The 72089-nt window shown below is 38.2% G+C and overlaps 2 protein-coding genes across 2 annotated transcripts; both read right to left on the reverse strand.

The window, feature by feature from the left end:
* Window positions 1-16476: 16476 nt before the first annotated feature.
* LOC148509336 (olfactory receptor 1G1-like) lies at window positions 16477-36721 on the reverse strand. Its single transcript, XM_088443460.1, has 5 exons — window positions 35821-36721; window positions 30808-30862; window positions 27167-27335; window positions 18294-18473; window positions 16477-16854 (listed from the first exon to the last, which is right to left on the reverse strand). The coding sequence occupies exons 1-5, from the start codon at window positions 36719-36721 to the stop codon at window positions 16477-16479; spliced, it is 1683 nt and encodes a 560-aa protein (XP_088299586.1).
* Window positions 36722-70692: 33971 nt separating this feature from the next.
* On the reverse strand, window positions 70693-71622 carry LOC148509337 (olfactory receptor 2K2-like). Its single transcript, XM_088443461.1, has one exon. It carries the CDS (start codon window positions 71620-71622, stop codon window positions 70693-70695), a length of 930 nt encoding a protein of 309 aa, XP_088299587.1.
* Between the last annotated feature and the right edge of the window lie 467 nt (window positions 71623-72089).

Raw genomic sequence — 72089 nt, forward strand, 5'->3', positions numbered from 1 at the left:
GGCACTTATATCCTACGGATAGCCTGTGTACTCCAGTCAATTTATGAGGAGTTCCAAATTATATTTTATATGTATTGTAAATAAGTCCAGAAATGTTATATAATTATATTGTGATGCAACTGCTTCCCCTGGCCCTTTGTTTTCACTTTCTTTTTTTTGTACCCACTTTACTTTTGCTTTCATTTGGAAAAAGTCTAATAAAAATGATTGAATAAAAAAAAAAAATAAAGATAAAGGTTTTAATAGATATTTTTTATGTGTAGTATGTTTTCTACATTTGTGTTCATATCTCTTTTGACAATATTATGATAAAAAACATTTTTGGTTACTATTATGTAATTTGTATAAACTAATAGGCTGGAGACTAACCCAAAATGGCGATTAATATAATGATGTCTAATAGCAGATACAATGAGACATATCATTCTAGTTTTATATTTAGTCTCTACTGAATGTTAAGTCACCATCTTATATATAAAATTCATTGGTCTGTTTGTTTGATTTTTATTTGTTTGTTTGTCTGTCTGGATACCCCTGCACCCATTGGGATGAAATCAATGTGAGGTGGTCCAGTTGGATCCTAGCCAGGTTTTAGGGAGATTAGAGTCCAGGTCAGACCTCCTGTTGGATTACGCTGGGCATACCTTTGACCTGGGGAGCCTGTTCTCAGCCTTCCGCTTGATGGATTTGGATGAAAACTTCACAGAGTGGTAACATTGTATCTCAGAAGACATACTAGCAGGTTGAAGCCCTGGTTGGACTTCCCGTTGGTATATGCCTGGCAGAACTTTGACCCGGGAGCTTGTTCTGGGCCTTCCACTAGATGGATTTGGATTAAACTTCACAGAGGGGTGGCAATTAGTCTGGTATGTCTAATGAAATTGTTGGGATCCTGGCCCAACCTCAAAGCAGAGTGCACCAGGGAGACCTTTGTACCAGGGAGCCTGTTCTGGGCCTTCCACAGGATGGATTTGGATGACATCACATAAATTTGACAAAAACTTCACAGAGTGATAACATTGGATCCCAGAAGACATATTAATTCAGTTGAGGTCCTGGTCAGACCTCCCGTTGGTGTACACTGGACAGATCTTTGACCCAGGGAGCCTGTTCTGAGCCATCCAATGGATGGATTTCAACGAAAACTTCACAGAGTGGTAAAATAAAATCCCAGAAGACAAACTAGGGGGTTGAAGTCCTGGTTGGTGTATGCTGGACAGAACTTTGATAATATGGATGACATCACATAATTTGGACAAAAACTTTACAGAGTTTGAATCCTAGAAAACATAGTAGTGGGTTGAGGTCCCAGTCAGACCTCCCATTGGTGTACACTGGGCAGAACTGTGACCCGGGGACACGGGGCAGAACTTTAAAAACATCACAAAATTTGGATTAAAACTTCACAGAGTGCTAACTTTGAATCCTAGAAGACATACTAGGGGGTTGATGTCCCGGTTGAACCTCTCATTGGTGTATGCTGGGCAGAACTTTGACCCTATTCTGGGCTTTCCACTTGATGGATTTGGATGAAAACTTCACAAAGGGGTGGCAATTGATCTGGGATGCCTACTAGAGTGGTTGGGTTTATGGTCGGACCTCACGGCAGAGTGCGCTGGGCAGAACTTTGACCGAGGGAGTCTGTTCTGGGTCTTCCACTGGATTTGGATGACATCACATAATAAAACTTAATAACTAGAAGATTTAAACCTGGGCAACACCAGGTACTTCAGCTAGTTAGCTCTAAAAGGGTGACCATCCTTTAGATCTGGGGTCTAATATTATTGAATAAGATATGAGTTTTTGGGGTAGTAATGAACTTCACAAAAATGGTCATGATATTATGCTCGAACCTATTCTTTTTTTAATTAAATATTTGGGTAAGTGAATGAAGATTAAATGTTTTCATGATGTTTTATGTAGCAAATATGATGTATTAAATGTAAGTAGTGGATATGTACTTGCAAGCTATGATTATAAGAATTACATAAAAAGACTGCTAGTAGATAAAGGAGTCAGTGATGAGGTTGTGCCACACCCCTTGATGAAGTCCTCTCTCTCTCTCTCTCTCTCTCTCTCTCTCTCTATATATATATATATATATATATATATATTTATACATAGTGTATATATATATATATATATATATATATATATATATATTGTTCATGAAGTAAGGCAGAAATTAAAAAGATTTAGGGAAAAAGACAAACTTATTATGCAGTGACCAATCAATTGTTTCTGTCTGAATAGACTTTTCTCAGGGGCCACAATTCACCAGAGAGCAACAGTTTACATAGATAAATCAGTACCAACTGACATTAATAATTGCAAATGATAATTGATTAGCACACCCCATTGTGATTCTGGTCACTTCTTACAGGAGCAGAAATGGAAATGTCATCATCCACCATACTGTATAAGGAAGCTCATGAAACCCTCTGCACCCTCTATACAATAAACACAAATATTTTTCCCCACATATGAGTGATATGAGAATAAAAATGGATACATCAAAATGCTATACTGTACTGTGCATCCATAACATAAAAATATAATGAAATATCAATAAATGAACAGGGGTTATGAACATGAACATGCAAATGGACCATTATAAAACCTGACACTTCTGCATAAACATGAGGAATCTCTGATCCATAACAATATACACTTCCATGTCTATCATTCCAGTAATGACTGCTGCCACTATAAAGTGAGCAGAATATCCCACACACCATTACAACTAATGGATCATGAGTGAATGATGGGACAGAAATAAACATTTAGCTAAAATACAGAAGGAGATAATAGCATGTGCATATTAATATGATTGTGTTTTAGTATGGCAGCCACTAGCACTATCACCTCATTCCCATAATAAGCACAGGCATAGTCATGCCCAGGAAAATGACAAAAACCTACCATCTAGTGTATGGAAATATTTTAACTGCAAATACTTTTACCCAGAGAACATTTGTCAAGTCAGCTGTAGTCTTTGTCACTTCCTATTATTAAGTTGCTAAAGAATAAAAAGAAGTAATTTGTCTTAATATATGACGCACATGAAATTGTTACATAAATATTAAAAGATAGATCTTTATTGGATCCAATAAAGATCACTCTTTTAATATTTATGTAACAATTTCATGTGCACCATATATTAAGACAAATTACTTATTTTTCTTCTTTAGCAATTTAGTAATTATCAATATTTGTCAAAATGGCAGCACCCCCACTTTAAATACCAATTAGAACATACAAAATATGGGGTACCTCTACAATTATATATGATGTGTGCAGATGTATTTCTCCTTTTGTTTTTCTCTCACTTCCTATTATACCATGTGAAATGAGTCCATTCAAGTGGTTCATAAAAAATCATTTATAGCAATAATCAGTCCAGCATCAGCTACTGGCTGGACTGGTAAAGATACCTTATGCAATCTTCCTCACCAACACCGTCATTATTCCTCCTCATAAGTATGTAGAACTGCTGCATCTGATTTGCAATTACAAACTGAACTTCTCTAATGCAATCCATTATGTCTAAGAAGGTGACCACGTAGAAATATTATAGTTTTTTAAATAACAATTGTCTGTGAAATCATTATTTGCAAGAGGAACCAAGTTTCCTGTTGCACTGCAGATTACTATACCTACAACAAGTGCAATTTTTCAGCAGGAACATGTAGGAACTCAAGGCCTGATTCAGAGCCGGACGCTCTTTGAGAGCATTCGCTCTGAATCAGGGCGTCCCTTTTTTTTTTTAAAGATGGCCTCCTGGCCGCTCGCATAGCTGTGGGTGACCACCCACAGCTTATGCGAATGGCCAGGTGATGGTCACGATGATCAATACCATCATGACCATTGGGCTTGCGACGAGACCCTTGTGGTTGGGTCTCGTGGCCGCAAGCCCCAGTGAGCATCTGGCTCTAATAGAGCTGGAAGCTCACCACTGACATCACTCGTGATGTCAGTGGGGCCACCCCCAAACGGCAGGCGTTCTTTCGGGAACACCTCCTTTTGGCAAGTCACCCCCCCGACCCACCTACCAAATGGGGCGAGCTGTTTATCAACATCGATAGCCACCCCTTTAGGATGCGAGCGCCGGAGCTAGTGATTTCTCGCTCGCTCCAGGGCTCGCGCATGTGCACTGCTTAACAATCGATCCACTTGTGAGTGCATAGCGCTAGCGAGCGGGTCTTAATCAGGCCCTCAGTTCCTGATCCTGAATCTCTCATAAACTATGATGTAATGTCCTGGGCCAAAATTTATTTTCCATAAGATACATTTTATCTCAAAAGCCATTTTGATTCACTACTTCCTAAATACTATATAAATTTGTATAATAATATGTAAGTATATAATATATATATATATATATATATATATAATAGTTCAACGCCCAGTAGCTCCACCAACAGTTCCTGAACCTATTTTTTCCAGAAAAATAGCCCTGCCTACAACAGTTATGTTAGCAATTTCCATTATCAATAAATCAGGTTTTCAAAGACTATTTCAGGTCACATGTCCAAGCTATCAGATTCTATCTCAATTTCATTCTCTACCAAACAGCTGTTCCATAGTTATAGTGGGAGGTTATGGACAATGTCATTCATTCCCTATAAAATGCCAATGTACTCTTTATTAACTACAGTACAGTACATATATGTGGACAAGTGGTGATAGTCAAACAAAAAACTATATAACCATGACAGCCCACTGGGTTGGTTTATTCCAATTGACAGCAATTCTTGTAGTACCATCATTGTCTATTTTTTCCTGTGGGCATAGTAGTGCTAACATACTTCCGGTTATTCAGAGGCAAACTACTATGTGTATCACTGGCTTCATTAACAAACATACAAGTGTCAATCTGTTAGATAAACTTAGCATTGACACAGCACAATGTCTCACACTGTTAGGGCTCCATATTAATCTAGTGGAAGGCCCGGAACAGGCTCCCTAGATCAAAGTTCTGCTTGGTGCAATCCACCGTGAGGTCCTGCCAGGACCCCAACCACTCCATTAAGCATCTGAGACCAGTTCCTACCCCTCTGTGAAGTTGTTATCCAAATCCATACAGTGGAAGGCCGAGAACAGGCTCCCTAGGTCACAGTTCTGCCCAGCAACTCCGGGTCAAAGTTCTGCCCAGCATACAGCAATGGGAGGTTCAAATGAGATCTCAACCCCCTAGTATGTCTTCTGGGATCCAATTTTACCACTCTGTGAAGTTTTTGTCCAAATTATGTGATGTCCTCCAAATCCATCCAGTGGAAGGCCCAAAACAAGCTCCCCGGATCAAAGTTCAGCCCAGCATACACCACCATGAGGACCAACTAGGATCTCAACCCCCTAATATGTCTTCTGTGATACAATGTTACCATACTGTGTCATTTTTGTCCAAATTATGTGATGTAGTCCAAATACATCCAGTGGAGGGCCCGGAACAGGCTCTCTGGGTCAAAATTCTGCTCGATGCACTCTGCCATGAAGTTTAACTGGGGCCCCAACCACTCCCTAAGGCATCCCAGACATATTTTCACCCCTCTGCAAAGTTTTCAACCAAATCCATCCTGTGGAAGGCCAAGAACAGGATCCTGGGTCAAAGTTCTTCCCAGGCTCTCCGGGTTAAAGGTCTGCCCAGCATACACCAACGGAAGGTCAGACCAGGACCCAAACCCCTCTAAAACCTGGCCATGATTCAACTGGGTCACCTCGCATTTGTTTCATCCTAATCAGTGCAGGGGGTCCGAATACATAACTGGACAATCAAGCAAACATTTGAACTTTTCTAACATGTAATTTAGGGCCTCATTCACTACAGATCGCAACTGTGATTGCAATAGCAATACGCACACAGTCTCACTGTAATCATAGGGCCTGATTCATTACTGAATGAAACTGCGATTATGCACGCAATCGGACGATTGTTGAGTTCTGTGCATGCATATACAGTGCGCATGCGCGAACCGCCAACTGCAATTGGTACAGTAACTGTGCAAACCCATTACAGGTGTGCCAGTGCTTTTGAATGCTTTTGCATGGGCGTGCATAAATTATCCACTGCAATGCCTTACGTAGCTTGAGTACTCATAGTTTGCAATGAAGTTAGCAATTCCTGAGTAAAGTCAGGGCTTGTGCAAGTGTGCGTGAGGCTGCGATGGTACATTTAATAGTGTAAAAATTCTGGCCACTTGTGATCGGAAGTCCCATGCGAACCTACACCATTATGGAATGCATCTATGTGACCGCACTGCTCCCAGCCCTCCACTTGCAATAGCAGCCAGCATTACTATTATCAGCAATGGTGCTAGTTCCATGCTTGGTGCAGAAGATTGGACTGAAGTGAGATGGATCTATGTGTATGCTCTGTTGAGCATACACAAAGATCCTGTGGCCTTATTCAGAGATATACTGTACGCTAACTCAATAGCTAACGCACATCTCCAATTGTTGGAGGACTGCACATTTGCAGGATATGTACTGTACATGTGCAATGCTCCATATGCGAGTCAACTTGCATTATCAACAAGCCACAGCCTGTTTGACAGGTTGCAGGATTTGGGGATGGAGCAGTGACATTCCTCACCACTGTTTCCTGAAATGGTGGGGTTTCGTCCACATTTTCTGGGAGGACAGAGTCTGCATGTCAGGGCCCAGCCGGGGATCGGCACTACCTTACTGTCCCGCCAGCTTCCTCTGACTTCCCAGGCAGTTGGGCGGCTGGCGTGGCGGTGGAGGAGGGGCTGAATATTCTCCCCGAGTGCAGGAGACTGCAGGTGGTCCGGTGCAGGGGATCAGAGTTCCTGTCATGGTGTGCCACTATGATAGTCTGCCCATGTGACAGTACTTCCATCCCAGGCTAGGTGAGTAGTCAGCTGATGCTGTGCACCTATCAAAGAGTCCCCTAGGGTATATATTCGGCTCTCATTCTTCAGGGCACTGCCTGAACAACGGTTGTCTCCTAGTGCATATTAGTTGAATTCCCAGTCCAGGTTCTTTTGCTCCTTGTGGTTGCTACAGTGTGTTTCCATCTCCACCTGTGTGCTTATGTTTCAAGTGATCTCCCGTGCTACAGTGTGTTATCATCTCCACCTGTGTGCTTACATTTCAAGTGATCTCCCGTGCTACAGTGTGTTTCCATCTCCACCTGTGTGCTTATGTGTCAAGTGATCTCCCGTGCTACAGTGTGTTATCATCTCCACTTGTGTGCTTATGTTTCAAGTGATCTCCCATGCTACAGTGTGTTACCATCTCCACCTGTGTGCTAATGTCTCCAGTGATCTCCTGTGCTACAGTGTGTTTAACATCTCTGACTGTGGGCAAAACTACCAGCATGCTTCCTGTGTGACAGAGTGTCCTCTCGCTACTGTTGGAAAAGTACTCAAGTACCAGTCCTCAGTGCAAGGGTGAACCTGAATACCTCCCAGGGATTCTAGTATCCATTCTCCATTCCCACAAGGCTTGGGTACCTGGTCAAAGGTCTGCGACCTGTTTGCAGGGTGCAGCTAAGCCCATATCCCCCTTGGAGGGGTTACTGGTGAACACCACCCTGTAAGTTAGACTCTGCACCATTGCCCAGGTCTCGTCAACACCCAAGATCTCTGGATGAGGAGAACATATATCCAGTCTTCTTGTCTCTGTTTCCTCTCACAACCTAGGTCCACAGCTTCCAATACATCAGCCCCAGTCATGACAGTTTGTTCAGGCCCTATGGAGGCTGCAGGATCACAGGGTATTGGGTCCATTCAAGACCTAACCTCTCATATGGACAACCAAGAGGTGGCTCAACAGCAAGTGGCTCAGTATTTGCAGTAGCTCTCAGGACAGATGGTGTCTATTCAAACCACGTTGGCTTCTATCCAATCGGCCCCACCAGCTGCAGTTCCGTTAGCCCCCCGGTCCAGCCCCAGGGTGTTTCATTACAGAAACCTCACCTCCAGCTAGCTTCTCCAGAAAGGTTTGATGGTAATCCTCGATGGTGTCATGGGTTCATAAATCAATGCGAGATACAATTTGAATGCCTCCCTCAGAATTTCCCCACCTCTAGGGCTAAGGTGGCGTATGTGATTTCTCTGTTAACTGGAGCTGCACTGGATTGGGTCTCCCCTTTGTGGGAATGGGCTGACCCCATCATGTCTACCTACGAAGAATTTATTTTGGCATTTAGCATTTAAAAGGATTTTTGACGAACCCGGTTGTTCTGCTTCGGCCTCGTCAGATTTGCTTCGGGTACATCAGGGGACTCGATCCATAGGACAGTATGTAGTCCAGTTCCAGACCCTGGCATCAGAATTAAAATGGAATGAGGAGGCCCTTCCTTCACAGACTCTCAGAAAGGATAAAGGATGATCTGGCTTCCAGAGACTTACCAGAATCCTTTGCTGATATCATTTCTCTCTGCATCAAGATTGACCTTCGCCACAGGGAGCATTGGGCTAGTAGAGGAAGAGGGGAATGCTTTCAAGTCCGGCCACCCTCAGTAAGCCAACCTATGCCCTCATCCGTTGGTGAAGAAGAACCTATGCAGGCCAATAGATCCAAGCTCACTTCCATGGAACGAAATCGACGTTTTCAAAATAAGCTGTGTATTTATTGCGCTACTTCTGACCATATACTTAAGAATTGTTCTCTGCTTGCGGGAAATGCAAGACTCTAACTGAAGTAGGGAGTATTCAGTTGGGGGTAATTCTCAAGTCATCCCAAATAAACAGATAGTCTCTTACAAGTATAGCTTTCCCATAAGTCCAGGACAAGAAGGATTAAGGCCTTAGTAGATTCCGGAGCCGCAGGAAAATTTCATTTCAGAAACCCTAGTCCAAACTTTGGATATTCCAGTCGTCTCACTTCCTAACAAATTATTGCTCTCCGGATTAGATGGCAAATCCATTTTGGGGGAATCTATTTATTTTCTCTCCCATCCTGTATCGATTAAGATAGGGTGCCTACACCAAGAAATGTTGGAGTTTTTTGTGCTGCCCAAATCCTCCTATGCATTAGTTTTAGGATTGCCCTGGTTAAAGAAACACAATCCCATATTCGATTGGGATAAAATGCAAATCCTGTCTTTGGGGCCAAATTGTTTTCAGGGATGTTTGACCAAAGTGGGCATAACTACCAGCATGCTTCCTGTGCGACAGAGCGTACTCTCGCTACTGTTGGAAAAGTACTGAAGTACCAGTCCTCAGTGCAAGGGTGCACCTGAATACCCTCCCAGGGGTACTATCCCTCAGTGAAACCTCCAGTACTCTAGTGCCTAGTAATAGGCATTTCTTCTCAGGGCCACCGATAATTTGTGTCTCCATTCCCGTGGGGCTTGGGTACCTGGTCAAAGGACTGCATCCTGCTTGCAGGGTGCAGCTAAGCCCATATCCCACTTGGAGGGGTCACTGGAGAACACCACCCTGTAGGTTAGACTCCACACTATTGCCCAGGTCTCGTCAACACCCAAGATCTGTGAATGAGGAGAACATATATCCAGGCCCCTCGTCTCCATTTCCTCCCGCAACCCAGTTACAAAGCTTCCAGTCGTGACACTGCGTCAGTTAATGCAGATTTCCTGGCCTTGAAATATGGTTTTCCAGGAAAGCTCACTACAGTAGCTGTTCCCCTACTTTGACTTCTTTCTAAACATATAACTTTACTGTACATTACTGTACTGTACAACTTTACTGTACATTTACTGTACATTATGGCAATTGATATTTTTACTATAGTTTGTATCACAATATAGATTTTACATTCAACATCTAACCTTTATATGACAAAGAGTCAACAGGTTCTAAGACATATATTAATACAACAACAATGGTAAATTAAGCAACGAAGATATGATTACTTCCCGTAATGGCATGTTATATACTTTGTTTTCATCTAATTAGATATTTTATTAAAATACAAACTTTCTATCTCTTGATACAAATACTGAATATGCTACTGTATATTGGGCGCTGAATGTTTTTTAGCAGCATGCTTTAACAGCATGCTTACAGTTATACTGCCAATGGCATTAAAATGCTTTTATTAGTATTTTAACTGGGTCAACATTGTGTTATTGGGATTATGCTGCAAATAAGAACATTGTCTGCAATGTTCTTATCAATAATGTATTGATTCCTAGGAGAAATTTCTTCTAGTTCACTAAAATTCATAATTGACTAGCACAAAGGACCTTATACAGTACAGTGCATGCAAGGGAATCTGTGGCCCAGTGACAAATAAGACTTTTGCAATTTTTATCATTAATCTACTGTATATATCACTATCTTTTCAATGATCTAAAGGGTTCTAATTATGGAAATTGTTGTTCCTTTCCTCTGTCTATTAAACATTTCAACTCTAAATTAGTGTATTAATATTATCTTTCACTTTACATTTATTTTTTAAAAATGTATACTCTTTAGGTAACCTTCTAATCCAAATACCCTCTAATTGGAATGTATGTTCCCATTATAGTTCTTTGCTAAGTGATTGAATGACTAATATTAAATCTCAAAACCTTTGTTACATATTGTTTCAAAAATGTGGTTGAAACTTAAAAAATATAATTTGTATAGCTGTATTTATCTCCTTATTCCGTAAACTGTAAATCAATGGATTCAAGGTAGGTGTTACTGCTAGGTAAAGCACTGAGAAGATTTGGTCAAGCTCCTCTGAGTTTTCTGATGGTGGTCTCATATACATGCAGAGTAAAGTCCCATAAAACAACAATAGAACAGTTAGATGAGAGGTACAGGTAGAGAAAGCTTTTCTCCTTTGCCCTGTGGTATACATTTGTAGAATATTTGATATTATCTTAGTGTAGGACATTAGAATGAGCAAAAAAGGACATAGGCCCATGAGTATGGCCTCCACAAGTATCATAGATTGAAACCCATGAATATCACCACAAGAAATCTTTGTGAGGGTTTTAATGTCACAGAAAATTTGATTGATTTGTGTAGATTTGCAGAAGGACAAATATGATGAAAATATTGTAATAAAAAGAGAATTAGAAAATCCAGAAATCCAGCAACCTGCCACAAGCAGAACACACTTCCTTGTCTCCATGAGGAGAGTATAATGTAATGGGAAGCAGATCGCAACATATCGATCATATGACATTGTAGTTAGTAAACAAATTTCTGTACAAGCCAGGGATGAAAAAAAGTACATCTGAGAAAAGCAATCAGTAAATGAAAGTCTATTATTTCCTGTAATAATTATGTCCAAAAGTTTAGGAAGTGCAACTGAGATGTATAACACATCTACAAGGGATAGGTTCCGTAGGAAAAAATACATTGGTTTTTGTAAGTGAATGTCTAAAAAAATTACCATAATTATTATCATGTTCCACACTATACATATGAGATAGAGAAAAAGAAATGTAGAAAATAAAAGAAACTGTTGTCTTTCAGCTTTGGAAAAAGCCATAATGTAGAAGTAAGTCTGTAATGTATTATTCTCCATCCTTTTCTGGGAGGCTGACATAATTATCTACATGATAAAGAAATAACTATTTATGACTTGCAATCTTCACATTTGTTTATATTTATTGTGATGTGACTGAATTGGTTAGGATGCCTTCTTCATGCATTAAATAGAGTAACTTTCCTGCTTCTATCTGTACCCATTTAAAGTATCATTTTGCAAATTTGGCTAACTTGTCCTGTTTTTCTTCTTTTTTTTTTTTTGCTTAACTGTTCTCATTTGTTTAACTTTTAAAACTGACATTCTGGTCTGAATGTAAACATTTTACATATTCCATGTTTTGGGTCAGGTGCATGACTCTGTGTACTTTATGCACCTTCTTCCCATGTTTAACAAAAACAGAACTGTAGAAAATCAATGATCAGGTTTATACACTGTTAAAAACAATAATTCCAGTAACTTTTTCTTTTGATAATCTCCAATTTTGAAGTTTCTTAGTTTAATTTAAGTCAATTTGAGTACCCAGAATGGGTCCAAATGAAACTCATGAATTTTACTAACTTATGTGATTTTCTATAGTCCTCATTAACAGTATACTGTAAATATATGGTCTGTCACAGAAAAATATTAAATACATACAGTATAAAGTAGTTAAAAATTTGACACCCCAATCAATAAACAATTATGGTTAAAATAATTAGAATAGTTAAAAAAAATTTTACTTAAAGAGAAAAACTTAGACTATCAGTGTTTCTCAAAAATCATTCTCTTGGAACTCTAACCACAGATTAAGAAGCTAAATATTACCACTTTCCTACCAAAGTCCCAGGTCTTCCCATGTAAAACCCTGATAGTGTATGTACCCGGTTTCCCATGTGACTGTACCCGGGTGAAGCCATTTCCACTTATGTAAATACTGGGTTGTTGAGTGTTTATATGCAATAACCTGGGATTTTCAAGTCAGTGGAAAAGGGTATTAATTGTCCTAGTCAGTAAGTAATAAACACACCTGTGTTCCAGTAAAGATATGTGGAAAACATGCACTTTTAGGGTTTTATTATGACAGCATTTGAAAAACACTGAATTACACTTATTAAGCCATGTAAGTTAAATTTTAAACAAATCTTTGCTTTTCTTTTATTTAAGAGCAGCAGAGCTACATTTGCTGTACTTAACTGGAACCACCTCTGGGTGAACAATATTTGTATAGTTTGTGTGTGTAACGAAATTAGATCCTCTTCAGATGAAACCTTGAGGGATTGCCTGTGTTCTTCAAAAGACAAAATTCAAAAATCTGATAGGAAGGAACACTATAATTATATAGCTTTTAAATTAAGAAATAGAGGAAATAAAATACACAATAAGTATACAGTGATAATACTTTATTTGTGTATTTTAAAAAACATTACATCTCAAATGTATTAAACAATGTCATACTTTTTACATCAATACTGTAAATACCTCTAATAGTGCAAACTATAATGTTTTCTATATTAAAGTATATCTGTCATGTTCTGTTCAGAACTTCAGCATTTTAATAAAGAAATAAAGGTTTTGTTGCAGTGTAAAATAGTGACCCTACTCTTTTTTTAGTATACCTGATAAAAATGTCTTAGACATTATTTAAATTAGCTGCTATTGTGGAGGGTCCCATGGTCCAATTTAAATAATTAATCTGAGCTGCAAGTACTGCCTTCTTTTTCCCATATATTTTTCCCATTCGAGCACAAAAGCCGCCTGCACCGGAACTTATTCTCATCTCAAATAAATAATACATATAATATGACAACAGAGAGGGCGGCACTCCTTTTTCAAAGGATCACCAAAACAAGTGGCATAATGATTCCAACGTCTCAAATGTTTTAATTACATTGTTCATCAGGGATATATATATCCAATAGCATCAAGTCCGGCTCTCCCTGTGAATACTGTAATCAATGCTGGGTGCCCGCATGGCAAGTAATACAAACTTTTCCCAAAGTTTATATATACTGTATATATATATATATATATATATATATATAGAGTCAGGTGCATAAATATTGGGACATTGACAGAATTTTAATATTTTGGCATCTATTCACCACCACAATGGCTTTGAAATAAAACAAACAAGATGTGCTTTAACTTCAGACTTTCAGATTTAATTTGAGGGTAATTACATCCAAATTAGGTGAATGGTGTAGGAATTACAACGGTTTCTATATGTGCCTCACACTTTTTAAGGGGCCAAAAGTAATGGGACTATCAACTCAAAAGCTATTTCATGGACAGGTGTGGGCTATTCCCTCGTTATTTCATTATCAATTAAGCAGGTAATAGGTCTGGAGTTGATTCTAGGTGTGACATTTGCATTTGGAATCAGTTGCTGTCAACTCTCAATATGAGATCCAAAGAGCTGTCACTATCAGTGATGCAAGCCATCATTAGGCTGAAAAATCAAAACAAACCCATCAGAGAGATAGCAAAAACATTAGGTGTGGCCAAATCAACTGTTTGGAACATTCTTAAAAAGAAAGAACACACCGGAGAGCTCAGCATCACCAAAAGACCCGGAAGACCACGGAAAACAACTGTGGCGGATGACAGAAGAATTATTTCCCTGGTGAAGAAAAACCTCTTCACAACAGTTGGCCAAATCAAGAACACTCTCCAGGAGGTAGGTGTATATGTGTCAAAGTCAACAATCAAGAGAAGACTTCACAAGAGTGAATATAGAGGGTTCACCACAAGATGTAAACCATTGGTGAGCCTCAAAAACAGGGAGACCAGATTAGAGTTTGCCAAACAACATCTAAAAAAGCCATTACAGTTCTGGAACAACATCCTATGGACAGATGAGACAAAGATCAACTTGTACCAGAGTGATGGGAAGAGAAGAGTATGGAGAAGGAAATGAACTGCTCATGATCCAAAACATACTACCTCATCAGTGAAGCATGGTGGTGGTAGTGTCATGGCGTGGGCATCTATGGCTGCCAATGGAACTGGTTCCCTTGTATTTATTGATGATGTGACTGCAGACAAAAGCAGCAGAATGAATTCTGAAGTGGTTCGGGCAATATTATATGCTCATATTCAGTCAAATGCTTCAGAACTCATTGGATGGTGCTTCACAGTGCAGATGTGACCCAAAGCATACTGCAAAAGCAACCAAAGAGTTTTTTAAGGCTAAAAAGTGGAATGTTATGCAATGGTCAAGTCAATCCCCTGACCTGAATCCGATTGAGCATGCATTTCACTTGATGAAGACAAAACTGAAGGGAAAATTCCCCAAGAACAAGCAGGAACTGAAGACATTTGCAGTAGATGCCTGGCAGAGCATCACCAGGGATGAAACCCAGCACCGTGTGATGTCTATGCATTCCAGACTTCAGGCTGTAATTGCCTGCAAAGGATTTGCAACAAGGTATTAAAAAGTGAAAGTTTGATTTAGGATTGTTTAGTTTGTCCCATTACTTTTGGCCCCTTAAAAAGTGGGAGGCACATATAGAAACTGTTGTAATTCCTACACCGTTCACCTGATTTAGATGTAATTACCCTCAAATTAAATCTGAAATTCTGCAGTTAAAGCACATCTTGTTTGTTTCATTTCAAAGCAATTGTGGTGGTGAATAGAGACCATAATATGAAAATTCTGTCAATGTCCCAATATTTATGCACCTGACTGTGTATATATATATATATAATATATCCAAGAAAGTGTCTGCACTCACATCTCCATCATAGATGACATTTGGGGTTCTCCCCCTGGAGCAAAAGGCTGATCCAGAATAATATAGTCAATATGTAGATAAAGGGGCACTCCCCAGAGTATTCAGCAGGCAAGGTTTATTGCTTACATATGTCAACGTTTCGGTCAAACATGACCTTTTTCAAGACCACCAACAGAGCAACAAATCTGGCAAGGCAGCATATATCCAAAGAAAAGCATCACAAACCTCCTTACCTGAGTCCCCTTAAATAGCCAGCATGACCATGTGTCACATACCTGCATACTGCCGGACTGGAAATGGAGTGCATTCCACCATTTGGAACGCATCAGCTCAAAAACAGGAAGTGCACATGTGCCCGGTCACATGTATCTCATAAGGCGAGTGAAATCGTCATGGCAACCACCAGCACAATACAACACATGCGGCTCCAGGAGACGCTCCCTGGCATCACGAAGGCAACCAATCGCAGAGTGTGCAGCGCAAACCCACTCCAAACAGTGGGAAGCATCGCACTGGAGCCAGGGGTGCAGCAAACTGTAAACCTGGAACACAACTGTAATAGACCAATATTGGCCATCATGTCACCAACGCATATAGAGCAGATGTATGAATAGAACATCACCATCCAATTTGGGCTATCATCTAAAGAAACTTTGGAAACATATATATGTCAACCAAAAGAAAAAAAAAATAGATGTTGATGTGACATTGGGGAATGTAGGCTATTAAGAGGGACACAGGGACCCAAAGTATTTGAATTAAGAACAATATTTTCATAGCTCATACAATTTATATGGACATTACATAAATTTTAGATTTATACTTAAAAGAGGATAGTCACAAAAAATATTATTGACACCCTAGACATCTATACCCTAAAACACCTTATACGTATAAAAAATACCAAAATCATATGTAACGAAAAAATAGTACACAACAAGAATACACAAAAAAATTAAATAGATTGCCAAGGCAGGTAACTCATTTCAGAAAAACATTAAGAGGATTAAACTCATTTAGGCCCCTAGGGGCTACAGTGTCCAAAAAGAATATCCATTTGACTTCTAGCTTGCGGAGGCTCAATTGTACAAAATGTGTTGCCACCAGTTTGTCAGAGCAGCCAATGCTGATGGCCTTTCTGATGGAACAAAAGTGATTAGCCATTCTTTCGTGGAAGACCCGGGTTGTTAGGCCCATGTATGCCAAACTGGCAGATGAGTAGATAAATCACGTAATCAAGTAAACAATGAAGTTTATATTTCAATTTAATTGGCCTTAAACTGTGAGGGTGCAGAAATGTAGGACCCATAAGTAATGACCTATAGGTCATACAATTTGTGCACTTAAATCACCCAGGTTTCACAGTCTGGAGCCAAGTCTTGACTGATCTTGTAGGGCGACCTGTCGGATGCATCAGTATTTCCTTCGGGTTGCGCCCTCGATGAAAGGCCATTAATGGTGGTTCATTCATCTTTCCTTTAAATACCGGGTCAGAGGCCACAACTTGCCAGTTTTTCTTTACTGATCTCCGTACTTCCTTAGACATATAGTCAAATTGGCTAACAAAGGTCATCCTAGTGTTGCCTGTGACCTCTTTCTTGTTGGTCAGTTTCATACATGCTCTGTTTAGACAACTCTCAATCACACTATTGGAGTAGCTCCTTTGTTTAAATCGCAACTTCATCTCTGTTATCTGTATCTCTGCCACATCTTCTTCAGTATTAGTCTGTAGGACATGGAGGAATTTTGAACTTGGTAGACTGTTTTTTAACTCAGACGGATGATAAATTGTTGCAAACAATAAGGAATTATGCTCCGTATTTTTATGATGTCCAACACGTTTAGGTGCTGAACCATAAGTTCCAGACCCTCAATAGGGCCAGTCCAAATCAGAAATATGTCATCTATATATCTCTTATAGTGATGAATATTTCCTCCAAATACAGGCAAGATATTACTCTCTTCGTAGTAATGCATATGTATGTTAGCATATGTTGGTGTGAGGTTGGAACCCATCGCAGTTCCACAGGTTTGGAGGAAATATTTGTCACCGTACATAAAATGATTATGCCTAAGGACCAGATTCAACAGATCCAAAATAAACTCAGTCGGCGGACCCTGCACAGGGTTGGCCTGTAATCATTTTCTAACAGCCATTACTCCCTGATCATGCGAGATGATAATATAAAGTGATGATATGTCTAAGGACACAAGTAAGGTATTGTCAGATAAGTCTGATATATCTTTGAACTTATCCATAAAGTCCCCCGTGTCTTTCACATAACTCGGGATAGACACTACAATTCCCTGTAGATAACTATCAATAAGTTGGGCAAATGGCTGGAGGAGCGATCCACGAGCTTAAATAATCAGGCAACCCGGAGGGTCTACAAGTGTTTTGTGTACTTTTGGCAGGGTATAAAAGATAGGACATATTGGTGAATCGACCAGTAGAAAATCAGAGATCCTCTCATCCAGCCACGCATACTATACAGCATTCATAACCACAGACCCAAAGATTTCTTGTATTGCAGGTATAGGGTTTTCAGATAATTTTAAGTATGTCTTAGTATCAGACAATTGGCGCACAATCTCACTTTCATAAGCCACCCAATCCTGAACTCAGGTGAGGCCTACATCTGGAGCTGCTAATTCTCCAGGGGGTCTCTGGGTTGGTCCTAAAAAAAACCTTGGCAGTAAGGAGGCAGAAGGTTCACTGTCAGAAGTGGATTGCTGCCCTGCATCTATACATTTTCTGCTGTCTAAAGGGACCAGTAGTTCCACCAGATAACCACCTGTACACCTGGTGATTAGAATAATCACTATTGACCGTGTTGAATATTTTCTTTTGAAATGCTACCAGGTCTCTTTTATATAGTTTGATCTGGCCTATTAGCTTTTCACACCAGTTTGTAGTTTTGTCTGATGTCAAAATCTGGAGGCTAGATGCAACTTTTTAATGTCCTCGTGGGTTTTAAGTAGCTCCAATCCAACCTCCTCCAACACCAGCAGGATTAAATCCAGTGAGCATTTATTTAAGACTCTGCACCACTTATTGCAAAAGGTAGCGCTGGTCCTGCCGATGGTGGGGACATTGGTAACCCTGAAGCCATGGAGAATTTTAGACCTTTGATATTCGGAGAGAAATTGACCATGCAAGGTCACGTCAGTTTCTCTCCGTCTCAGTCTCAGTAATTTGTGATAGATGTCTGTCAAAGTCTCTGCTGACAGACTATTAAATTCTATTTGATCAAAGTATATTTTCTCAGCTTCATCATCTGTCAGGGATATCAAAAGATTCTCAGCCTCATGCAAGAGTACCTCCTCAGCTATAAAAGCTTTACCCTGTGACATATTACAAACAACAAATAGAAATATCTAGGATCGTATCAAAGAACTATATATCCCCAATGTCTTCAATGTAATCTATTATATACATCACAGATAAATAAAAAATGTCAAAGAGAACCTGCCCTTGGCCCAGAAAAATATTATGCTTTGAAAAGCAAAAAATATACCTTAAAAGAACAAAACATAAGAGTTGATTTTCAAAAAATGAAGAAAACTTTGGGACAAACAGAAAATCCAGAACTGTCCTTCCATATGGTAATATGCTTCACAAATCAATGAAGATAGATCAGAGAAGTAACGATGGGTTAGGATAACAGGGAAATCAGGGAAAAGCTGGGAGACCTGAGCACAGGTCGGTTGGAACTGATCTGAAATGTATATCGATTTATATGTAATAATGCTATAGTTATCCACAATTGCAGAGGAAATTACTATTATGAATAAACAATAGTCACTCATGTGGAGGTGCTTCCCTGAGAGTACATGTGTTAATGTTAAGAAGACAAAAGAAGAAAAGGAACTGTCATCTTTGCTGGGGGCACTCTTAAACAAAATATTAAAATATAACTTTTATTATGTATGTTAAAATTATCTTAACAACAAACAACATACAACACATAAAGTATCAATAATACAGCAAAAATATGAATAATATATAGTATGATATTACTGAGTGTTAATTCTCAGTAGTATAGGCAGCAGTCATAAATAGGCAACTCTCTGTATATAATCCATAGTAAGAAAATATATAATACCTGGTAATAGCTTAAATAGAGTTTCCTAGTATAATCTTCTAATAGACCAATATGTAGTCTCTTTAGCACTCACTACTTCTTATCTCCAACATATAACTACATATACATTTATATACAGTTTTTCAAAATATAGTGATAGCATCCACCAATGGTACAATATGTATTGCCGTCCATCAATACTAGCAATAAGTCAATACAAATAAATTGTTCCACTGAACATACTGTGGTATATGTTAGTAGTACAGGTAATTGGTATGTCTGCTAAACAATATCAGCCTATAACCACAACAACAATTATTATACTAATTAGAGCGAATCAGTAGATGGTATTGGAGAAGATGCAGAAAGATTGGTCTAATGTATCAAAGTATCATGTAATAGTTATGTTGGTTGCTATGCAAAAATAATTATTGGCTATATATAGAGCAAAATAGCTTTTGCCAGAAATATGGTAGTGTGTAAGGGTATCACCAAAAAAAATTAAAATTAACATAAGTAACGATGAGTGTCAGACAAAGGGTACATATCCGTAGTATTAACCCTTAATTGTATATATATATATATATATATATATATACATATAAAGATAATTCTTTACTATTACAGTAAATGTGTGGCATTCCTGATATATGTATATATCTATCTATCTATATATATATATATATATGTATATATATATATATGGTATTGCTGGACTGGCACTTTCCATATGATAACAACTACCTGAGTTCGGCACTTTAGGACTTGGAAAAAGTAATATGCTTTCTTCCCACAACGTTTCAAGGTGCATAAACTCATCCTCAAGTGACAAATACAAACAGGAAAAACACAATATCCTACCTTATATCCCTCACCACTGCTAAGTCCAATCAGCTCTCCCGGGAACTGGACTGCAACGTGCAAGCTTAAAATACTAAAATTTTAATTAATTAATTTTAGTTTTTTTGCTTCTCCATTACAGCCGCCGGATGCTGGAACTCCAAGTCCAGGTTGCTATGCAACAACAGTACAAGTGTGACGTTGTATGGGGGAGCCAACGCCGATAGCTTGGACGCTGCAGTCCGGTTCCCAGGAGAGCTGATTGGACTTGGCAGACACCGTGGTATATAAAAATTAGGTATAAAGAAATGTTATTAGCATTTAAAAATGTCACTTCTGTGAATGATAGTTCCTTTGACTGGCCAGATTTTACACTCTACAACAGCACCTTAACAAGTTTTAAATTAGAAAAGTACATGCTGCTAAAAAATATACACTTAGTCATGTCACTTCAGACAGTATGCACCTTTTGGCCCTGTGGATATAGTAGTGCTACATAGGCATGGGCAGGGCAGCCATCAGAAACTGTGGGGCCCGGGACAGGCAAAATATGCAGAGGCCTCCCCCATGTTTCTGCAACTCCTGCCATACAGTGTCTCTCCAGTTCCAGTGAGCCACTCTTCTGTCTCCCCAGTCAACCCCCCCTTCTATGTCTCTCCAGCCAGCCCCCCTTCTCTGTCTCCATCCTGGCCCCCTTTTGCTGTGTCTCCAGCCAGCCCACCTTCTGTCTTTCCAGCCCCAGGCAGCCCAAACACTTACCTTGGTCTTGTTGCTCTAAGACCTACTCCTCATGTGATGTGCTCCTTCCTTTCAGAGGCATGGTGTGACGGACGGGATGTGGGCAGGTGGCAAAGTGGGCGGGCATTGGGATTGCAGGGGCAAATGCAGGATTTGCAAGAGGGGGTTTCCTATTATATATATATATATATATATATATATATTTTATTTATATATTCGTATATATAAGCTATAACTTGGCAGTAAGTATGTATATACATATATATATATATATATATATATATATGTGTGTGGGTGTGTATATATATGTACACAGTATTGGACAAATGGCATCACTCATTGGTACTTTCATGCAAGACTTCAAACGACAAACAGCGGCTTTGTCCAAAGTTTAAGTCCATCTGGACTTTTAGCAAGAAAGTTCTTAATAAAAATCTGGATGGACTGAATTGGTGGACACAGACACTGTTTTACGTTAGAAGTCTTACATGATAGTACCTGTGAATGACACCGTAGAGATATACTGTATGTATATATATATATTGTGCATCTATATGGAGTTATATATATATTTATACATACTGCCCAGATATCTTCAGATATATAATATATATATTTATAGATATACACTGTATATATATATAAATATAAATTTATATATGCTTATAGATATACACTGTGTATATATATACCTACCCTCCAGCATGACCCGTTCCATTAGGTACAGAATGCTATGCTCCCTGACCTCCCACCTAATTATTGATTGCAGCCACCTGTTTTGAGCTAGGTAATAGATGACACAGGTGTTTCACCACAGGTGGCTGCAATCATCTAATGGAAAGGGTCATGTTGGAGAGTCTGATATATATATACTGTGTGTATGTATATATATATATATATATATATATATATATAAATTATATATATACTAAAGTGTGTGTCACATACATACACTATAGTATATATATATATATATATATATATATATATATGTGCACTGTATATATATATATATATATTTATATATGGTAACTTTATATATATATATATATACAGTCAGGTGCATAAATATTGGGACATTGACAGAATTTTCATATTTTGGTCTCTATTCACCACCACAATTGCTTTGAAATGAGACAAACAAGATGTACTTTAACTGCAGACTTTCAGATTTAATTTGAGGATAATTACATCCAAATCAGGTGAACGGTGTAGGAATTACAACAGTTTCTATATGTGCCTCCCACTTTTTAAGGGGCCAAAAGTTTGGGACAAACTAAACAATCCTAAATCAAACTTTCACTTTTTAATACCTTCTTGCAAATCCTTTGCAGGCAATTACAGCCTGAAGTCTGGAACGCATAGACATCACCAGGCGCTGGGTTTCATCCCTGGTGATGCTCTGCCAGGCATCTACTGCAAATGTCTTCAGTTCCTGCTTGTTCTTGGGGCATTTTCCCTTCAGTTTTGTCTTCATCAAGTGAAATGCATGCTCAATCGGATTCAGGTCAGGGGATTGACTTGACCATTGCATAACATTCCACTTTTTAGCCTTAAAAAACTCTTTGGTTGCTTTTGCAGTATGCTTTGGGTCATTGTCCATCTGCACTGTGAAGCACCATCCAGTGAGTTCAGAAGCATTTGACTGAATATGAGCATATAATATTGCCCGAACCACTTCAGAATTCATTCTGCTGCTTTTGTCAGCAGTCACATCAACAATAAATACAAGGGAACCAGTTCCATTGGCAGCCATACATGCCCACGCCATGACACTACCACCACCATGCTTCACTGATGAGGTAGTATGTTTTGGATCATGAGCAGTTGATTTCCTTCTCCTTACTCTTCTCTTCCCATCACTCTGGTACAAGTTGATCTTTGTCTCATCTGTCCATAGGATGTTGTTCCAGAACTGTAATGGCTTTTTTAGATGTTGTTTGGCAAACTCTAATCTGGTCTCCCTGTTTTTGAGGCTCACCAATGGTTTACATCTTGTGGTCAACCCTCTATATTCACTCTTGTGAAGTCTTCTCTTGATTGTTGACTTTGACACATATACACCTACCTCCTGGAGTGTGTTCTTGATTTGGCCAACTGTTGTGAAGAGGTTTTTCTTCACCAGGGAATTAATTCTTCTGTCATCCGCCACAGTTGTTTTCCGTGGTCTTCCGGGTCTTTTGGTGATGCTGAGCTCTCCGGTGTGTTCTTTCTTTTTAAGAATGTTCCAAACAGTTGATTTGGCCACACCTAATGTTTTTGCTATCTCTCTGATGGGTTTGTTTTGATTTTTCAGCCTAATGATGGCTTGCTTCACTGATAGTGACAGCTCTTTGGATCTCATATTGAGAGTTGACAGCAACTGATTCCAAATGCAAATGTCACACCCAGAATCAACTCCAGACCTATTACCTGCTTAATTGATAATGAAATAACGAGGGAATAGCCCACACCTGTCCATGAAATAGCTTTTGAGTTGATAGTCCCATTACTTTTGGCCCCTTAAAAAGTGTGAGGCACATATAGAAACCGTTGTAATTCCTACACCATTCACCTGATTTGGAGGTAATTACCCTCAAATTAAATCTGAAAGTCTGCAGTTAAAGCACATCTTGTTTGTTTCATTTCAAAGCCATTGTGGTGGTGAATAGAGGCCAAAATATGAAAATTCTGTCAATGTCCCAATATTTATGCACCTGACTGTATCTATATATATATTGCCACACTGTCTGTGCAATATATATATATATATACTATATATATATATACACATGCTGCCCAGTTATTGTTTCAGAAGATTCCCCCAACATGTGACAACACACAGCCCAATCTCGGAAATGGAAGGTGTAGCAGGTGCCCTACCTGCAGCTGGAGGAGTACAGTAACCACTGATGAATCCAAATGACTGCGTGAGTTGCCTAGGAGGAGGAGCTATGTGCCGCCGCATCAGCTCCCCACACTCTTGCGATATCATCTCTGTGGCTACAAGGAGCTGCCACGCATGTGCCGTAGCTCGCTTCACTGACAGGCAGCCTGTTCGGAACTCCAGTGAGACAGAGATGAGAATATCCATCTCACAGACAAAAAACACTTGTTTAGCAGCAGCAATGGATTGGCAGGCAGAGGGGGGCAGACTGGCAGTGCAGGCAGGCCCCCTCTCTGTCTGGGCCCGGTACTCCAGTACCAGCAGTCCCCCCCTGATGGTGGCCCTGGTAATGGATGTAGTAGTGCATAGACAGTAGAGAGGAGCTTTTAAAATCCTCCTTTACCTTTTTTAACTTATTTTTTTTTAACAAAATTTTATTTTATTTAGTGTGCTTATCGGTCCTCTGTAATCATACAATAACAAATAATTAGAATAGAAGATTGGTAAGTCACAAAAAATTAACAGATGTCAAGGAAACAATTATAAAATACAATAATGCAAATGCTTACCTTGCTCTTTTTTAATCCCAATGTCTATAATTTAGAAATCTTCACATTTTAGTGATACTGTCTCTTAACAAAATTAGATATGCGTTTCTGAAATTCCTAACCTCTATATTAATATTGTACACATGTCAATTAAAGCAGTGTTTCCCAACTCTAGTTCCCAGGAACCTGTAACAGTGCATATTTTCCTGATCTCCTAGTGGGTGCACAGGTGTATCCATTATTGGATGACATGATTTAAAAGATCCACCACAGCTGGTGATAATTATTTAAATTGTGATATTGAGGAGATTTTTTAAATCATAAACTGTTGGGAGTTCCCAAGGATTGGAGTTGGAATAGAGAAGAACTATCATCAGATCATCTTTAGTGAATCCTGCACAGTTACCATATAATTTAGGGTTACTGTAGCCTGATGATGTGAGCCCATTGCACCTAACACATCTAGAGATTGAGTGAATCATGCCAATTGCTAAGCATACTCTATGTGTACTGTACATACATTGGTTGGCAGATCACAATAAAAGCCAGGTCTCCAATAGCACTAATCTATTGCTGCAGCTGTCTGCATACACTATGATGCAGTCCATTGTAACCAAGTTTGCACCATTTTTATACAGTATCCAGGGACACTATACTGCTGGGCATGGGGAAAAGTATATATGTAGCAATTTAAGCATATCGTAACTATGACATGACAGCTGAATGTGAACATAATTGATTTATGTTGCAATTTATACTTTCAAAATAGACTTCCTGTACCTTTTTCTGTATGTATATATATAAAAAAGTTAATAATAAAGGCCCATTATACATAATAAAAGAGACATGATTCAGTGCTATTAGTCATTAAGAAAAAAAGGCAGCAAAAGTGCAGGAAAATATTCATCATAGTTGAATTTCCAGAATATTGGTAATGTTATCCTGTTATGTTATCCAAATGCATGTCATACAATACAAACTGCACCACGATTGAATCATGTCATTTTAATTTCTATTTAATTATTAATAAGAATGTTTTTCTAAGTAGAAGGAAAATAAAATACAGTATGTCCAAAAACAGTAGCTTAGATAACTGAAATTATTAAATGGAACGTTGTCCATTCGTCCACCGGTGAAGAGAAATAATCACTTTAACAAACAGTCCCCAATTTATTTTCTTTCACTATAGTATCCATAAGATCAGGTGTGCGTGTTTTAATACAGTATTATCTGTAGTTCTCTAGGGAAATGGTAAAAAAGTCTGTAGAAATATACTCTTAGGAGTTTCACGTTTCTTTCATAATTATAGAAATTGAATCCCAATTGTTTTAGCTAATTAAAGTTTGTGTTGAACATGTGCTTTTTGAATATTTCCCCCTCACTGTTTATCTTGTTTATTCACTTAATCATCATTTATTTTTTTAACTCCTACTATTAACAAATCAGATGCCAATTAATATGTACCAATGCCAGGAATGAATGACACAATTTTAATTAACTAATTTCTTCATTAGAAATGTATAGAATTGTTTCCCTTTATAAGTATATTTATATATTTAATAACAAAAACTTCAGTTTTAATTCTGTATCATCATGAATGAATGAATCAAAAACAGTATGAAAATCACTTAAATACTAATTGAATCCATTTATTCTCATAAGCACAACATTGGCAAAATGTCAGCACTATTTTGGGTCATAGGGGAATTTCATATACTTGAATCCCACAACATTTCCTCTCTCAATTATGATTTCAAAAGTCTGGATGACATTTAAGATGTGTGATAAATGCAATAAATTACTAGGCTCCTGTCACGGCATGGCTGAATCCAGCACCCACTTACTGGGACCGGCAGACCTGGGGTCCTGGTCAGTGCAGGGCATCGTGCGCCTGTTGCCCATTGCTAGTGTTCCACAGCTACCGGCTCCTTCTCCCTTCCTCCCTCAGTGGCTGTTAGTGCAGGTGGCTATGGCTCCCCTAGGGGAGAGCACACTATCCCACTATGGCACTAACTGTGTGGAGCTTGTATATTCTCCCTGTGCTTGCGTGGGTTTCCACCGGGTACTTTTATTTCCTCCCACACTCCAAAAAATATAGTGGTAGGTTAATTGGCTCTCCATAAAATTGACCATAGTGTGTATGTTTGTGAGCATGTGGTAGGGAATATAGATTGTAAGCTCCACTGGGGCAGGGACAGATATGAATGGTAAGAAATTCTCTGTACAGTGCTGTGTAATATGTGTGCACTATATAAATAACTGGTAATAAATAAATAAAAAACCTGCAAGAAGATTTAAAGGGACAGATGCACCAAACATGGCGTGAGAATTGAACTCCTCCCTATAAAAGGGAGTCCCTGGGCACTAAATAGGTTCCAAAGTATAGACTCCTAAACCATACTCCAGGATTCCTAGAGATTTCTATTGCTAGTTCCTGACCTTGGTTTTGCTTGTGACATGATTTTCCCCTGGTACTGCACTTGGCATTCTGGTTTTGACTTTGGCTATCCTCCGTGACCTATGTCTGATCCCTGGTACCCTCTTTTCCGTCAGGTTTCTACTTGGCTTGTCGACTACAATGTACGCCTTCATCATATTCCGCTCCAATCCAGAGTACACCAGCACCTGTACTAGGGAACAAAGTCTGAGGGCTGCGACCTGCTTTTTGGATGCCGCTAAGTACAAACCTCCTTGCTGAGATCCCTGGTGAACACCACCAGAACATTAGACTCTGCACCTCAGTACTGGGTCTTGCTAATCCTGAAGTATGGGCTAGCATCCACTATCCATCCATGAATAGTGACAGATTACTCTGGCCAAACATGGATGCCTCTGGTAAACTTTCACAACAAGATTTGCTGGAGAAACTCTTCACCAGAGTTGAGAAACAAGTACAGGACCAGTCCCATATTATGTTGTGCCTACTGATGCTAATGCAATGAGTTGGTGTTACTCAGCCACCTTTGGAACAACCAGCACCCCCTCCTGTGGTGGCTGTTCAAACTGCAGGTGTTTCCGCACCATTACAGATTTCAAGTCCCACAACATTTGATAGGGATCCCAAAGGCAGTCAGGGCTTTCTGAATCAGTGCTCGATTCAGTTCGAAGTTGAGGCTGTGAATTTCTTGTCCTAAAGAACAAAGGTAGCTTATGTCATATCACTACTGTCCGGACAGGCCCTAGCATGGGCTTCCCCATTGTGTGAACTAAATGACCCTCTGGTCAGAAATAAAGTGCTGAGTTCATAGCAGCTTTCTGTAAAGTATTTGATGAACCTGGATGAGTATCCTCCATAGCATTGGGTATTCTGCAACTTAATCAAGGCAGTCTGACTGCTGATCAGTATGCAGTGCAGTTTCAAACCCTTGCCTGCAAGTTAAGATGGAACAACAATGCCCTGGTTGCTGTATACATATAAGGACTTTCAGAGCAATATAAGGATGTACTAGCATCCAGAGAACTGCCAACATCTCTGGATGACTTAATATCTTTGCGTATTTAGGTAGACTTTCGCCACAGAGAGAGCATGAAAGAATGAACAGTCTCTGTGCTTCAGCTACAAGCTCTCCCTGCATTTTACAGCTCTGGATGAGTCTCCAGAAGATCCCATGCTGATTGGGAAGTCTTGTCTCCCTGCTATAGAAAGGGAAAGGAGGTTTAAGAATTAGCTGTGTTTGCACTTTGGTGAACTGGAATACATGTTGGTAGCTGTTCAATCACTTTAGTAATATCACTCATGTGCATGTAAGGGAGGGGTTATTCTATACAAGAAACAAAAAGAAGCAATCCCCCAGCACTCAGAATGAAATCAGCAATAAAATTTGAAAAACTACATGGTGGTATATAATTCAGAGATCTCAGTTGCATATATTTGCAAAAATATGGCTAAACCTCCAGGCCACATCATGGCTTCTCTGATACTGGAGATCCCTATCACTTGGTCAGAGTCTGGGGGGCAAAACCAGGTCACCTCCTTACCAGCTGTTCCAAGCATCTGGGAAATGAGATGCCCTAACTGATTGAGGGGTAGTCAGATTAGGTGCATTTAATCACACCCCAAAGATGGCAGTCCTTCCCAGTTCTCAATTGATGTAAACCTGTTATTAGAAAAGACTCTCAGGGCCTTCTTCAAATCTGGCACTGATGGTAACTTCATTACAGCAAAGAAGGTTCAGGAGTCAGGAATTCCTAGTGTGCCACTGCAGACATCACTCTGTATCATTGGAGTAGATGGGAGTAAACTTCCTACAGCTACCATCCATTCCTGGATGACATAAGTTACTATGCAAGTGGGTGCTCTCCATTGGGAGTTGATTTTCTTCTACATACTCCCATCGATTAAAAGTCCTATTATCCTGGGTCTTTTGTAGCTATGCAAGCATGCTCCCCCATTAGATTGGAATAAATCCCAAATCACATTGTGAGGAGCTCAGTGCCATCAGACATGCTTGCCAACTATCAGATCTCCACATCTTGTCATCCAGAGTTCGTCCATCTCTCCAGAGGACCCTCTTCCAGCTCCATACCAGTCCTTCAGGGATGTATTTGCAAGAAGGCTGCTAAGACACTCCCAGCTCATCGAGAGTGGGACTGCTCTATAAATTTTCTACCTGGGAAAATGCCTCCTCATGGAAGAGTGTTTCCCCTCTTGCTTCCTGAGACCCAAACAGTTATTGAATGCATCAAGTAGAACCTTGAACATGGGTTCATCAGGGAGTCTAAATCACCTGCAGGAGCTAGTCTATATTTTGCTAAGAAGAAAGATGGAGGCCTGAGACCTTGTATTGATTACCAGTGTCTGAATGACATCACCATCAAGGATCAGTAGCCACTACCACCAATCTATGAACTCTTTGACCGAATAAAAGGGGAGACAGAATTTTTCAGGTTAGACCTTCATGGGCCGATAATCTAATCAGGATCTTTGAAGGGGATGAGTGGAAAATGGTCTTCAACATGTGAGATAGTCATTATGAGTACTTGGTCAAGTCTTTTGGTTTAAGCAATGCACTTGCAGTTTTCCAAAATAACATGAATAGCATCTTTGGAGACCTGTTATACAAGTACATAGTGGTGTATCTGGACACCAACCTGATCTTCTCTGACAACATAGTGAGTCATCCTAATCACGTATGTGAAGTGTTCTCATGACTTTGGGATAACCAGATTTTCTACAAGTTAGAGAAGTGCTCCTTCAATCAAAGAGAGCTGGCATTCCTAGGTTACATAATTTCAGGCTCTAGTCTCAAAACGGACCCTGACAAGCTTTCCACCATTGTCAGCTGACCCCATTTGGTGGGGTTAAAGGCGATACAATGTTTCCTGGGCTTCTGAAACTTTTACAGGCAGTTCATCAGGAACTATTCGTCTGATTGTTGAACAGTATGAGTGAATTACACATGGTTTACTGGTTATTGTAGAATGATTATGCAGGCAGACATACATTATTTGTACCTATACACAGAGGGCTGGATAAGTCAATTGATTTGACCTTTTGTGGATAACAAATTATTCACTGCTGAGAACAGCAGAATGAATGGCAGTGGAGATTGATCCCAGTTGCACAAAGATCAGCATCTTTCTAACAGAAAAAATAGTCACTATGTGTAGTTACATGACATTTATATATATTCAGGGTGTGCAGTCCAGGAATCTTTCCTATACATTCTAGTAACCAGCAGGATTCAGAATATATAAGAGCCACTAGTCGATAGTAGTGAATTTTCAAGTATAGAGGGTTTGGAGAGGTATCCACCAATTAATTGAAGTTGATAATTGACCTGGATAATAATACACCTCCAATACCAAAAGCTGCATTCTAGCTCAAGGCCCACATTCCAAGGACTGGGGTTAATACCCTATATTTGAGGTGTCCATTTTTTAACTGGCAATATAACAGAAATGTTACAAGTATATATCACTTCACATTTTGTTTTTATAATTTGCTTTTCATTTATGTAATAAAGGTCATATTTTAGGAGATACTGCTTTTTGAGTGCCCCATTTTAGAATACTACCTCTTTTTGTTGCATGTGATATTAATTCTAGGGTGCACCTCCCATGAGAAATTGAATATAAAAATATTTACTAGATCATATGTATGGGTGCAATGTATAATATGTAAAGAATTGAACTGCTCCCTTTTTTCTTCGTAACACTACTCGTCTGTTGCAGCTCCCATCACTGCTCTCACCAAGAAGAGCCAATACACCTGGGTGTGGCCTCCTGAGGCAGAGGAAGCATTGCTCCCATCCTGAAGCAACCCAAAGGTGACCAGCCTTTCTTTCTTTAAGTGGATGCCTCTACGTTTGGGGTTGGGGCAGGGCTTTTGCAGAAGATGAGGAGGGAAAGTGGTACTCTTTCAAGTTCTTTTATCACAAGTTCTCAGCTCTGAGAAAAACTATGCTGTCGGGGATAAAGAATTGTTAGCCATCAAGCTGGCCTATCAGGAATAGTGATACCTGTTGGAGGGGGCAAAATTCCCTGTGACGGTTTACACCAACAACAAGATCCTTACTTACCTAAAGATCACTCGCTGCCTGAACTATCATCAATCCAGATGGTCACTGTTCTTCAACCGCTTCAATCTTTTGATCACTTACTGGCCAGGCAGCAGAAACATTAAAGCTGGTGCATTGTCCTGGTCATTCTGTTCCACTAAGGAGGACAAAGTTTGAGAGTATAAGCTCATTCTGAACCCAGCCTGCTTTGCATCTGTAGCCACCAAGGCCAAAGTAGCACCAGGGAAGATATTCGTAGCACCTGAGCTCCATTCAAAACTGCCACAATGGGCACATTGAACACGTGCTTCACCAGTTATGTGGCTGTGAAAAGAACCCTGGAGCTAATCCTTATGGATTATTGGTGGTCAAGATGTTAAGGACTTTGTGGCATCCTGTTCTACCTGTGCTCATCACAAGGTTCCACGTCACTCTCCCTCAGGTCCCCTGCATTCATTCCCAAGCCTGATCATCGTTTTGTTTTGTGGGGTGCAATTTACCTCCAAATTCTGCAGGGCATTATGTAAGTGTTTTGGGGTTAACCTGAGCTATTCATCAGCCTACCATCCTCAGAGAAATGGTCAGATGTAGCGAGTGAACCAGGACTTGAAGAAATACATCCAAATGTATGTGTTGGCCAATCAAGATGATTGGGTCTCCTTAATGCCATGGGCTGAATTCGATCACAACAATCTTTTCCATGAGACAACGGGTCACTCTCCAGTCTTTATCCAGTATGGCCTGCATCCTATATTATGAGAATCACCAGTCCTTCGGTCAGTATCACTCCCAATCATCCATGACACAGTGAGGTGGTTCTTCAATAAATAGAGAGAGGTAAAGAAGAATTTGTGCAAGGCCTCTTCAAGGTATAAGCTGTTTGCAGACAGGAACAGGAAGATGGTTCCTTTACTGAGTGCTGGTGACAGAGTCTGTTGTCAGCCAAACATCTGTGACTGAAGATGCCCACAATGAAGTTTGCTCCAAGGTTCACTGGGCCAATCCAGATCCTCCAAGTGATCAACCCGGTGGTGTACAGCATGTGGCTCCCTCCACACTTAGGATACCAAATGTCTTCAACATCTCTCTTTTGAAATCACTGGTTCTGAATTGGTTTTCAAAACCCTGAGACCCTCCTTCAGCTATTGCAGTAGATCATTAGGAGGTTTAAACAGATTTTGGACTCCAGAGTTTCTCGAGCTACAGTCCAATTCCTAGTGGACTGGAAAGGATATGGTCCAGAGGATCATTGTTGGGTCAAGGCCTCAGATATCTATGCACCTCAACTTCTCATAAAATTGAATCAGAGAATGCCTGTGGGGTGTTTATGCCCACCCCTAGAGGGGGTAATTTCACAGCAAGGCCAAACCCAGCACCCACTTACTGGGTCCAGCAGTGCTAGGGTCCTGGTCTAACACTGCCAGACCCAGTAAGTGGGCACCATCTTCAGCCTTGCTGTGACATTACTGTCCACTCTAGTGGTGTCCCCATTGCCTCCAGGATCCGCTGCTAGTGTTCCAGATCCCAGCTCCTTTTATCTTCCTCCCTTGGTGGCTGCAAGAGCAGGCAGATGTTGCTCCCTTAAGGGTGTGACCACCAACCTGCAAGAAGATTTAAAGGGACAGATGCACCGAATATGTAGTCAGATTTGGGGCGAGAATTGAATTCCTCCCTATAAAAGGGAGTTCCTGGGCACTAGGAAGATGCCAGTGTATAGGCTCCCAAACTATACTCTAGTGTTCCTAGTGATTTCTACTGCTCATTCCTAACCTTGTCTTTGCTTGTGACCTGAATCCATCTCCTCCCTGGTACTTCACTTAGCATTCCGGTTTTGACATAATCTATTTTCCATGACCTGTTTATGTCTCATCCCTAGTACTGTCTTGTCTGTCAGTATCTAAAGTTACAAGTTGATTGAAGATTTATAGTAGTTTCCATCATTTGGGTAAGTGTGCATTTGCTTATTTCATTAATTTCTGAATTGATGTAACTGATTTCTTCCTGTTTCTGGAACTACAGTAGTGATATGAATTATCAATTCATTTAACCTCAGACCTTCATTGGACTGTGGGGTTTTACACTTGGGTGTTTTGTTTTTGTTATGGAAGGAGGGACTTAAAAGCAGCATCACACCTTGGCACATTGTGTCATCAGCTCCACAGCCCACAATTGTAGCAAGCAGTGGGGGAACATCTATTTACCCTCTCCCTCTTTTGACATTCTGCAGTGCTTAGGACTTAGAACTTTTTATGTATATTTTGAAGCTGAGTCACACTAAAACTTAGTACACAAAAGGTTAATTAACAATGCCAGTGCCCACATTTTGCCAAAAGTTGTAAAACCTATTTATATATCAGATAATTCAGCCAAAGTTATGTGTTCAAATGAGTGATCTTAAATGATTAAGGAAGCTGGAATTCACTAATGTGTCCTCACCTGGTACTTTACCTGACCTAGGTAAGGATGTCAATAGTTTTTTTTTCCTTTGTTAATGATCCAAGCTGGGTGACTCTGAACTATTTTGGAATTTAATCAATAAATCAATCAATGAGTGTTTAGTGAAAAATATATAATCTAGCAAAGTCCTATTAACTAGCTGAGGAGAAACACAGTGCTTCATATATTACTAGTTCTGGACTATTTGTGATTTAAGTATGTAATAAGCTTGCATATTGTTAAGAAATACTGGTTTCCACTTTTGTCTTTTTATGTGACACAAATTAATGAGTATCCGGTCATTAGGTCTACAGTAAAAAGGTAGACAATGTTTGGGTAGACAATGGAAGTTAGACAGGCAATAGGTCAACAGGGTCTGAAGGTCGACACACTAAAGGTCAACAAGTAAGAAGGTCGACATGTACAGAAGGTTGACAGGGTCATTAAGTTGACACAAATGGTTGACACATTTTTTTTGTTAGGGTTAGGCACTTACTTGAGGGTTAGGGTTAAGCACTTACTCTGATGGTTAGGGTTAGGCACTTACTACGATGGTTAGGATTAGTTACCAGGAGGGAGGGTTAGGGTTAGGCACTATAAGGGATGGTTAGGATCAAGCACCAACCATGATGGTTAGGGTTAGGCACCAGGAGAGAGGGTTAGAGTTAGGTACCAAGGGGAGGGTTAGGGTTAGGGTGAAGAATATGGCTAGAAAAAAAAACAATGTGTTGACCATTTCCTTGTCGACCATTTGTGTGTCAACCTAATATCACTGTCGACTTTATGTACCTGTTGACATTACTAGTCGACCTTTAGTGTGTCAACATTCAGACCCTGTTGGCCTATTGCTAGTCTAACTTCCATTGTCTACCTTTTTACTGTAGACCTAATGATCCACACCGAAATTAATGTTAAGGTAACTCTTGTTTCAGAATGGAGAAAGTAGCATTACATTAACTGTTTTAGAATGACACTAAAATGGAAAAAAAATTCTAAAACCAAAATAATGAATATATGTGTTTATGGTGATCTTATTTACCATTAGCTGTCCCGTCTTCAAAAAAAAGCCTAATATAGGATTTTGTTATAACTAAAAATATTTACTGCACCTTAAATATGTAGTTTGCTGACTCACTCCAGTCCTTGAAATCTTCCTTTTAAATAGAAGTAATAACCATGTTTTAAACTAGCATACAAAAATCACTTATTAAAAAAGAGTTTTACCAGAGTTTTGCAAACAGGTCAATTTCCATTCCCTTGTATCTGCATTTCTTTCAATGAAGTATAAAATCTTAGTTTCTGTGAATGAATGATGTTTAAAGCTATTGCTAAATATATTATCAGCCACACTCACAACTTTTATTACTCTGGATCTTTATAGAGCAGAATTCCTTCCAACAATAAACCTTCCTTCCAACAATAAACCCATCTCCTTTTTATTAAGCTTTTGTGACCTACGTCCCTTTGTCTGCTTAATATTTTTTAAACATTCCTTCAAGCCTCCAAAATAAGAATCCTAGCAATGCCACATTTCCTTCCATCATACACATTTTAATAAGTCTAGAAGATGTCCTTTACTGAAAACAAGTATGATAACTATCTGCTACTGTCAATAAAATAAATCGGTTTGTGAATGTTAAAGAAATCATAAAAATGTGCCTCTTTGGTGATGTTTGATGACCAGGGTACACTTTTCCTGCAGTCTAAGAAATATGATGCATTGACCTTTTTCAGTATAATATAAGACATAACAGTTTTCAGGCAAAAATGACCAAAAACCAAATGAAGATATGTAGCTGCAATCCTGGAGATATTGCCTACCTGGAAAACACCCTAGCTATTCCCCTACTTTGACTTGATTGAAAAATTATGATACCGAAGATTATGACAATTTTTGTTTTTACTATAGTTTGAATCACAAAATAAGTTTTACACTCACCACCTAACATTTATATGATTAAGAGTCAGCAGGTTTCAATACTTATAGAAATACAATAATGGCAAGATAAGCAATTAAGTTCTGATTACTTCCTCTAATGCAATGTTATATAAAATGTATTCATATGAGTAGACATTTTAATACAACAACTTAAGACCTCTTGATAAAAAGATTGTTTTTGCTATATTTGCCACTGAATGTTATTTATCAGCATATTTACTGTTATACTGCCTACAGCATTAAAAGAGACAGCTCTTGTAGTTGACTAAAAATCACACAGGACTTTATACAATGCAATGAATGTGTAGACAAAGACATGTAACATTTTGAGACCCATGGAAATCTGAGGATTGGTGACAAATAATACTTTTGCAACTTTAATCACTAATCTACTGTATAGTATATAACCCCCACATACTTTTTCATTAGTTATTGTCACTATATTTTTAATTATCTAAAGGGTTCTATTTATATTAATTGCTTTTCCTTTCCTCTCTATTAAATTCTACAACTTTATAAGTGTAGTAATACTATATTTCCCTTTTGTCATTGTAATAATTACATTTATATTTACAAAGTTGAAAAATCATACTATTTATGTGACCTTCTAATCCAAATATCCTCTTATTGGATTGTATTTTACTGTAGTCAGTTGCTAGGTGATTGAATGACCAATAATACATCTTAAAACCTTTGTTATATATTGTTTAAAATAAGTGACTGTAATTTCATAAATATACTTTGTATAGCTGTATTTATCTCCTTATTTCGCAAACTATAAATCAATGGATTTAAGGTAGGTGTTACTGCTAGGTAAAACACTGAGAAGATTTGGTCAAGCTCCTCTGAGTTTTCTGATGGTGGTCTCATATACATGCAGAGTAAGGTCCCATAAAACAACAATAGAACAGTTAGATGAGAGGTACAGGTAGAGAAAGCTTTTCTCCTTTGCCCTGTGCAGTTCATCCATAAAATATTTGATATTATCTTAGTGTAGGACATTAGAATGAGCAAAAAAGGACATAGGCCCATGAGTATGGCCTCCACAAGTATCATAGATTGAAACCCATGAATTTCACCACAAGAAATCTTTGTGAGGGTTTTAATGTCACAGAAAATTTGATTGATTTGTGTAGATCTGCAGAAGGATAAATATGATGCAAATACTGTAACAAAAATGGAATTAAAAAATCCAGATATCCAACAACCTCCCACAAGCAGAGCACACTTTTGTGTCTCCATGAGGAGAGTATAATGCAATGGAAAGCAGATTGCAACATATCGATCATATGACATTGTAGTCAGTAAACAAGTTTCTGTACTAGCCAGGCATGCAACAAAGTATATCTGAGAAAAGCATTCAGTAAATGTAAGTCTATTATTTCCTGTAATAATTATGTCCAAAAGTTTAGGAAGTGCAACTGAGATGTATAACACATCTACAAAGGACAGGTTCCGTAAGAAAAAGTACATAGGTTTTTGTAAGTGAATGTCTAAAAAAATGACCATAATTATTATCATGTTCCACACTATACATATGAGATAGAGAAAAAGAAACATAGAAAATAATACAAACTTTTGCCCTTCAGCTTTGGAAAAAGCCATAATGTAGAAGTAAGTCTCAAATGTATTATTCTCCATCACTTTCTAGGAGGCTGACACAATTGTCTACATCATAAAGAAATAACTATTTATGACTTGCAATCTTCACATTTGTTTATATTTAATGTAATGTAACTGAACTGGTTAGGAAGCCTTCTTTATGCAATAAAGAATGTCTGCACCCACTTGCAGTTTAACTTTGCAAATTTGGTCAACTTATTTTGTTTTCTTATATTTTTTGCTTAACTGCTCTTGTTTGTTTACATTTTAAAAAAACTGACATTCTAGTTTGAACGTAAACATTTTTAGATATTCCATGTTTTGTATCATGTACATGTCACTGTACTTTATGCACCCCTTCACATGTTTACCAAAAACATAGCAGCAGAAAATCAATGATGAGGTTCTCATACACTGTTAACTCCTGTAAGAAGTCTTCATCTTTTGATTATGGTATCTCTAAAATTTAAGTTTCTTAGTTTAAGTTAATGTTTTTGAATCCCCAAAATGGGTATAAATGAAACTCATGAATCTTACTACTTTATTTAGATTTTCTCTAGTCCTAATTAACAGTATAAATATTTGGTCTGTCACATGCAATATCAAACTCCCTAGAAAATCATAATTACAAATGTTGAAAGAAAGGAGAAAAGCTAAAAAAGTTGTTTTCATGAAAATTTTGTATGAAAAAGGTTTATTATAGATTATTTTAATTTTGATCTGATTAATATATTTAATTAAAGAGAAAAACTTATATCATCAGTGATTCTTAAATATCACCTTCGGGTATTGCATTTAGAATGGTACATCTTTGTTCCCTCATATATTAGCAATCAAAATAAGTTGTCCCAATTATTCTTTTAAAATTTGTCAGTCACTAATAAACACACCTGTGTTGCAGCAAAGAGACAATAAAAATTTTAGGGTTCAATGATGACATCATTTGAAAAACATTTTATTACACTGTTTTTACAATATTAATTAAAATAAATATAAAACACTTTACTTTTCATTTTTTCATTTTTTTAAGAGCAGCAGTGCAACATGTGCTGAACTTAATTGAAACCAACTCTGGTTGGAATATATTTGTATATATTAAGAGTGTGTAAAAAATGAGGTCCTCTTCAGATGAAACCTTGAGGGAACACCTGTGGTCTTCAAGAGGCAACAGTCAAAAATTGGAACAAATAATATAATATTATATCTTATGAATGTAATACATATAATAATACTTATTTTGTAAAAAAATTACATCTGTATAGTATTAAATAATGTCAGACTTTTACATCAATACTGGAATTACTTGTAGTAGTGCAAACAACTGTTATATTTTGTATATTAAATTGAATTTGCCATGTACTGTTCAGAACTATAGCATTTCTATGACATAAATATTGTATTGTAGACTAAACAGGATGACCCCATTCTTCTTTGTCCAGTATGTCTAATAAAATGTCTTTGATATTAATTCAATTAGCCACTAGTGTGTGGGGGTCCCCATGACACTAAACTCAGATCATTTAAGGACAATTGGCCTGATACAGATTTATAGTAGGAATAGAGTAAGAAAGATCAAGTAACAGTGCATCTTGGTAAAAACCAATCTGCACTGCAGGTGAAGCAGAATTAAAATGTGCAAAGAGATTTAGATTTGTGAGGAGTGTTTTTAAACTGAAATCTAATTGCAGTGTAAAAATAAAGCTGTCCAGTATTTGTGGGCTACATGCAAAAACAGCCGGTATTTTCCCCACATGCAAAAAAATAATTATAAGTATTTGTTCCCCTTGTATTGCAACATGGTTTGTCTAGTTACTTGTTCTGTCTTATTCTATTCTCAAATCTGAATCAGACACAATGTGCAAAATATCTATGGTCCAATTTAAATAATTGACCTGAGCTGCAATTGCTGCCTTATTTTGCACTTACTGTATATTAGTCATTAAATCATTATAAAAGAGCTGCCTTTTCTGGAATTTAAGTCAACTAATAAACAGTGTGATTCTATAGAATGTTTTTATTAATCAAGATCTAATAGCCTAAAAGTAGAAGAATAGTATAAAAAAATATCTATTACCAACACAATTTGCAAAACAGCAAATCACTAGCCTCAGACCAGTAAAGGCGAATGCTGCTGGAGTAAACTCTAGTAGAATACTAGATCACCATGTAAGTTACTCTTGTCAGTGAAGTGCTTGGTTGGTTTGGTTCCCCATAAATGAAAACAGTTTGGTGGTTTGTTTAAACCAAGCTACCACTAGGCTTAAGGCTAATAGTGTTAATTATCCTCAAAGTTACATTTGTCATCATTATCATCCTCATAACTGTTGTTAAAACCATCATCACATAATATTACCTAATCTCCAGTGGAACCCACTGTTACAGTCTCTGGGCTGATTCAGCAGTGCATGCTAGAGCACTGCTGATCACAGATTCCTGATTATCAGGAAACTGAGCATGCACAGGACCCATTCTGCATATGCAGCCCGGCAAAAGACTGTCAACGATTGACAGTCTACTGCCATTTCAAGGTGGCATGGGGTGGCAGCAGCCTCCATTTTCCAAAACGGAGGCATGTTGCCATCGTTGAGGTGGAGTGAAGAGGCCAAGATCTCCATCAGCTTACACAGATATTCTGGCATCTTCTGTGCATCTGCGGCTGTACATTTTCGTTAAATTAATCCTTCGCCATTCTATTGATGTTTACTGTATCAGATTGAGTCATGGTAGAGGTATTAGTAAATGAGGACATTTCTTTTAATGACCAGATGTATTAATGTTCCACTCTGAGATGCTGAACTGACTTATCATCATCATTAGTGGGTCTCTTGGAAAATATAATTTTTTTCCTGGCAGTAGTATTTACAGGAGAAATTATACGATGTTGATTTGTGTGCCACTTGAAATGGCAAATTGCTTACAAGGGGAGCTCTTTGCATCATTTGAGATCTGTGTCAGTTGGAAAGAAAGACATTACATAGGACTTGAACTTAAGATCAAGCATGGTTGCCAAAATGTAGGGATCCAAATGCAAGATGTTGTAAACCATGTGATCCTAGAAAAGTGAATTAAGAGCTTGATCTACATACTTCAGCTTCTCTAGATGATTTTCCAGTAGCTTAATTAGGCCTGACTCAGTCTTGTAGTATATGAATTCACTTTACAGGTTACATTTCAAATGGTTTCAGCAGCCTTAATAAAACCAAGAGTATTCTCCAGTGTACTAGAGTAAGGTGGCAACTTGTCCTCTGTCAACCTATTTCATGATTTGTTGTGTACTGTATGTTAAGATGGCTTTGAAGTTGTTCCTCTAGTCACTGCAGCATATAAATAGTGGGATTCCACCTTGTTTCAAGGAGTTATTGGCAAGTTCCTGGCCTAAGGTACAATGATTGTGGTAAACAGTTCTTATTATTTTCACATAAAAATGAACTTCTTTTAGGATTACATAACAAGTTTCAAGTTAATAATGGTTGTTGTTTTTCTTTTACAGACATTTGAACTGGACAGGATGACCGATTTTCATAAAATGGATGCAATTGCTCATTGCGCAGTCATCCGCTACCTCATCATAAAGGGTTTAACACCCACAGAGATCCATGAGGACATGTTTGTGACACTAGGGAAAGTTGCTCCTTCTTACAGCACGGTTAAGAATTGAGCAGCAGAATTCAAATGAGGAATGGAGAGCCTTGAAGATGATCCCCGACCCGGGAGGCCCTTCATTGGTGCCACAAAATAAACCATTGACAAAATCCATGACATGATATTGGAAGATCGAAGAATAACAGAGCAATACATTGCCAAACATATGTGTATCTCCCAGGAATGTGTTCATGCTGTTATTCACAACAAACTCCAAATGACAGGTCTCAGCTTGATGGATCCCAAAACATCTTAGTGTTGAACATCTCACCATGGCAAAGACCATTTGGGCTATGTTTGATGCAGATACTGAGAGGTTTCTTCAGAAATTTGTAACCATGGATGAGACTTGGGTGCATCACTTCCAACCTGAGACTAAAGAACAATTTAAATAGTGGAAACATCAGGGATCCTCTGCTCCAATGAAGGCGAAGTCAGTGCTGTCTGCTGGAAGGGTGATGGCCTCCATATTTTGGGATGCAGAAAGAGTACTGCTGCTGGACCACCTTGAAAAAGGTAAAACTATCACTGGGACATACTAAGCTGATCTTTTGAAGCAGCTATGAGAAAAAAAGGATAATCGACTTTGGAAGTTGACAAGAGGGGTGCTCTTCCACCAAGACAATGCTCCAACTCAAAAGTTACTAGTGGGCATAATTGCCATCCAGAATTGTGGATTACAACTGCTTGAACACTTGCCTTATTCACCTGATTTGGCACCCTCTGACTACTACCTCTTCCTCAAATTGAAGAAAGACCTTGTGGTCACCATTTTGCCACTGACGATGACATCATTAAAGACTTGATCAGTTTGTGAGGGTACTAGATGCTGACTTCTAGAAGACACAGATATGTATGCTCGACACCCACTGGTCTATGTGTGTACATCTACAAGGGGATTACAGTATGTGGAAAAATAACACGGTTTTATTGGCTACAAATAAATCCTTGCACCCTAGGCCATGAACCTTTCAATCAACCCTTATACCACCTCTTGCTTTAGTTGGTGGCATGATAAATTTATCTTTTCTTGCAGCTACATGCAATGTTCTACATTTGATTGCTACAGTAAATGCTGAAAATGCTCCAAAATTTTATGGCTAAAGCCAGCATCCCTTGCATGGACCTGTCATGTTTTAAGAAATTCTGATCCTCATACTTAAAAAGGTAGCATAATCAATTCTATGTGTAAACCATCATCATAAATTTTACTCTACTCATCCTCACATTTGCAGAGGGGTCAGAAATGGTAGAGGTAGAAGGAGGCTTCTCTAGGATTGCAGTGTCAGAATCTGAAATGTCACATTCACATGCAGCACTCGTGGACACCCTTAGACTCACCTTTGAATTTGTGAAGTTTGTGAATGCACAATATGTTCTTTAGCATTAATGTTTTTTGTTCACTGATTTGCCTGTTTTAGAGATGATAAACTGGACTTTTATAGAGTGAAAAGGTGGTGCATGTGAGGTTGCAGAATATGTCTAACTGTGTTTGACCCAGACTTTTGCAATATACATACTAGTGAATGAAAGCGCAGTAGCAGGGACACAACTCACAAATAAAGGCCATAGCCTGAGCCTTTCCTTGTCACTGCATATGTTGTATGGCATGCTGGCAATTTTAACTTTTTTTGGCAGTAACTTTTCTCTTCATAGATAGAGGTGAAGTTTTCTTAAAGACTGTCAAAAAAATTGTTTAAATTTGGAGTGCCCTTTTTCATAACTTCTTATTACCGCTCGACCTTAAAAGCAGAAATGGGATGCTCCTTTTCTTCTATAGACTGACTTATGATTTATTTAAACCAATACAACAGTCGAGCTACTGTTGGTGAATTTTACCTGCCACCACACCAAGTGAACTTACAATGAGATAGAAAATGAGGGACTGTTACCTGTACTATGCAGTTAAAAGACTTGAGAATTTTATTTTATAAAAAAAAGTCTTTCAGCTTTTGTTATTTTGGAGAGCAGCTAATGGGGATACAAGACCAGTAAGTACAATATTTGACCACTTGCTTGCAGATATTCACTGTCCTTCAAATATACACAATCTTCCCTAGAAATATATATATATATATATATATTATAATGTTTAATTTAGAAGAGACAATATTTTCTTAAAACCAGAGAGAAATGTTGTCTTTCACTATTTTATTTATTTTGGAGTGCAACTGTTGGGGCAATAACTTCCAGTAAGTACAGTAATATCAAAATGTGCAAAATCCCTACTTTGGACTAAAAATGTGGGGACTTGGGGCCTGATTCAGACCCACTCGCGAGCGCATAGTGCTCGCAAGCAGGTCGATGACCGGGCATTGCGCACACGTGAGCCCAGGAGTGAGTGAGAACTTCACTTGCTCGGGGCTCACAGCAAAACAGGGCGGCTGTCGATGTTGAACAACAGCTCACCCCCTGTTGTAGGCAGGTTGGGGGGGTGGCTGGCCAAATGGAGGCATTCCTGAAGGAATGCCTGCCATTTGGGGGGTGGCCCTACTGACATCACACGTGATGTCAGTAGTGAACTTCCTGCTATATTAGAGCAGGAAGTTCACTGGGGCTTGTGGTGGACGAGACCCTACCACAAGGGTCTCATCACAAGCCTGATGGTCGTGATGGTCGCGACCATCGCCAGGCGAGCGGCCTGGAGGCCGGTAAAAAAAAATACCAGCCCGCCCTGATTCAGAGCCTCCATTTTAATGTACTCCCGATTTAACTACAGCAATTATTTTTCACAAAATAAATTGCTTTAGATAATTTTTCCACACTTTTGCAAATATGCATATAACAGCCCTTTGACTCAATTTAAGAACCCTAAATACTTTCTTAGGGCTATTAATACAATTCTATATTGATTTTCAGGGTTAGGTAAGCTTTTTATGGGGTACAGACTGATTTTCCCAAAATATGCTGTCCTTTTTGCTAGTTTCACCATTCGCTGCATTTGCACATATGCATTTTCGCCTGTTTTGTAATTGAATAGGGTGGAAAGCGGGAGCTCGCATTGTGAATGTATGCAAAAACTTTATAAAGGCAAAAAGATTGCAGCTGCGAATGCATTTATCCGGCCACGTCTTTTCGCCTCTAATTGAATCGGGCCCTTAAAGAGAATTTTGTTAAACAAGATAAAATGTTTTCATTGGGGTGCAGCTTACTCAGACACAGCACAGTATATTTTGGTCAGCTAAACTTACAATCGCAGTACTGTCTCTGGACCTGATTCAGACCCAGTCGCTAGCAAGCGTCTGCTCGCTGCTGCCGATTTCGCTAATCTGCGCATGCATATGCATCGCAGTGCGCGTGCGTGAACTACTCATAGCGATCGGGACCCGCTCGCTCACCCTGTAAAGACAGCCCAGTGTAATGAGTGACAGGAGAGCCAATTTGTGCGTGGTAACAGGGGCAGGCCAGTAGTAACAGAGGAGTGGAGGTGCGAACGCAGGCGTGCCAGAGTGTTGCGACGTCATTTCTAAGGCATGAATAATTAACAGACAGCATCATAGTACATGTCACCAGCCTTTATTTTACACTGAAATCCTCGCAGTGCAGGTAAGGGAACCACAAGAGCTGCGATTGCTTCTGATGGTCCTCGATGTACCAATGTTTTAATACACTTCCTGGAGATGACGTGCGCTCCTGGGCATGCCTACATATGCAAATGGGCATCTGCATACACAAAGTGATTGCTTGCCCAGACAAAGTGGGCGTGCTTATGCCTTTCCGAGCGAGCCCCTGCCATGCCGTCACTTTGCAGAATTTTCACACGCTGGGGGTGAGCAATCGCATATAGCGAGCGGCTCTGAATCAGGTCATCTGTCCCTAATGACAAGGGAATTGGTATGAAATACCGCCGGCCGCATGGCCGATAGATGAGCAGAGCCTGGCAGCGGCAGCCCGACAGCGCTGGAAATCCCGATCGTCGCTAAGGTAAGTATAAACTAACCTAACCTAACCCCCTAACCATCCTTAGGGGTGCCTAACCCTAACCTCCCCCCAAGTGCCTAACCCTAATCCCCCCCTCTAAGTGCCTAACCCTAGCCCCCCCCTTTCCCACTGCCCGAGGGGTGCCTAACCCTAAGTCCCCCCTGGGGGTGCCTAACCTTAACTCTCCCTCCCTCTAGCCTAACCCTAACCCTCCGGGGGGGGCTAACCCTAAGTCCCCCCAGGTGCCCTAAACCTAACCCTCCCCCCCCCCGCAGCTGTCCACTCGTGGCACCCGGCATCCCTTCGATCGGGATGCCGGGCACTGGTCTCCCGGTGTTGGGGAAATGTCAGGTGTCTACATCTAGACGCCCGGCATTTCATCCTCACCGGGATATGACAGTCGGGAAGCTGGCTGTTGGTATTAAGGCAGTCGGCTTCCCGATTGTATACCATGACAAGATATATACCCTGTTAATGTGTACAAAGTAAGTTAAGTTTAGAATCTCAAATACAAATAGGAGCCTGTGCTGTTTGCTAGCAGTCCCTTTATCTCCCCTTAGCTTTTGGTCAGCTAAGCTTGAAATTACAGTACTGTCTTTGCCCTCCTACAGGATATATACTATCTTCAAACAAATTATACAAGAGGAGCATGTATTCCAGATTGCTAGCTATTGTCTGACCCTTACAAACATACAAATTAAAGGTGCTTTTTATTTTACAGCATTTCCAACCACTGCAGCCACCTACTAGTCTCTCCAATGGCCACTATTGCAGCACAGCTACAGCACAGCCAACTACCCTCTCCATACACTCTTCTATCAAAAATGGCACCTGAAATAATGAGGGTAAAAGACAATTAAAACCATAAGATCTGAGATTTCTGGTAAAATATTAGGCCACATTTTGGGGACAAAATTTGTCAGAAGGAACCAAGCCATGGACTCCGTTTCACTTGGTACCCCAAAATTCAGTTCTGTAGGATCCTCTCTGAATCTTCTTTAAAATATATATATATTTACGCCCACTTCTGTAATGCACCCCAGCTCAACCTTCCACAGTCAAACACCAGCTCGCACCGTGACATGCAGGGGCCGGTGTTTGGGCCCATCCTGCTTCCTTCCTGTTCCTCTCCTTTCCCTTTGTCCACTGTTGTTCAAATTCCCTCATGTGGCACAGCCCACCCCCCCTTGTGGCACCTCCGATCCCACCCTTGCGGCACTTCCGACCCAACCCCTTTGCGGAACCTCCGACACCCTCCCTCTTAGCACGCCTGACCCCCCCATATTCCTCCTCCTTAGTGGTCCAGCTGAAGAGTGTAGGGAGAAACCCTAGCCTCAGCATGAAGGTAAGTGACTAAGTTATTGTAATTTTTACAATATTGTTTGTATATATATATATATATATATATATTTATATGTGTGTGTGTGTGTGTATATATATATATATATATATATATATATATATATATGGAGAAATAGGCCGCACACAAAACTGTTAGTAAAAATAGCGGGTGCCAGGATAGTGTCTTAATAATATGTGAGTGCCGAGTTTGTATGATATTCTTTATGTAGATGGTGTGGTCACATGCCAAGGGTTCCCTAGATGGTTGAGAGCCGTGGATTAAGCCTGTCATTTATTTAAATTTTGTGGTCACACTTGCTAGGGCACGCTGTTTTTCAAATGTATGACAAACTTTTTTTCTTTTTCCAGGTGCTTATTAACTGATAGCCCTGGGTGTGCTCCTGTCTCTTTAAGGCAGGACCCAGTTTCATGTTTAAAATGTATGCAGCTTGAGCCAAAGGTGGCAGATCAAGTTCATTTATCTGAGAATCAGTGTAGGGACTGGCCAGATGGGAATGACCGTGAAGCGGTGGTCAGCTTAACAAATTATTGCAATATTTTGGAACCAACATTCCCTATGTTCAAAGGAGTTGCAGTTTGAAAAGCATGTGAGTGCCGAGTTTGTATGATATTTTTTATATATATATATATATATATATATATATATATACAGTATGTGTGTGTGTATATGTATGTATATATATGTGTGTGTGTGTGTGTGTGTGTGCATTTCTCTATTTGTAATAATTGTGTGTGTGTGTGGACCCGGGCATGTTTCAAGGAGGGAGCATTGGGAGGGGAGGTTTTGGGGCCCCAGAGATATATGTGTATCAGGCCCCAAGATTTCTGTAGTCAGCCCAGAGCTCCTCTGCCCTCTTCATCTTATGCTCCCCTCTCCTCGGATAGAGTCTGAAGTTTCTCCTGTGGTTCTTGTGATCTGGGTTGCTACCCTAAAAAAACATTTGGGGGTAGAGGTGTAAATGACAGAGTCAGTGACTATTGGAAAGCAGTGGAACCAGTACTTTGAGTTACTCTACTACAGTATGTGGGAACCTACCAAATCTCTGATACCTGGGCCCGTATTCAATTAGGAGCAAAAAGTCCTGGACTTTTAGCATGCCGGAGTTTTCACCATCATTGCTGGTTTTGCATGCGGAAAAGTATCGCGCTTGTCCCTGCTTATTCCCGTATTCAATTCCAAATCAGCTAAAACAGAACTCGGCGAATTCGAAGCCAGAAAAAAGTCCTGTCAGATTTGGGGAAAACAGCCTGACACCCCCCAAAAGATGCCCAGACATTGGGGATCATTATAGATACCCCTGAATAGGCCTGCTGAAGGTATTTGGGGTACTTAAATGGTCTCAATAGCTGCTAATTAGCGTCTTTGCACAGGTGGTGAAGAATAGCATTTAGCAGGTTTTTTTAAGAAAATAAATAGTCCCAGCAAATTTGGGATACATGAAAATGGGTGCTATCATATTTTAAAGTTGCTAAAGAGAAGTTTTAAAAAACGTAAAAAATCCACCTGCCGCAAGCACCTGCAATCTTAAAAACAGCCTGGGCATACTTGGGGACCCCCCTGGAGTATATGTTTGCCAGCTTTTAAGTTTGTCCCTCAACTTTGTTTTTTTTCGCTCCCAAAACGAAAGTACTTTTTTTGGGTGTCCTTAAGTTTTTTTAAACTTTTTTTTACACAGTATACCTTTGGGGGACTGCCCCAAGGGTGCTGGGTGGTTCCCACAAGTTTGCACCCCTAACCCCCAATTCTGCACTTTTTTCCGCCTGGTTTCATAGGCGAATCTTTTTTGCCTATAACAATGCATTGACTTTCCTGGCGAAATGACATCATCTGTGAAACTTTTCCGCAGAAACGGACTTCTCGCACCTAATTGAATCCGGCCCCTAGTATTCCTTGAATTGCCTGTTAACCATTTATACTGTAAACCTGATGGTTTTTCTAGTTATTGTTAACAGTGTGTAATGAGTGATGTTGTAGCGCTCTATAGACAGTAGTGAATGAAGTTGTGCACAGACAGTAGAGAGGAGCTTTTAAATTATTTCCTTTCGATTTTTTTCAACTTATTTAATTTATTTTATTTAATATATAGAAGTCTGTTTATCTGCGCTTTGCAATCATAAGAAAACAATTATTGAAAGAGAAGATTGGGATTTTTTTTTAAGGTAACAGTTGTAAAATAAAATAATGCAGACGCTGGAATTTGTTCACTTATCTCATTTAATAACCCAAGTTTTATCATTAACAAAACTTCAATTTTCTGTCATCCAGTCTCTTAACAAAATTTGATATGTGTTTCTGAAAATTACACGTTATCAATTAAAGCAGTGTTTCCAAACTCTAGTTCCCAGGAACCTGTAATAAGGCATATTTTCCAGATCTCCAAGTGCATGCACAGGTGTATCCATTACTAGCTGACATAATTTAAAAGATCCACAGTCTAATTATTTTTATTGTGATACTAAAGAGATCTTTAAAACATGCAGTATTAGGGGTTCCCGAGGACTGGAGTTGGGAAACACTCAAATAAAAAAAAAACATCTATTACACTGTCATTAGTGAAATGTGACCGTTAGGGTTATTGTAGCCTGATTATGTGAGCCCACTGCACCAAACACATTTATAAGTTGGATGAATCATGCCATTTTTTACATTGGTTGGCAGATCACATTAAAAGCCTTAGGGCCTGATATAGAATGGGATACCAGTAAAACATTAGGTACATGCGCCCAATGTTTTACTTGTGCGCATGTATCAAAGATGCTACTGCTTTGCATCCACCTCTCAACCACCCATTTAGTTCTACAATTGCCCAAATCTATTGCTGCAGCTGTCTGCATACACTATGATCCAGTCCATTGTAACCACATTTGCAACAATTTAAAAAATTTGCAACAGGTTAAAAAAGTATATACAGTATGTAGCAATGTAAGCATATTATAACTATGACATGACAGCTGAATGTGAATATAATTTAATTCTGTTGCAGTTTATACTCTCAAAATAAACTTCCTGTACCTTTTTCTTTATGTATATAGACCAAACCAACGTAATGAGCAATATCCATTATACAGGATAAGAGACAAAGTTCAGTGCTGTTAGTCACTAAGAAAAAGATGTAGCAAAAGTGCAGGAATATATTCATCATAGTTGAATCTCCAGAATATTGGCAATGTTATCCTGTGGCAAATTCATGTCACAAAATACAAGCTGCACCAAGATCTAATCATATAATTTTAATTTCTCTTTAATTATTAATAAGACTGTTTTTCTGAGTGGAAGGAAAATAAAATATATACAAAAACAAAGTGCTGGAGTAGTCTCTCTTGAAAGCTTAAATAACTAAAATTGATTAAGTGTAATGTTGTCCATTAACCGGTGAAGAGAAATAGGCATTTTAACAAACAGTCATCCAATGTATTTTATTTCTATTCGCGTGCGTGTTTTCATATTATAGGTACAGTAGTTCTATAGGGAAATAGTTTTTAAATAAGCTGTAGAAATATACTCTATGGACTTTTACATTTTTCATAATTATAATATTTAAATCCCACTTGTTTTAGTTAATTAAAGAGTGTGTTGAACATGTGCATTTTGAATAATTGCCTCCCACACAGTTTTCTTTTTAATTTACTTAACCATCATTTCATTGTTCAACTCTTACTATTAACAAATCAGATGTCAATTAAAATGTAGCAATATAATATATAGGGAAATGGTATAACATGCGATTGGTTGTTATTCTACAAATATTTCTTATTCTTTGTTCTTTTCTCAACAATATATTCCACTAACAAGAAAAAATATAGGGTAGTATTGAAACATATTTGGGTCAAAACAATATGTATTAAATCAATAAAATGGGGTTTCCTAGTCCCAAGTGTCCCTTAGATCCAGTCTATGAGAAGTGAGATTTTCTTAGAGATACTTTTTTACACATGCAGCTCACAGCACACCTGATGGCACAGTAATGCCCTTATGTGAATCAAACTTGCAGAATAGCACATATAGGCCCCCATTTACTAACGAGTTTTATCACCAAAACGAGTGATAAATTTCACTGTGTATGATAAATGGTGCTCCAGCCAATCAGCTCTCAACTGTTAGAAAGATGACAGTTGGGAGCTGATTGGCTGGAGCACCATTTATCATACACAGTGAAATGTATCACTCATTTTGGTGATAAAACTCGTTAGTAAATGAGGCCCTAAGTTTCCTTTTAAATTTGTTATACCCCGAATTCCAATTTACACATTCATACTTAAGGTTATATGTGGAGAAGAAGAAAAAAGAAAACCTTGTGCAATACCTTCCAGATTCACAATTTATTAAACACAAACCAGAGGTACACTTACATACAAAAGAATCAATATCAAATTCTTAAATAAAAGATCCAGTTTGCTTACCACAAAATGGGTACAACAGTGCACAAAACAGTTTCTTTCAAATCATTAGGTCTGGATTCACATCAACGGCTGTTCTTATGAGTTCCCAGTATCTGCAACTGGTGGCTATATTGCTTGATGCATTTAAACTTTTGTCTTTTTCAAAAGTGGGGACTCACTCTAATCCTCAATCCCCTCAAAAACTCAAAGCAACTAGTTAGAAGCACAAAAATGCCAGGTAATCTCAATGTTTTGTGGCAATGCATTCCATACACCCAGATGTATAATAAAATTCTTGTTTCTGGGTGTTCGAAAGCCTGGAAGTGATGTATCACTTTCACTGTGTTGAGCTGAATCTGAAAACTTTATTTGTATGTAACATCTTTAGTCTCATCTCTGAGAACATATGAGGAGGGGAACATAAAAACCTAAATGATTGTATACATAAAATATACAATAAAAACAATTGATGAGGATACAAATATTTAAAAACAGGTTTCTAAATAAATGATGCTAAATACTGTAATAATAATCATTTACATTGAAAATCATTTAAATTCAAAATCTGCATTTAATCCTAAATGTGAAAGGTTTTAATTTATAGATTAGCTTCATCTCTACAATTGCTAAGGCTTTCATATGTCTTTATAGTATTTTTTTCAAGTGGTCAAATAGCAACACTCCAGGCGCTGAGTACCTAACGGTGGGAACCTATACTTAAAGGGGTTAAGTATAGAGGTAGCAGCATAGACTATATACAAATTCTGTATTCATTCGCAATTACAACAATATTATATATATATATATATATATATATATATATATATATATATTAGCAATGTGTCCGGCTCTCCCTGTATCCGCTCATGATGCTGGGTGCCCGCACAGTACATAACACAAAAATATCCACAGGGTGCAGCACTCCAGTCTAATAAATAAAGCTCAGATGGCAGTATGGTAAACGGCAACGTTTCAGTGCCTGTATATTCGTGGCACTTTCGTCAGGACAAAGAAGCATAACAATGTCTTACCTAAAATACAGATCAACAAACACACCCAGTGTCAGCACACTTCCGGAATTGGGACCCATCACCCGGTCCGGTGGCGTATACAATGTGACATCATCAACTGGTGAGTCACTGCTCTGCTCCCATCACCAAGGTAACAAAAAATCTGAAATCCACGAGGATTTTCTTTAGCACGATGGTATTCACTTACAGTAATACAATGGTAATAATAGTCAATTTCTTTACACTTAAAATTCAACAATTTCCTGTAGACATCATCAAGAGAAGTAGCCTCAACTTGCTCAGATATGAGTTAGAAATAGCCCTACTATTGGCAGGAACGACCCTGCAGTCTGCAAAAAATGGGTCACAATACTTAACAAGTGTTCAATGGATTTAATATTGTTAATTATTGAACAATCTACCAAAGAGATGAATGGCAATAAAGAAAAAATTGCATCCTTTGAAGTGGTACATAAACCGCTGTTGCAAAATGATCCCTCAATTAAGTGGTATGACAAGTTGAACAATCAACTTCAGATATATAAACGTGATCTTACCAAGTTTAAAACTGATAAAAAAACTAAAGTTGATTTGGATTATGAAAATCAAAACATTTATCATTGGACAGATAATACCAAGAGAAGAGACTATAAAATACTGCTCTTCCAGAGAAGAAACAGACCACCTGGTGATAATGAGTCTTCAGAATATACATCGACGGCGAGTGATTCCGGAGCCTCTCGCATTAGAAACCCTGGTGTGCGCCCTTTAGGGGTAGTTACGAAAGCCAAGGGACCAGGAGGAGGAGATCCCAGAAATTCACCAGACGTGGCCATCAGTGGAAAAGGCAAGGGACGTGGTGGAAAGCCCCCGAAACCATGGAAAACCTAGTTATCAACTTATCCTCATACAATCTTTCCCCTACAGAAACTAAGGTACTTACTAAGGGCTTATCATTCATGCCTACTAACCATCTGAATGCACTGCAATGGCAAATTGAACAGTACCAGCTTAGCAGACAGCTAAAACTAAAATAATTATTTTATAAGAATCCACCTTTAAGACCAGTTGAATATACATTACCACCACAGCTTAGTAAGACCTTACCCAATTCTTCTTTTGATCCACAGTCACATAATGTGTCTATCAAGACATTTATGAGATTATTAGCACAAGAGACTAATCAATATGCGGCGAAGCCAGATAAAATCAGTCATAACCTTAATAAAACTAATGGATGGCATTGAGAAATCTGTCTGCTTGCAAGGAGTTAATCTTTAGACCTGCTGATAAGGGGGGAGCCCTGGTGGTACAGGACTTATACCAATATAAAGTGGAGATCCAGCAACAATTGGGGGATACAGTTACCTATACTAAATTAACTAAGGACCCTACTAAACAGTTTACAGAAGAGCTTGGATGCTCCTAACGGCTGCGGTTGATAATCATATTATCCCTAAAAAGTTATCTGATGCATTGATTCCAGCACAGCCGGTGGTACCGGTACTGTACACTACACCTAAAGTGCATAAATCCTTAATTAACCCACCTGGCCACCCTATTATTGCAGCACGCAATTCACTATTACAACCAGCTGCATTGCTATAAGACTCATTATTTCAACCATGTACACAGCAACATCCTAGATATTTATTGGATATCACCACGTTATTAAGGAAATTAAGTGCCCTACAGAAATTTGACAAATAGGTATGGCTATGTAGCGTGGACATGAATAGCCTGTACACTGTAATACTGCATAGTGCAGGCATTGCTGCCACTAAAGATTTTGTCACAGGGCATCCGTTGTTCTGTGGATCTGAAGTTGATTTCTGTATGGCACTGCTTGAGATGATTTTGACTAAAAACTTTTTCCTGTATGATGGTACATTCTTTCTTCAACGTGTTGGTTGTGCAATGGGGTCCTGTGTGGCCCCATCGTATGCCAATATGTATATGTTTCAAGTTGAAAATGAGCTTTTTTTTTCAAGATAATATCATTTCTGTTTTTCTGCTTTTTTGTCGTTATATTGATGACATGTTAATTTTTTGGCAGGGTAGCAAGGAACAGTTAGTTTCTGTTATTGAGACACAATGCAAAGGAGCACCCAGTCAAATTGAGTTATGTCATCAGTGATAGTCTAATTAATTTCTTGGATGTACAGATTTCTTTGAGTAATGGTATTGTGTCCACTAGGCTTTATACAAAGTCTACTGATAGAAACTATTTACTTCATATGCACAGTTTCCATTCGGCACCACTGAAACGTGTTTAACCATACTCACAATTGCTGCGGATTAAAAGGATCACATCGGATCCAAGTATTGCTGAGCAAGAAATGAATTTAATGATTAAAAAATTCTAAGCGAGAGGATATCCCATTCAATTACTGGAGGAGGCTAAATTAAAAGTACTTGAGATTGATAGGGATGAGTTATAGACCTGTAATACTAAGGTAACTACAACATTGAATCTCCCCTGGGTTATGCAATACACACAGCTAGTGATATCAATTGAGTGTCAAAAAAACTATGGCCCCTAATTCAATCGGATAGTGATTTACCTTTTGGCAGACACCAAACCTATGCCTTGCTACAAGCGGGGTAAAAAGCTATGTGATATGTTGGTTAAAACCAACATTACTGGCCTTAGTAAACCTATAAGTAATTTTTTGCATACCAAAATAGGATGTTTTAAGTGCTCTTGCACCACTTGTCAATTTTTGATACCTGGTAACATGTTCCAACACCCACACTTGGGTAAAACGTATTACATCCGACATCGGCTTGCATGTAATTCTAAATTTTTCATTCACCAGATTATGTGCCCCTGTGGGCTGTCATATGTAGGTAAAACTGTGCGGACCTTTAAAGAGCGTATGACAGCCCATAGGTCTGCTATACATACTGTTATTAATTTGGGAACAAGTGAACAACCGGTTGCCCATCATTTCTGCCAAGCAGCACATACATTAACATCTTTATGTTACCGCATGATTGACCATGTACCCATGTCTAATCGGGGTGGTGATCGTGCAGCTAATTTGCTACGCTGTGAGACTAAATGGATTTTTTTATTAGGGACTCTTGCACCCAAGGGACTTAATGATCACCTGGGTCTTCAGCATTTTATGTAGCAATTATTATGATTGTTTCTGTTTTCATTATATTTACCTATTCAATCAGCTTTGGATGTCTATATCACCTATTTCTTAAGTTATCACTACAGATATCTGGGATGATAGACTCAATTGATTTATTATTGTATGGTACTACTGTCATGTTGTAGTGTATTTATATACTGTATATATATTATTGCCAGCTGCGAGCATAAGCCTGTACTTATCTGGGCTGTTTATTTATTTTTTTCACATTGTTTTTTGTTACCTTGGTGATGGGAGCACAGCAGTAACTCACCAGTTAATGATGTCACGTTGTATGCGCCACCGGACCGGGTGATGGGTCCCGATTCCGGAAGTGTGCTGACACTGGGTGAGTTTGTTGATTTGTATTTAAGGTAAGACATTGTTGCCACGAATATACAGGCACTGAAACATTGCCGTTTACCATACTGCCGTCTGAGCTTTATTTATTAGACTGGAGTGCTGCACCCTGTGGATATTTATATATATATACAGAGTAGTCTGCGCATCCCCCGATTATTAACCCTCTTTATAGATGATAAGAAATTCGACAGGCAACTTGCAAAATTGTAAATAAAGCAAAAAATAAAATGAAATTGGTGCTGTCTTATGTAAACAGGTACTAATACAGATATATAGGAGAAAAATAGAAAAATAAAAAAGCAGATGTGTTAGTACTAAAATGTATTTAATTAATCCTTAAAACACCTACTAATGATGAAAGAATATCACATAGCATTCACAATATACTAGGCAATTCACATATTAAATCAACTGCAACCAACAAATAAAAACATGAAATCTAATTCACGCAGGTGCACCAGCACTGCTGAGTCAGTAGTCACTGCTACAAACACAAAAAGAAAAAATCAAACCAAACTCAAATTACAAAAAGAAAAGAATAGAGAAGAAAAGAAAAAAATGATGACATTATATTTTTTAATACACAAGTTTTATATTGAATATTTTTTAGCTATACCTAAAAACACAACAAACTGCCTCACAGCCAGGTGGCAACCTAATAATGACATTATACTTTTTCACACACAAGTTTTTTATTATATTTTTTTAACTGTGCCTGAATTTCTGAACACACAACAAACTTCCTCATAGCGCTTCTAGTAATGGCACCCTAATGATGTTATTTTTAATACAGTGCCTGAACACACTATGCAGTGCCTCACAGTGCTTCTATAAAGGCATTCTAATAACGTTATTTTGTAACACAGTGCCTTAACACATTACACAGTGTGTCACAGTGCTTCTAGTAATGGCACTCTAATTACATTATTTCTAACAAGGTGCCTTAAAACACTACACAGTGCCTCTCAGTGCTTCTAGTAATGGCACCCTAATGATATTATTTTTTAACACAGTGCCTCACAGTCCTCTTAGTAATGGCACCCTAATGACATTGTTTTTTAACACAGTGCCTGAACACACTACACAGTGCCCCACAGTGCTCCTAGCAATGGCACCCTAATGGCTTTTTTTTATCACTGCACACAACAGTGGTTTTTTTTTACACAGTACCTGAAGAACACACAGTCCATTACAGTGCTCCTATGGTAGTGGCAGCCTAATGGAGTTTTTTTTAAATAACACAGTTCCCCTAAAGGCTTTTTATTAACACAGTGCCTGAACTAGTAATACAGTGCCTCACAGTGGTCCTATGGCAAAGGTACTCTATGACTTTTTTTAATAACACAGTGCCTGAAGAACACAAAGTGCCTCACAGTGTTTCTATGGCAGAGGCACCCTAATGGAGGTTTTTTAACTAATACAATGCCCCTTTAACACAGTGCTTCTAATAGATTTTTCTTACACAGTGCCTGTCTGAAGCCCTGCACACACAAAACAGTGTTTTTTTAACACAGTGCCTGAAGCCCTGAACACACAACATAGTGCATCACAGTGCTCCTAATGGTGTGGATTTTTTTATCACACAGTACCCCTTTAAAACAGTGCTCCTAATGGTGTTTTTAGTGCCTGAAAGTGAATCTCAGTGCTGCAACCCACAGTCTACACCCTCTCCCCCTGATCCCCTGTGTGAAATGGTGCCTTATCACAGGGGATATACTTTTATATGCAATCAAAAAAACTCAAAATCTGAAACCAGGAAGATGACACAATCCAGAACACGGGAAATCCGGCCCCAGGAAGATGATGTCTTGCCTCATTTTAGGAACCAAAGTTGGTGGGAAGACCCAAGCAGAGGCTTGGTTTGACTCTAATTCCTAAATTTGGGTGTGTTCATATTCCAGGTCATATTCCAGGAATCCAAACCCGCACATCTATAGTTTTAGGATTAAATAGAATGCATATGAAGCAGACGTGCTCAAACATTATAGGTCAATATACCATAAGATCATATTACAAAATATCTCTGTCACTTGTTTTTTTATGCAAAATTGATATTGAGCTATGTAAGTAAATTGACAAGTATAAAGCAAGTGTTTCAAGCACCTATACATGTGGTTTGTTCATGATACTGTATCTACATTATATGTATGATTAATGGTTTATTTTGTTTTCTCTTGCATTTTTTAAAACAATAAATATTTTTAAATAATATAGAAGTTTTACAATGATTTAACTTTTTAAGATACTTTTTTTGCTTTACTATAATATTCGAAAGCAAATACCAAATAATCATCATTATTAACATACACTGTAGATTATAAAGAAATAGATTTTACAAATTAAATTAATTTCAAATAACACATTCTATTCATGTTTTTCAACAGTATTAATGACTTCAGAGATTGAAGCAAAATATTTTCCCAAGATATAGCTCTAATTTATTCCTATGACTCTAATATTATTGCTTAATATAATTGACAAGTCTAATTTAAATGATTTAAATGAAGTAAATGTTATTATGTCTGTGGGGATTATATCTCTATGGATTATCTGTTCCATTTTTCTTTGTTCTTCTGTCTGTGATTTTCCTCTACAGAGACACAAGTTACCTGAACTAATCTGCCCTAGATTAACCACTGAAGAATTCCACTATTACAATATTTTTGCAAAGTATGAATAGAAGTTTTACTGTTGAATAAAACATCATTTACTGCATAAAAAGGTTAATATTTAATATAGAGGCACGTGTTTCATGTTTTCACATGAAGTGATACACAGCACATTGATTAGAATCTAATAAATAACAAAAAAGTAGGGATAACATATAATGTTTACAAAAATACAATTTGACATACTGTAAAAGTAGAGATTTGTTAAAAAGTAGTATATTTAAGCAGCATAAAATCATAAGGATCATATTACATTTACCATCTAAATGGTATTTGGGAAAGTGTTATACTGTATCTACTAGATATTATGTAACATAGCTAAAGTCACTAAGAAGTTATGACTATATTAAAAAAAAGTCACTAAGCTTCTAAATACTTAAGTAACAGTACCCAAATATGACTGCTTGCAGCCTATCCACCTTGTTCGGGTTCCATATGTGTTAGTGTAAATTACACTTTGCTGATTACTCATAAAAAATAAATATTTAAAATAAATGAAATATACATAAAATCAAATAAAAAAAAACAACCTTTGTTTCAACATATCCCCCTTTTGTGTTATACTCTAGTGCATTTCAAGGTCCTTGTCCTCTGTGTAATAAATTATTATTATAATTATTATTATTATCCTTATTTATATGGCGCCACAAGTGTTCCGCAGCGCCTTACAAAGTACATAAACAAATAATTTGACAAGTGACTTACAGTACAATATAGGACAAGGACATGGATAATATATATTGCTATATTAGTGACCATAACACCTAGATATGCAACAGAGCATAAGCAACCAAGTGTTAGGTGCCCTGGTCGGGGGTAAGAAGTAGATGAAAGTAAAGTACAAGAAGGGTAGAGGCCCTGCTTGTAAGAGCTTACATTCTAAAGATCAAAGGCTTCATGACATATAATCCACATCCTAATTTAATGAAGTCTGTGATAATTTTTTAAAGCAAACAAGAATTTAGTTTTAAAATATACCCATTTATTAAAAAAGCTCAAATGCTCAACAAGGCATAAAAAATAACAACATATAAATGAATACTCTAATTTTTTGTCCTATTGCATTTCAAATAACTTGAATATGGCAGTAACAAATTCAAATTCAAATATTTCCTAAATTTCCTAAATATTTTATTAATTTGCTGGTCAGATGAAAGGTGAGTCTTAGGGATTGCCAGTTTGAATAATTAATGTACAACAATGCACATTTTATAAATATCTCAAAATAAATATATATACAGTACTGGCCTTGTTATCATAGTTTTGGAAAGACCTGCTCTGAAATTTGCAGGAGCTCTTCTTAAAAACTCTGGTTTAATGTATGCTGTCCCCAGGGTCAATGTGATGTTGGCTAGAGGTCTGAATAGTCCATGTATACATGGCATATATTTTATCGAGTTGTCCCCACCCTAAAACAATTGTGTCGATTTTCTTTAGCCTCACCCAATGCACTTCGCAAAATACATAATACATAATATTGATTACCCCCTAGGTTCTGATTATTTGAGGGTTGAAACTAATAAAATAATACTTCATTATTTATCTATTCTGATCCATTGTATCCATTGTATCTGAATTATTTAAATTCTTGATTTACCATATTCATGGTAACTGGTGTGACATTTTAAACTATTGAAGTTATAGCTATATTTTAAAACACACAGTTTAAAATAAAACATATTCTAATAATGGGACAGAGTTAATCTCTCCGAATTTTTATTCTTACATTTTGTAAATTAAGCTGGGCCTTCAAAGGAAACTCAGACCAACAGGCCAATTATCTTGCCTGTTGACAACATCCAGTATTGTTTCATTACACTTTCATATCAAGGCAACAATACTGGATGCTTTCAGGCTGTCAGATGCAATATACTCCATATACTGTACTATAAACAGGATGTAAATCCTGAGCCAATAATATGGATGCTGTTAGTAATCACTACCAGGGGCATTTTAAGAGAGGAGGGGGCCCATGTGCATTCGCCGTGCAGGGCCCCCTCCTCTCTCCCCGGCAGCTGACTGATTTGGCTGTGGCTATAGTATGCCCAGAGTATAGGGCACATGCACAGAATGCTGAAAAAATTGCCACGGCGGCAATTTTCTGGTGTTCTTTGCAGCGCTGACACCGACCTGGGACCATGGACAGGTGAGTTTTAAATAATATGGGTGCAGGGTGTGCAGTGCGGGGCCCCCTTGGACCCATATAGATAATCCCTGAAAACAACAATAGTGTGGTCCATCAATTCAACAATCAGAATATGGAACAAACTTATCTACTTGAAGTCTCCCTACAGCTGAGAGAAAAATCAATTGACTAGGACTCACCTTAGTTTTTCAGAAGGAGTACTTGTAGTTACAGTATGTTATTATTTCTATTATTAGTATTATTTAAGAAAAATTAAGTTTATGTTAAATGTAAACATAAAATTGACATCACTCATATAATATGCAACATAAGTTCCAAGCTAATGCTAACCACTTGCCTTTTATAATCTTGCACTTCAAAATAGAGGTGTGTATGGTATTTCTTGGCAATTAAGCAACATTATAGCTGCTGTACTATAATTCTTTCACTGTTATTTTGCATATGGTGCTGCGTATATATGATGACATGATGCCTGTGAAAGATAAATCTTAAATATTTTATATAAGATAATGATATTACAATTCAATGAAAGCTTTAAGGAAGATGAAAACAGGGATTGTTTTAAATATTTATTTTATAACATAAGAACAAATCTGAAAAAAAATTGCACAAGCATTTATAACCACATGAGACTAATGTATAAAATATAAATTTAAATTAAAAGGACAAAATGTACTGTATGCATATCTGTGTGTAAAAAACACATGCAGTGTAATGCAGCATCTAACAAAAGTAAGGTTGGAATGACACTATTCCATTTATTTGGAAACCAAACCCCTCCAAACTTATCAGTTACGAGTAGATCGGGGTCTTGGCTTGGTTCTTCCCTTTAGCTCTGGTGTCAGATCTCTCATGCTTTGGGTCCAGATTGCTGGGTGTTGGATCCAATCAGCAGATGCTACAATGCTAACGGGCTGCTGGTTGGCTGATAATAGCTGTCTCCCAGCCAATCAGGAAGTTCTGGCTGAGAGAAAGCCATTCTCACCCAACCAGTGGCCTGTTACCATGGTTGTGGCCGCTGATTGGATCAGTCACACAAGCCTGCTCAGATCAGTTCAGGCTTGTGCCAGTGTAAAAAAATAATTTAAAAAAATGGTTTGGGGTCCACCCCAAATGACAAACAGCACCAGGCATTTTGGAGCCAGTTTTGTTTGTGAAAATATGGGGGGAAAATGACATAGGGGTCCCCTGTATTTTTATCAACCAGCACCGAGATCCTGAGCCGGTCCTCGTTATGAAAACATGGAGGAAAAATTACATAGGGGGTCCCCCTAATTTAACACAACTAGCACCAGGCTCTTTCTAGCTGTAATGTAATGCCACAGCCAGGGGACATGCTTATTTTGGTATCCCAAGCCAAAGCATTCAGCATACCTTGCTAGTCAAGCCAGGCTGGGGATTCCCAGGGAAGTGGGGACTCCCCCAATAAAGGGGTACTACAGCTACCCAGGGACATAATGCCCATGCTTACTGGTACTTGTATTTCTCCAAGTACCAGCATGTGGAGGAGGCTTGCTGGAACCTCTTATACCCCTGTAGAAGACAATATTATTTAATTTTTGACACAAATGCACTATCAACTTGGCACCCACCACCCAGGAGTGCCAGAGACATCCCTAGTCTTAGCCAATGAGCAGCTCCTCCACGTGAGTCCCAGCCAATGAGCAGCCGCTAATGGATGCCGCCGCTGATTGGCTCTCATTGTGGGTCTAATGATAACTCATTTTCATGAGATATCATCAGCGTAATTTAACTACATACTGAAGCGTGTAGCTACAGTGTCCTATTGGATTACTGTGGAGAACATCTTTATTTTTTTTCAGGTACTTCCATTGGATACTTTACATTGAGAAGGGATGTGAACATCTGGTAGCAGGTAAGTAAGTGTGAGTGTGTATGGATGTAATAAATCTTTCACTGTGTGTGTGTCTGTTTTTACACATTTTTTTACAGCTGAATTACACAGACCAGCAGGCCCCTAATGCCCCGCAAGCTGGTACTTGTGGTTCTCCAAGTATCAGCATTATGGGGAGGCTTGCTGGGACCTGTAGTTCCACTGTAAAGTATATGAATTATTCTAATTTTTACACATTACACCTACACTATCAACCCACCACCCACCACCCAGGGGCAGCAGGGATAGCCACGGTCTATCAGCCTAGGACAGGGGTGCCCTGGAGAGGGGACCCCTTTTATTGGAGGGTCCCCAACTCCCCTGGGCTGACTAGCAGTCAGGGCTGATGCTGCGGCTTGGGGGCCTGGTGAAAGGGCACCCCTGGCTGTGGCAGCAGTCCCCCACTAAAAAGGGCCTGGAGCTGGTTTTAAATATAGGGGTAACCTCAGGCAATTTTTTTGTATCCCTATATTTAAAACCAACTCTGTCCCTGGTGCCTGGTGCTGGTTCTTAAATTACAGTGGAACCCTACACATTTTTTTACCTGTAATTTTAAGAACCAAGACTGGCTGGCAAGTCTGGGGCTGGTTAAGCTTTAGGAGTGGGGACCTATGTCATTTTTTTTTATAACTTTTAACCTTTTTTTAAATTTAAAAGGCAGAAACATAAATGGATCACAGTGATCTATGCATGTTTCTGCCAAACTTGCAGATCACAGGCAGGTGAATTTATTTCACAAGTTTTTACAGGAGAATTTTTCCATCTCATGAGAGTTTAGAAACTCTCTGCTTGGTAAATTCCAGAATCCTATCTTCACCAGTGAAAAGGTTCTCAAGTTTTGCCGATGGTGAATTGAAGAGAGTTTGCTAACTCTCTGGTATTTTCCCGTAGCAAAGGAGATCTCTCTTCCAAGTTTGACATTAGTAAATTTGAGAGTGGGAAAAAATCAGCAAACTCTCCAGAGTTTGCAAACTCTTCCTTTAGTAAATGTACCCCCTAGTGTCTATCAGGTATGGCCAGGAACAGAGGTGGTGTAGAGTGCTCTGTTTTAACAGGCTTGTATAAAGATCAGATTCTGTTTTATGGGATTGGGATTGATTATTTTTGGAAGTGCAAAGCTTTGCATGTGAAGATGACAGCTCATGGAGTGGCACATTCTAAAAAGAACCTCATGACAGATAGTCCATTCTGGATAGTGAAGGCTATACACGGAAATGTTCCTTACTAAAGTCATCATCAACATGATGATAATTTATGGTGTTTTAATTAGAGAAATCCATATCTGAACCAGAAAACTTGAAGGTAGTTTTGCCAAAAGCCAAAACCAAAACATGACATGAATTAGAACCAAAACACTGGGATCTGAGCACATCTCTAATGCTAAATAGCTTTGCCAATCAAGATTGTCATTGTTGTTTATTCACAGGACAGCAATGTAATTATAGCTACAGAATCTCACTTGTCCAACCACTACTTTGGGTGTATTTCTTTGCGGGTTTAACTTTGGATTGTGTAACTTCATGCGCTTTTACTTTCTTAATTAAAAAAAAAGAGTCGAAAATAGAATCATGCCAAAAAGTGTGATACACTCCTAGCATAGTCTCCTTTGAAGGAATAATCCAGATGACCGTTTCAAACAGGCAAATAAATGTAGTAATTGTACAGTTACTATTTTTGTCCTGGCTGATGTTGATGAAGGGGCAGAGAAAATAATTGTACATTTGTCCTTGCAACCTATACTTCTAGGACCCCATTCATCCTTACACATATAACTACTGTACATAGTTTTAGGCCTGTTCATATTTTACTATATTTTTATTGTACCTTGTACATATTCAAAAATACAATTCAATGGCTACATGCATAGTAGAAATTATTTAAAAAAATTAGAGCAAGTCTTAAAAACAGTTATAGTACATAAGATCACAATAGGAAAAGTAATTAAACTGCCCATCTTTAATGATTCAACTTTTTATTTTTTACAATAAATCGAAATAGCGCACTTTTTACATCTTTGTTTCTAAGACTGTACATAAGAGGGTTTCACATGGGAGTCACTGCTGTATACAACACATAGAACATCTGATCTAGAACCTCTTAGTTTTTTGTGCCTGGTGTCATATATGCACACATAACAGTTCCATAAAACAGGGTGAGAACCATGGGCGTAACTACAATAGGTGCAAGGGGTGCTGCTGCTATGAGGTCCATAGCTGAGGGAGGCCCATCTTCCTTGTCAATGTTACATGTGTTACTGTATATAAATTTTTCACCATTGGGTGGTACATAGGTGCCATTAAAAGTTTTGAGATGGGGCCTTCAAATACCTAGTTACACCCCTGTTGAGAACAGTAAGGTCTGAAGTAAAGGTGGAAAAGGCCTTTGTTCTGCTGTTTGTTTGCCTAATTTGTAATATTGCTTAGAGTATTTGGACATATGAATATAAGCCTATAAAACCTCGGAGAGGTCCAAATAATAGGGATTTAACTTGGAGTATTAATTGAAAGTATCTGTCAGGGCATGAGATTTTTACTAGATCTTTAGTAAAAATTATGAATCTTATTGGAGTGACAAAAGGGCAATTGTGAGGCAAATACTATACAAAATATTGAATTTAAACAACCAAAAAGCCAGGTTGCAAACAAAAGCAGGACAAAGGGCCTATTTCAGACCCGGTCGCAAGCACTGTGCACTCGCAACCGGGTCAATGGTGGCCCAGAGCGCATGCGCACGACAGAGCCGGCTCCGTCGTATGCAAGCGCGAGACCTGGATAGCGATGGGCAATCTGTTGCTCCGGGTCTCGCACCAAAGGGGGTGTGCTGTCGATGTTGAGTGACAGCATGCCCCCTTTGGTGGGCGGGCCGGGGGGGGTGGCTGGCCAGATGGAGGTGTTCCCATGAGAATGCCTACCATCTGGGGGCGGCCCCACTGACATCATAAGTGATGTCAGTGGGAGAGCTTTCGGCTCTGTTAGAGCCAAAAGGTCTCTGGGGCTTGCGGCCACAAGACCCTACTACAAGGGTCTCATCGCAAGCCCGATGGTCACGATGGTCTTGATCATCGCGACCATCATCATGGCCGCTCTCTATAGCTGTGGGTGGTCACCCACAGCTTTGCAAGCAGCCAGGAAGCCATTCTTAAAAATAAACTGGCCCTGATTCAGAGCGAGCCATCTGTCAGAGCGACTGGCTCTGAATCAGGCCCAATGTTTTTCTTATTCAGGATGAGGTGATAATGTAAAGGATTACAATTAGCCATATAGCAATCTTAAGCCATGACAGACAATAAGATAATTTTGGTTGCAACAATAAATTTGTAAAAACACAACTGTGTGAAGCACTGTACAAAGGATATATAATTATTCCCAGAGAGTAAAATGTCCATTAGCTTTGGTAGAGTATTTGTCATGTAACAAATATCCACAGATGGCAGATTACAAAGAAATGAGTACATAGGAGTATGTAAGTAAATGTCTATTATGATCACTGTGAGTATCATAACATTTCCTAGAACACCAATCAAATACATCAAGAAGAAGACGATAATAACAGATTTTGCCTAGGGGCATCATTGGAGAATGCTATAGTCTGAAATCCTGATTGTTCATGACCTTGAATTTGTCCTGAAAGGACATTAAAAATGAGTAGTTTGAACTGCATTTTTTATAGTTCATATTTTCTACAGTACTTACTGGACCATGCTGTAGAATATTTTTTTTTCAGTGTTCTAAATTTAGAGTTAAAACAGCCAGCGCCAATTTGGAATGCAATGCAGAAGAGTTTGAAAGTTGCCTTGCTTTTTATAATAGCTAAGTATGTTTATATGTATTTATTTATGTCAATGTACAGTTTATCTAAGGACCAGTGCTTTAGTTTACTAAAGGTTACCTAGCAGTTCCCACCATTGGTGAGAACTGCTCATTGGCTAAAAGAGGCGGAGGCTTTCCTCTCTAAGCCAATGAATGCTATGGGATATGTCATGGCTGAACCATCATTCGCAAAGTACCATCCTTAGAGGACGGTGCTATGTCTGTGGGTCAAGTTTTTGAGGTTTGTTTTTTTATGAAGATGCTGGGTGCCCACATGGGCAGACCAGTACTAGGGACAAGGTAAGTATGTAGTTTGACTGCAGGTGAGTGTGAGTGAGTGAATGAGTGAGTGTATGTGTAATAATATATTAAAACCTTTGGTGTCTGTGTCCTGTGGGTTTTAAAATATATTTTTACAGGGGAACAGTTGGCCTTTAATGCCCCGCATGCTAGTACTTGTGGTTCTCCAAGTACCAGTATACAGGGGAGGCTTGCTGGGACCTTTACTTCTCCTGTAAAAGACAATATTATTTTGTCTATTTTTGCACAGATTTAACCCGGCACCCATCGCCCAGGGGTGTCGGACATAGCCCCGGGCTATCAGCCCAGGCCTGGGCTGGCTAGTGTGGCGTGATAATGCTTTGGCCAAGAACTCAGTGAAGTGGGTTGCACTAGAAAGAGTCCATTGCTGGTTATGGATAATACCCTACTCATTTTGTCTCCTGTATTTCCACAACCAGGACTGGCTCACTGAGCCTGGTGCTGGTTGATATAAAAATGGGAGACCCCTATGTCTTTTGCCCCCCATATTTTCACAACCAGGACTGGCTCAGAAAAGCCCAGTGGTTGTGCTTTTAGGGGGGTGGGCCAAGTCTTTTTTTATTTTAACATTTTAATAGTTTTTTTTTAATACAGAAGCATGCACGGATCTCACTGACCTGTACATTCCTCTGTGTAACTCACACCTTGTAATGAAAGTTGCATTATAAGCTGCAAGCTTTCCCGCAGTTTGAACTCACATGCACTTGCATGCAAGTCAAAATGGGACCCAAATACTCACACCCTATTACATTTGTGAGTTGTTGGACAAACGTGCACATTCTAAATGTACGAAAATGTGCGCATTTGACTATATTATATGGATTAAGTCTATTTTGTGAAGTGCCTTTTTGCATTTTTTTTACTTTTTATTGTAATGCCTATCAATAAAAAATATTTTAATTTCACACTAGTGCCAAAATAAATACCTATCTCTAAACTAATGGATAAAAGTAATTATTATCAAAATAAATGTACTGTGCACAGTAACTGAAAATGTAATGGTTTTCTCATGTAAAATCTATATTGTGCAAGATAATACTCCTTTTCTTGCCTCTCATTTGAAAAACAATGTAAATGTATTGTAGTTTATTTGTGTTAATGTCTTTTTATATTCTATCACTAAGCCTATATAATTTTGCCTCTCCTACTACACAGTTACTAACTAGTGTTGGGGACAATGCAGTGCTAGCACTGCCTTGGGGGTTATATGCTTACCATCTATTGTCTGGTACAGGGCAGATACAGGGATACAGGGATGGATTACAGTAAAATAAACCCTCTAATTATTAAAATAATCATTTTAGTTCTCTTACTAATGAGATTAATCCAACCGTTAGACTACATCAAATGTAATCCATAACATATCTTGATTCTCTCTTGAACCAACAAAATTCAATTGGTTAAAAAATCCCCAAGAAGTAATAAAATAATATTTTTAAAAATATAACAGTTCATCAAATAATTCATCAAAACTAAGCCCTTTCTCTATCTGAAATACATGAGGTAACCATGAAAACATAAAACAATAGCATTTTAGTTGCAGTCTAATCAGCAGTGTTGACAACATGGTTGATGCGGCAAGAATTATCATCTTTATGGTAAATGTAACTTGGTGCATATGTGCTGCAAAATGTTCCTAAAACATAGCAAATCTATGAATTACAAGTTAAGAAAGAGTGAGTGCTGGGCCAGTTTGAGCTGTGTATCATGTGTGAAAAAAAACAAGCATTATCTAATTATTAAACATTATATACAGTACTTACCATCTTTTGCATAGTGGAGGGGCAGATAATAAACTCTGAAGTGTCATACAAGGATACCCATGCTGTTAGAGATGGGATACAGCACAATAAACCCTCTAGTAATGAAAATAATTCGTTTAGTTCCCTTCTTAATGAGCTGAATCCCACAGATAGTCTTCATCAAACATAATCCATATTATATATTGGTTCTCTCTTAAACCAACAAATTGGTTAAATAAGCCCCTCCCACCCACCCTCCAAAAATTTAATTATCTTCTTTTTACAAAATGTCACAGCAAATTAGGACACACAACACATACAGCAGTTGGTTAGGGGCAAGTTCAAAAAACCTAATGATGATAATGATGTCGATGATGATGAAGACCAGAACTAGCAAACAACTTGTGATTGGCTATCTGGGAAGGTGCTTCTGATACTAACAGACACTTTCTTCATTGCTCAATTATACATTATGCCTTTGTATGCATATTTTAGTACTTACATTTCTCTCCAATACACATGATGTATATGTGTTACAGCTGTATTAGAGAGGTTTCTGAAAATATATTGCTGTCTAATATTGAAGACCAATTTTCAAAGCAAAAAATTGTTAAAAACAAAGCCTGATACAATGTTAATGGCATCTAGTGTGGTGAATGCCATCTTGTGTGGTGATTGCCATCTTGTGTAGTGAATGCCATCTTGTGTGGTGAATTCCATCTTCTGTATTTTCACACTGTGAAAGCTCCAGATCTGAGCATATTCAAGAATGGGTGATACAAAGTCATACACAACTCAGTTGTATCTCCACATGCAGCTGAATAAGTATAACTAGGTGGTAATGGGGCATGCACATGTATATCATTAAATGATCATGCTACATAGAATTAAAATTAAAATGAACACATAATATTTCCCTTTTTTTCTTTTTAATTTAAATGGATGCAAAACAAAAAACACAGGAAGTACAAAAACAGATACATACAGATTCAATAGCAGGAACAACATGCATGTATATAATTGAGCTAGTTTTTTGGTCAAATTATAATACTTCATAGGTATCATGTACAGTACCAAATATTGTCATGACAATGCAAAATTTATAGAAAAGATGAGAATAAACAAAATACAACCACGTTGGTTCTCAACAGTAACTCCCACCCCTCTTAATCTTTTTTGAGACACAATTGTATTGTCTTCAGCTGCAGATACGTCTTCATTATTTATAATATCATCTTGAAAATGTTAAAATTAGTGATTAGATGAAGGACGGATAAATTCTTGTTTAGTCCAAGTTATATAGAAAAGTGTTCTTTAAAAAGATGAATACCAGAGATATCTCTTTTAATTAAGTCAGAAGTTCTCTTTTAATTAAGTCACCCTGATCACAGTGTACAGTTTTAGAAAGATTCTGTAATTTATACTATATACTTTATGCATAAATATTATTAATTATAACTTTATTTGAAATAAAAGTAAACATTTTCACTTGAGAGATCTGGAAGTGCTCTTGCCTCCTGGTTAATCTAACTATACAGACCACTAATGTTAGCAATTACTGTAATAAAAAAACAATTACCCACCACATATAATGTGTACAATTAAACTAATTTTACTACAATCGGTATTCAAAGTACATCCAAGAGGAAGGAATTACACCTGGTCACAATTCTGTAAGCAATATTACCCTTTCTTAGGATTCACATAATGCGTGCTGCTGGTGGGATGCTACTCCAAGACACAAAAACAGAATAGATGAGAGCAGGAACTGATAGTCCCTATGTTGGAATGCACTACTGTCCTGCATAAAATTAAAAAATATATATAATTTTTATGTGGTTTGCTTTAATAAACACATCACTAAGGATGGTATACATTAAAATTAGCTTAATAAGGTAATAGTAAAGATATAATTATTAAATTAAGACTGTGCACTGTCGCAAAACCACTTTATCATGTTATGTTAATGTGGTTCTTTTATCCTGGATATTTAACTTTATTATAAAGAATCTGAATATTCTTTCACAGTATATCTCAGAACCACAAATTAAAAAAGCAAAAAGATAAAAATGTTTTTTAATATATACTGAATCTAATCCTTACCTGAGAATATCATCTTTTCCATGTCAAGACTCTTATTGTCACTAATATCAGAAATTTGTACTGTTATAGCTGATAACACATACAAGCTTGAGTCACACCAAAAGAATTCAACAGTTTCATCACAGTACCCATCCATTTTAAATTATCATGATTGGGACAATCATAGTGGCATAGCGGTTAGCATTACTGCTTCTTAGCAATGAGGTCATGAGTTCAATTCCCATCCAGGGCCCTTTCTGTGTTATGTCTACGGGTTCTCTCATGTTTGCATGGGTACTCTGATTTCCTCTTATACTCAGCAAACATACTGGTAGTGTAAATACCTTCTGATAAAATTAACGCTAATGAGTATTTTTGCTTGTATATATGTTAGGAAATTTAGACTGCATTTTCCAATGGGATATGGACTAATCTGAATAACAAATATTTTGTATACACTACTGTTGAATACTGTGGCAATATAGAAGATAAGAATAAAATTATTATGATTACTATTTTTACTAGAGTTCCATTAACTTCAAAACTAACTAAGAACATGTAATAAAGACCCTTTTCCTTCTTTCAACTGCCGATCTTTCTATATTTTTCAAATAATAGTAATCCTCCTCATCATATAATACAGAAAAAAAAGTTGCTCACTTTCCATAGGCCAGCTAACTGGTACCTACCCTGAGCTATTACTGGTCACATATCCCATCTCACTTTGATTCCCAAAGCATTTGCAATTTGAGCTTAATTTTATTGTACCAAATTGCTTAATCCAAGTCTATTTCGCAGCCTTATAAAAGTTATCCTGTTTAGTAAATCATAATCTGTGTTTCTAAAATACAAACATCATACTCTCTTAAATCTACATTTTTAGCAAATAAACCCTTTTACCAATACAGATTTTATTTTACCACTAATTCTCTAGTATTTAAGACAAGTTGAATTTATTTAGTCTCCCATAAATGAACTGAATTTTCATACTTTGTTGCCTGTTTTTATATAAATATTTATTACTTTATACCTAACTATAGCAATTACTGTAAAACTAAAAACTCTAATCCTTAAAATGGTATTGCCCTGCATGTACTTAGGATCTTTTCCCAGGAATGACTGTACCAGCACCACTCCCAATTTACTAAAATGTTGAACTCTTCCTTTACAGCCTAGACCAGCTGCAATAATACCTTTGATACCAGTAATGTGTGCAATCACATTCTGTCTAATATCTCCATATAGTCAAATTTGTACTGTATCCAAAATATCTGTAATTTCTGGAAATTCACCCATGATAGGTCCTATCAAGAGAGTAATTCACCAATTCATGTGGGTCTTCTAAGGAGCAGCTACATTGCTGTGTGTTTTGAGTGGTAGGGCTAAAGTTTAAATGTTGCTAAACTTTGGAGTTTGCCTTAAAACTATTACTAAATAAACCATTTGCAAAAGAGAATCATGTCACCCAATACCTAATATCTTGGCAGCCTATGTTCTGAATCTTAATGCATAGTTTAAATCAAGGATTACAATTTTTTCTTCTTTACTAAATTACGAGACAGAGCACTAGTTACATCTTTATTTCTTAGGCTGTATATTAAAGGGTTCAGCATGGGAGTCACTGCAGCATAGAATACTGAGAACACTTGGTCAAGTAGTTCTGAATTTCCTGAGGATGGGGCCATATATGCACACATTATAGTGCCATAAAATATTGTGAGAACAGTAAGGTGAGATGTGCAGGTGGAGAAACATTTATTTCTGCTGTCTGCTGACCTAATGTGTAAGATGCTCTTAAGGATTTTAGCATATGATAAAAAACTTAGCAGGAAAGGAAATGGCACAAAAATCCATGCTGCTATATATACAATTATATTAAAAAAATGCACAGAACAAGCAATTTTTGATATGGCTTTACACTCACAGTAGAAGTGATGAATCTTATGTGACTGGCAAAATGACAGCTGTGTAGCAAAACTTGTAAGAAATAAAGAATTTAAGTTTCCAGACACCCAGGTTACACACAAAAGCAGGACAATGCTTTTCTTATTCATTATAAGGTGGTAGCGTAAAGGGTTACAAATAGCCACGTATCGATCATAAGCCATGACAGACAACAATACAATTTCTGTGCTGCAAATAGAGTTGTAAAAATACATCTGAATGAAGCAATGTATAAATGTTATAAAGTTATCCCCAGTATGCAGAATGTACAGTAGTTTTGGGAGGGTAACAGTCAGGTAGCAAATATCTACAGCTGATAGATTCCCAAGTAATGAGTACATGGGAATATGTAATTGTTTATCAACTAATATGAGTGTAATTATCGCAGCATTCTCCAGAACTCCAGTCAAATAAATCAGTAAAAAGACAGTGAACAGAAGAGGCTGCCTCACTGCATCAGTGGAAAATGCCACAATCTGAAATCCATCAGTAATTGTTTGGTTGTTAAACATCTTGTAAGTCTAAAAAAAACAACAACAACATATAGTATATAGTTTTAATTTTACTTTATTTGATCAGTTTATAAAGTGAAGATACAAAATTAATAATTATATATACAGTATATATAAAATATACTGTCTTGAGTGTTTGCATATATAGGAAAGTGGCTAATATTTTGGGTCACTTTGACATGATCATTAGTGAAGTTTAAACCCTTAAACTACTGTATAAAATTGTTTATCAGTTAAACACATGTTTATATATTGTGTATAGGAAGCTACAGTATGGGTTCCACAAATGCAATCATTTAAAAAAAAAATCTTATTTTGAACTGACAGTTGTTAAAATTAATTTCCAAAACTGCTGCTGCTACTACTACTACTACTAATAATAATAATAATTCTGATTTAGTAATTGTTATAATTAGCATCATAGTTATTATTAAATTATACATACTTGTTAAATTGTTATGTTTATC

The sequence above is a fragment of the Taudactylus pleione genome, unplaced genomic scaffold (assembly GCF_031769625.1).
Source record: "Taudactylus pleione unplaced genomic scaffold, aTauple2 ptg000329l, whole genome shotgun sequence".
Taxonomy (NCBI): Eukaryota; Metazoa; Chordata; class Amphibia; order Anura; family Myobatrachidae; genus Taudactylus; species Taudactylus pleione.

What these genes read in the sequence shown, in the direction of transcription:
- LOC148509337 (XM_088443461.1), bottom strand. Translation starts at nt 71,622, where the DNA reads ATGTTTAACAACCAAACAATTACTGATGGATTTCAGATTGTGGCATTT.
- LOC148509336 (XM_088443460.1), bottom strand. Translation starts at nt 36,721, where the DNA reads ATGGAGAATAATACATTTGAGACTTACTTCTACATTATGGCTTTTTCC. An exon ending in GATAAATACAGCTATACAAA is followed by an intron (nt 30,863 to 35,820) that starts GTATATTTATGA and finishes TGTCCTCCTTAG; the next exon opens with TGGAACAGAATGACCAGGAC. An exon ending in GGGTGCTGGTTGTTCCAAAG is followed by an intron (nt 18,474 to 27,166) that starts GTGGCTGAGTAA and finishes AATATGTCACAG; the next exon opens with GGTAAAGCTTTTATAGCTGA.